General features: G+C 39.3%; 1 protein-coding gene and 2 non-coding genes across 3 annotated transcripts; 2 read left to right on the top strand and 1 right to left on the bottom strand.

Moving 5' to 3' along the window:
- The first annotated feature begins 54,536 nt into the window (after positions 1-54,536).
- Positions 54,537-54,643, top strand: LOC140840347 (small nucleolar RNA R71). Its single transcript, XR_012119935.1, has one exon. It is a non-coding gene; the product is annotated as a small nucleolar RNA R71 (small nucleolar RNA).
- A 6,051-nt stretch (positions 54,644-60,694) lies between these two features.
- On the top strand, positions 60,695-60,801 carry LOC140840350 (small nucleolar RNA R71). The gene has a single exon (XR_012119938.1). It is a non-coding gene; the product is annotated as a small nucleolar RNA R71 (small nucleolar RNA).
- A 4,017-nt stretch (positions 60,802-64,818) lies between these two features.
- Positions 64,819-65,478, bottom strand: LOC140839096 (uncharacterized). The gene has a single exon (XM_073205730.1). It carries the CDS (start codon positions 65,476-65,478, stop codon positions 64,819-64,821), a length of 660 nt encoding a protein of 219 aa, XP_073061831.1.
- Between the last annotated feature and the right edge of the window lie 6,611 nt (positions 65,479-72,089).

Raw genomic sequence — 72,089 nt, 5'->3', positions numbered from 1 at the left:
TCCAGTCTTGATCTCCCACTATTTCTAATAATTACATTTAAATAGTCATGGCACATAAGGGATACATCTCATGGGGTGGGAACGGGCCATAAACCAGGCCCACTTTAATAATATCAAATATTAAAAACGAATAAAACAGTAAAATATCCTAACATACACCTAACACATTGGTCAAGACTCTCGATCATCCCTCATGTATTTAATATCAAATATTAACATCAATTTAATTAAACAATTTAATTAATTGATAAATCATATATCTAATAATTTTATCACTAACCACCACAATTATTAAAAAGATTTAATAAATTAAATAAACTCCTTTATTTAATTTTCAATTAAATCAATAATAATTGATTTCTTGTAAAACCTCATTTTTACCATAAATAATTAAAATCATATTCTAATTATTTATTTCACAAGAAAATTATTAATTTTCCAAAAATTAATTTCCAAAATAAAAATTGAACCAATTTTCAAAAATATCAATTTTACCCAAAAATTTAAAAAATCAGAAAATCTCACCCTAGGCCCAAACAATTCAAGCCCATTTTTCAGCGCGTTTCCCGAGACGCTCCCGGGTAGCCACCCGCCCACTGCCCGCCCGCTGCCAGAACGTTTCGGGCAGCGGCAGCGGCACTGTGCGCAGAACGCGCACAGGTGCGCCGATGCTGCGCGCTGGCGTCGGACGCCTGCGCTAACGCGGGACGCCTGTTCGCGCAGGCGTCCGGCGCCTGCGCGCACGCTGCGCGCTGCCGTGCGCGACCCTACGCGCACGGACTGCCCGGAACAGTTCCGGGCAGATTTTAAAAAAAAATTATTTTATTTTGACAATCAAAATATATTTTGCTTTGGGCGCTCGTATGATTTAAAACCATACGATTTAGAAAACCTGGCTCCTACACTCTCCACCTCCATTGCCATCAATCGATGATTTAATTTACAATTTGTTTCAAGCTCATCCTATTCAGTTTGTCAAATTCTTTTTTCTTGCATTAGGAAATATTGTCTGGCTTGTTTGTTCGATCAGGAACCTTCAGAGGCTGCTGCAGAGAGAGAAGCTCTCGACTCCGGGGGCCGAACATTCGCTCCTGCCTCCCCTCTGGGGAGCGGGTCGTCCCATACATACAAGTTAAGCCCGGTTCTCCAGGCTTTGTCCCTTTTCGACCCCGGAAGTGTTAGAGTAGATGCCCTGCAAGTCAACAGTTGGCTAGGGAATTTATTGACTCAAGTGAAATAAACAATCTTTATTTTAATATAATTTAACTTTTTATGGTCTTGTTATACTTTATCTGTATACCCATGCAATCAGCATAGATAAAGTCCTTGATTATGCTTTAATACAAATGAATCGTAATTCGATGTTGAAACTCATTTGTAAACACTGCATATTCTAAATTAGTTCCTAGTCGATTCAGCCGCTTAAAACAGGGATAAAGGCCGCTTGAGCTCGAGACTAGCATCTGTGATGTTGTGTACTGCGTTTCTTGGTAAGGGCATAGAGATGTCCAAACATGCAGATGGGTAGTCATATGATGATTATACCGAACAACCCTCACTCGGACTTTCCAAGTGGTTATCATTCATCGACAGGATAATTCCGTGGTTATGATTGTACACCATTAGTCCTTACGACCCAGGACAACATTGAGGCTCTATATGCTAGGGTTGTGCTTTGACTCGTTTACCGGCTCCAGGAGAGTCATCAGGTGGCGAGGTTGTGATGTGAATCTTTGTACGAATAAATAGCAAACACGATTAAACAATCGCACCCTCTATTTAATTACGATAATAAGACTCGTGTGTTTTCCCGATCTTTTGAATCAAGTAATTTGATGTGTTATTCACCTCTAAACTAGAAAAGTTTAGAAACAAATAAACACGAGAATAACAATCGAAATTTGATACGAACCTTCGAAGAACGACGCCTACGACAATCCGCACAAGCACGATCGACAAATGCCACAAAGTTATAAACTTTGATAAGTTTGATTTAATTTGACAAAGCTAAAGCCTTGAAAAGTTGAGAGAAAAATCTCACAAGTTTGATAAAACTCAAAATAATATGTATATTGTGTGTAAATTTTCGTCCAATATATGTCTTATATCAAAAGATAACAAGGATCTAGTTTCCTAACAAAATAAAACTCTAAATAAGATAATTTTTCTCGGCCAAAACTCTAGGACACGGACCCCGTGTGTGCCTCCGTGTCCGAGTCCGTGTACACTCGGGTATAAACCTCAGCTGGAAGCAAAGGACACGGACCCCGTGCTCACCTCCGCGTACGGGTCCGTGTAGACACTGTCTTCGCCAATATAGTAGGGCACGGACCCCGTGCCTGGGTCCGTCTTTAGGTCCGTGTAGGCTCTGTAGTTGCTCATCTCGGAGTGTAAAGGGAACGGACCCCGTGTGCAGGTCCGTGTCGGGGTCCGTGCAGACTCGGCCGATGCACACAATGCTTGAATCATGTTCCTTTGGCCTCCACACGCACTCCCATGCATCACGATCCCTTCATGCTTGCTCATGACTCCCTGTAGTGCCTCCTTGAACTTCTTTAGTCGTCCCCTCGTGACTGGTCCTTCCGGCAACTGCATCGGATCCCATGCTTTCTTTTGAGCTTGATCGTCCGTGTTTGCATCATCATCCCCTTCTTGAAGAGGATTTGTCCTCAAATCTAGTTCGTCACCTACATCAAACAACGACAAGTCACTAACATTAAATGTAGAACTAACATTATACTCACCTGGCAAGTCGAGTTTGTAGGCATTATCATTGATCCTCTCAAGAACTTGGAATGGTCCATCGCCCCTAGGTAATAGCTTTGAACGACGCTTTTCAGGGAACCTTTCCTTCCTCAAGTGCAACCAAACCCAATCACCTTTCTTAAACACCACCTTCTTCTTTCCTTTGTTGGCTTGCTTAGCATATTGTTCGTTTCTCTTTTCAACATTGGCTTTGACCATCTCATGCAAACTCCTAACAAATTCAGCCTTCTTTTTGCCATCCATGTTTAACCTTTCACTCACAGGTAAAGACATCAAATCTAACGGAGTTAAAGGATTAAAACCATACACAATTTCAAATGGCGAATAATTGGTAGGAGAATGCACGCAACGATTATATGCAAACTCAACAAATGGCAAGCAATTTTCCCAATTCTTTAAGTTCTTTTTAAGGATAGCACGTAATAAAGTTCCTAACGTCCTATTAACTACCTCAGTTTGACCATCAGTTTGAGGATGACAGGTTGTAGAGAACATTAATTTAGTGCCAAGTTTAGCCCACAGTGTTTTCCAAAAGTAACTTAAGAATTTAACATCACGGTCAGAAACTATCGTTCTAGGCATGCCATGCAACCTAACGATTTCTCTAAAGAACAAGTCCGCAATGTTAGATGCATCATCCGTCTTGTGACAAGCAATAAAGTGTGCCATTCCTATCCACAACAACAAATATAGAGTCCCTCCCCTTCTTTGTCCTAGGTAACCCCAAAACAAAGTCCATAGAGATATCAACCCAAGGTTCACTAGGGACGGGAAGTGGTGTATATAATCCATGTGGTTGTGTCCTAGACTTAGCTTGTCTACAAGTTATACACTTCTCACAAACACGCTCAACGTCACGTTTCATGTGTGGCCAGTAGAATTGTTCATGCAATGCACTCAAAGTTTTAGCCACACCAAAATGTCCCATTAAACCACCCCCATGTGCCTCCCTAACAAGTAGTTCACGAATGGATGACTTAGGGATGCACAACCTATCTTCTCTAAACAAGAAACCCTTATGCAAGTAGAATTTATCATGTGGACCATGCATACAAGTTTCAAACATCTCTTTAAAATCATCATCTAGCACATACAATTCTTTAACAAGCTCAAATCCCAAGATTTTAGATTCCAAAGTAGAGAAAAGCACACACCTCCGTGATAGTGCGTCGGCCACTATGTTTTCCTTACCTTGTTTGTACTTGATGATGTAGGGGAACGTCTCTATGAACGCCACCCACTTGGCATGCCGCTTGTTCAGCTTTTTTTGACCCTTAAGGTGCTTTAGAGATTCATGGTCCGTATGGATCACAAATTCCTTAGGCCTCAAGTAGTGCTGCCACGTCTCTAGGGTCCTCACAAGTGCGTAGAACTCCTTATCATACGTGGGATAGTTAAGCGCTGCCCCATTGAGCTTTTCACTGAAGTAAGCCACCGGTCGTCCTCCTTGCATTAGCACTCCACCGATACCTACACCTGATGCATCACATTCAATTTCAAAAATATTAGCAAAATCAGGTAACACAAGTAAAGGTGCATTAATCAATTTTTGCTTAATGAGATTAAAGGACTTCTCTTGCTCCTCGCCCCAATGGAATGGAACGTTCTTCTTGATCACTGCCGTCATTGATGCTGCCAATGTGCTAAAATCTTTTACAAACCTCCTATAGAAGCTTGCAAGACCATGAAAACTTCGGACTTGACCAACAGTAGTAGGCGTTGGCCAATCTCGAATAGCACTTACCTTGTCTTCATCAACTTGTATACCCTGTGAGCTTACCACAAAACCAAGGAAGACAAGTTTGCTAGTACAAAAATCACACTTCTTCAAGTTAGCATATAAATTTTCAGCTCTTAATGTAATTAGAACAAGCCTCAAGTGGTTAACATGCTCATCCAAGTTTTTGCTATACACTAGGATATCATCAAAATATACCACAACAAATTTTCCTATGTGTGCACGCAAAACATGATTCATTAACCTCATAAAGGTGCTAGGTGCATTAGTCAAGCCAAAAGGCATAACCATCCACTCATATAACCCATATTTAGTTTTAAAAGCAGTTTTCCACTCATCACCTTCTCTCATCCTAATTTGGTGATACCCATTTTCAAATCAATTTTGCTAAACATGCAAGACCCATGCAATTCATCTAACATATCATCTAGTCTAGGTATGGGGTGCCTATACTTAATGGTTATGTTATTGATTGCCCTACAATCCACACACATACGCCATGAGCCATCTTTCTTAGGGACTAGTAAAACGGGCACCGCAAAAGGTGACATGGACTCACGCACAAACCCTTTATCTAATAGCTCACTTACCTGTCGTTGCAGCTCCTTAGTCTCCTCCGGATTGCTCCTATAAGCTGGACGGTTCGGCAAGGCACTCCCGGGCACCAAATAAATTTGGTGTTTAATCCCCCTCAATGGTGGTAAGCCTTGAGGTAGCTCCTCCGGAAATACATCGTCAAATTCCTACAATAGTGAAACAATAACGCTCGGAAGGGATCCGGTTATATCACTTGTGTTAAGGAGGATCTCCTTGTAAAGAATTAACACAAGTGGTTCATATGTGTGCAACAATTGTTTCAACTCACCTTTTTGGACCATGTATGATTTCTTTTTGGCCTCTTTCCTCTCTTTTTCTTTTCTCTCATTTTCTTTCCTCTCTTTTTTTGTTTTTATGGCTATCTCACTCTTTTGATCACTCTTTTTTTCACCCACTTCATTTTTGTTTTCAAAGGTCATATCACTTTTTAATTCACTCTTTTTTTCGGCCTCATCTCTCTTTTTCTTTTTCAATTGGTCCTCCAATACTTGCTTTGAGGACAAAGGAATCAATACAATGGATTCTTTCTTTAAAACAAATGAGTATCGATTTTTGAACCCATCATGAGTAACGTGCCTATCAAATTGCCTTGGTCTACCCAACAAAATATGACAAGCATGCATGGGCACCACGTCGCACAAAACCTCATCCACATACTTCCCAATAGAAAAGGACACTAGAACTTGCCTATTTACTTTCACTTCCGCACAATCATTCAACCATTGAAGCCTATATGGTTGAGAGTGTTTTATTGTAGGCAATCCCAATTTTTCCACCATCTCAACACTAGCCACATTAGTGCAACTTCCCCCATCTATGATTACATTGCAAACCCTACCATTCACAAAACACCTAGTGTGGAACAAATTCTCCCTTTGGCTAGCCTCCTCATCCTTGACTTGGGCACTCATGATTCGCCTAGTCACTAGCGCTTCTCCTATAACCGCTCCATATCCCTCATCGGGATCCTCCAACGCAGGCATATCATCATCACTACCCTCGCCATCTCCCTCACTTTGAGATTCATACTCACCATAATCATTCAAAAACATTACCCTCTTATTAGGACACTCACTAGCAATATGACCCAACCCTTGACATCTAAAACATTTAGTATCTCTAGAACGAGTAGAAGGAATTTCAGTTTTACCTTGCACTCCGTGTCTAGGTGCCACTTGCTTTGTCTCAATCTTAGGCTTGGTCACCACTTTGCTATCATCACGCTTTGCTACATTTGGTCGCCAAGAAGAAGACGTACCTCCAGTTTGGTTGGTGCGGCCAACTCCACGCCTTTTGAGTTGGTTTTCCACCTTTATGGCCATTTGCACCATCTCGTCAAGGTCCAAGTAGTGCCTAAGCTCCACTTGATCTTGAATCTCCCTGTTCAAGCCACAAAGAAAACGAGCCATGGTTGCCTCACTATCCTCCTCAATATTGGCCCTAATCATGACTACCTACATCTCCTTATAGTAGTCCTCAACACTCTTTGACCCTTGCCTCAAAGTTTGTAGCCTCTTAAACAACTCCCTATAGTAGTGATTAGGCACAAACCGCTTCCTCATTACCCTCTTCATCTCATTCCAAGACTCAATGGGTCTCTCATTATACCTCCTTCTAGTGGTCACTAATTGATCCCACCAAATGAGAGCATAGTCTAAGAATTCAACCACCGCCAACCTCACCTTATTTTGTTCGGAGTAGTGGTGACATTCAAATACGAACTCTACCCTCTTTTCCCATTCTAGGTATGCTTCCGGGTCAGATTTCCCATGGAACGATGGAATTTTCATCTTAATGCTACCCATGTGACCATCTTCCCTAGTCTCCTCATATCTACTGTGGGGACCCGGGCTCTAACTCTTTTCTTTGGGATTCAATGGATCGTTAATATAAAAAGTGGGTCAAATTTTTGCTTTTAACATTAACTTACATGAAAGCTAAACAAGAGGAGTCTATGTTATTCAACAACATAATGTACAAACGTAAGGTACAACATGTCTTGTTCCATCCATTCTCAACAACTAGTAATTAAATACAGTACATGTCAAAAGTACAACTACTTGTTCTTTTGCTATGCCCGAGATCACCACGCTATGTCCATCTCTCAACCTCTGTGTGACCCAGATCCTGCCCCACCTGTTGTTATGCACACATACAAACATAACAATAGCCGGAAACTCCGGTAAGAACAAATCCCAGTATAAACATGTATACATGCATATAATCAATCTAAAACATGAAACATGATAGTATGAATGTCATCAACATAAACATGCAATGCGAATGCAATCATGTCTAGACTCGACTCATCTATAACTCTAGGGATCCCGGTGTGAATAAGACGTCAATGGCTGTCACCTACCCTCCCACTCGGGGTGACTGTACGTCTTATTCCTAGACTTCGGTCAGAGCTGTATCGACGGCTGCAATAGGAGTCAGAGCTGCTCCTAAGCTGGGATACACCGAACATCTAGATATTTGACAATAGCTGTCAACGACTCTCCTATCTTAAATGCAATGAATATCCATCTGTAAACAAAGCATGCTTATATTCATATCTGAATATCACAATGATCTTATATGCTTGAATACAATTCTAGAATCAAAGCATAATCATGTTATAAGATTTGAATATAATTCTATAAACAATTCATAAACATGTTACCATATATACAACAATTCTAGTATGTGATTTTGGTTGGGAAACTCAAATGATATCTTATTTGAGTTGTGGCTGCCCAGACAAACATGGCTTATACCTTTCTTGTTGTGAAATAAATCGAAGTCTCGAAGTCGGAATACAAACTCTGTCACTCCAAATCTGAAATGGCAATGTTGAGACATACAATATCAATTCCCAACTCAATTCAACACATAAACAATTCAATAATCAACTTCGGTACAATCTGACGGCATAACGGCGTAATTTCTCGATACCGATCAATCAAATTCTCAACAATCACATACCCCATATCAACAACTCATAATCCTCATCCAAGTACAATGTATCATGCTGACTTTACATCATCTCAATTCAACATATATGCTGGAAAATCAATTAAATCTCATACGGTATCCGATAATCGATCCGATTACATTTCTACAATTCTCATAATCATAAGAACACATTCCATAACTCATATCATAATTCTCCCAACACATATATATCAAGACATGCTAGAATTTAACAAAATATATACCCTTTTGAAGCCCTTGATGCAAGGAATACAAATTCGAACTTGAAACTAAATTCGGGTGGCTAAATCTTGAAAAGTATAACTTCAAAGTTGAAAGAACTTTTCCTTCTTCCTTGCCTTTTTCTCTCTCGGTTATCAGCTGAATAGGAGGGAAATGAAGACACCTCTATATATATCTTGCATGATCTAGGACAAATGGCTTGTTCTTTGAAGTACACGTCTCGCGCATATGCGCGGCATCACTCGCGCATATGCGCGAGACCCACGGGTCTCGGCCATGCAAAATCTAACACTTCGCGCATATGCGCCGCTTCATCTCGCGCATATGCGCCAAAGTTTCTGGAACTGCCACGCATATGCGCGCCTGAGCTCGCACATGTGCGCCAAAGTTTCTGGAGGCGTCGCGCATATGCGCCACTTCTGTCGCGCATATGCGCCGATGCTACTGTAGAAATATTTCATTTCTTGTCTACCCAACCGCGGGTGCGGTGTTTCTCCATACCGCAGGTGCGGTCCTGCTTGGCCAATAATTTCAAATTTCTTTCTATCAACAATAATTCTTGGGCATTACATTTCTCCCCCTCTAAGACATAAGTTCGTCCTCGAACTTGAAGGGAATCTATCAATTCATTTATATACAAGATGTAATATAATCAACACTGAATAAATACTTACATCACGTAAATAACTCAGGATGTTTTTGTTGCATGTTTGCTTCCGTTTCCCAAGTCGCTTCTTCGATGCCATGACGACTCCACTGCACTTTCACAAGTGGAATAATCTTCGTTCTGAGCTTCTTTTCTTTCCGATCAAGAATCTGTATCGGTTGTTCAACATAGCTCACTGTCTGATCAAGCTCAGCTTCGTCAGGCTGAATGACATGAGAAATATCTGGCATGTATCTACGCAACATCGATACATGAAAAACGTCATGTATTCCAGATCGAGAAGGAGGAAGAGTAAGCCGATAAGCCCGGTCGCCAATCTTTTCTAAAATCTCGTAAGGACCGATGTATCTAGGAGACAACTTCCCACATTTGCCAAATCTAACAACGCCTCAGAAAGGAGAAATCTTCAAGAATACTCTGTCTCCCTGTTCAAATACCAACGGTCTACGTCTAATGTTGGCGTATTTCGCTTGCCTATCCTGTGCTGTCTTCATTCCCTTCTGAATAATCTTTACTTTCTCAGTCATGTCACAAATCATATCTGGTCCAAGTTCTGGTACCTCTGAAATGTCATCCCAGTATAACAGAGATATGCACTTCTTGCCATATAAAGCTTCAAACGGTGCCATTTCAATGCTCGTCTGATAGCTGTTATTGTAAGAGAATTCACAAAGAGGTAGAGAATCTTTCCAACTAATGCCAAAATCTAGCACTACGGCTCTCAACATATCCTTTAAAGTCTGGATAGTCCGCTCTGACTGTCCGTCTGTCTGAGGATGATACGTCGTACTCAGGTGTAAGGTCGTACCTAGAGCCTGCTGTAGACTGTGCCAAAAGTTTGAAGTGAATCGTGGATCACGATCTGATACAATAGACTTCGGCACACCATGTAATCTGACTACCTCTCGGACATATATCTCCACCATCTGATCGTGTCTGTAAGTCATTCTGTACGGAATGAAACAAGCTGATTTGGTCAATCTGTCGATAACGACCCAAATTGCATCACATCCTCGGGAAGATCGGGGTAACTTCGTCACGAAATCCATGGAAATGTGGTCCCATTTCCATTCAGGAATAGACAAACTCTGAAGTAACCCTCCGGGCTTCTTCTTCTCGGCCTTCACCTGTTGGCAGTTCAAGCATTTAGACACATACTCTGCGATGTCTGACTTCATCTGCTTCCACCAGAACTGTGTCTTCAATTCATTGTACATCTTTCTGCCACCAGGATGGATGCTGAACCGACTACAGTGCGCTTCTGACATGATTTGATGCCTCAAATCTGAAACATCTGGCACAACAAGACGGTTATTGACGTACAAAACATGCTCACGCACCTGATATTCTGACAAATGCCCTGATCTGATCATCTGAATTGATCTTTGCACATTTTGATCTGTTCTTTGTGCTTCTTTAATCCTCCAAATCAAATTAGGTTCAACATGAATGGTAGCAAGTCGTAGTGGCCTACTATCTGTATCAAATTCTAATCCAGACAGACAGCAATTCTCAACTAACTTGATAACACCTATCGTCGATAAGGATAAGGAGCAAACCTTTCAACTTAAGGCGTCTCCTGCTGCATTTGACTTCCCTGGATAATATTTGATCTCGCAATCAAAGTCTTTTAACAGATCAAGCCATCTACGCTGCCTCATGTTCAACTCCGACTGAGAAAACAAGTATTTTAGGCTTTAATGGTCTGAATAGATCTCAAATTTCTCGCCATAAAGATAATGACGCCAGATCTTTAGTGCAAATACGATAGCCGCCAATTCAAGATCATGAATGGGGTATCGAGTCTCGTGAGTCTTCAACTGTCTTGAGGCATATGCTACCACATGACCTCGCTGCATAAGAACACATCCCAAACCTCTGTGAGAGGCATCACAATATACAACGAAATCACCCGTACCTGAAGGAATCATCAAGACAGGTGCACTGGTCAGCCTCTTTTTCAATTCTAGAAAGCTAGACTCACACTCCTCAGACCATAGAAATGGTGCATTCTTCTGTGTCAATTGTGTAATTGGCTTCGCAATACAGTAGAAGTCTTGGATGAATTGTCTATAGTATCCTGCTAGACCCATGAAACTGCGTATCTCTGGCACAGAAGTCGGTCTCGACCAACTGATCACAGCTTCCACTTTACTCGGATCTACAGAAATACCATCTCCAGATATGATATGTCCCAAAAAGACAACTCGATTCAACCAAAATTCACACTTTGACAATTTAGCATACAATCTCTCATTTCTCAGTGTCTGTAACACAATTCTGAGATGCTCTGCATGCTTATTCCTGTTCTTAGAATACACCAGAATATCATCGATAAAGACAATCACAAAATCATCCAAATACCGCTGAAAGATTTGATTCATCAAGCCCATAAATACCGCCGGAGCATTAGTTAAACCAAAAGGCATGACAATAAATTCGTAATGCCCATACCTGGTTAGAAATGCTGTCTTCGGTATGTCTATATCTCGAACTCGGAGTTGATGATATCCGGATCGCAAATCAATCTTAGAATAAACAGAGGATCCGTGCAACTGATCAAATAAATCATCAATTCTAGGAAAAGGATACTTATTCTTTATCGTTGCCTTATTCAGTTGCCTGTATTCGATACACAACCGCATCGACCCATCTTTCTTTCGTACAAAAAGTACCGGAGCGCCCCAAGGAGATACACTAGGTCGGATATATCCCTTGGCTAGAAGATCTTCACACTGTGCTTTCAGTTCTTTCAGTTCAACAGGCGCCATCCTATACGGAGCTCGAGATATAGGAACAGTACCTGGCACAAGATCTATGCTGAAATCTACCTCTCGCACTGGAGGTAACCCTGGGATCTCCTCTGGAAACACATCTGCAAACTCCCGTACTATTGGCAAGTCTACCAATGCCTCGATTTCTGTACATCTACCGCATACACAAGGAACCCATCTGCTCCTTTCTGCAACAACTTATTCATAGTCAAAGCCGAAATCAAGGGAATCCGAGATCTGGAACCCTTACCGTAGAATTTCCACTCTTTTGCCATTTCTGGTCTGAATCTGACAATCTTGTGGAAACAATCCACGGTGGCTCTGTACTTTGTTAACATATCAATACCCACTATACAATCAAAGTCAGCTAGCCCAAGTACTATGCAATCTAGATCAAGTTCATGACCCTCAAATTGCAAGATGCAATGTCTAACCGTAGTCACCGATATCAATCCACTTCCTAACGGAGAAGTAATCGACACGACATCCAACAATGACTCAACAGGCAAGGAATGCAATAATGCAAATCGTTCTGAAATGAATGTATGCGATGCACCTGTATCTATCAATATATATGCAGGATAACCGCAAAGGAAACAGTTACCTGCAATGACATCGTCTGGTGTATCTTGTGCTTGCTCCTCTGTCAATGCAAACACCTGAGGCTGTTGTCTCTGAGGCTGACTGCCTGTCTGGCCACCTCTGGCTCGAGGCTGGGTCGGTGGGGGAGTAGGTTGAAAGGAATGAACCGATGGAGCTTGCCTCTCAGGCTGAGTCACTGAGGCAGACGACCCTGCAGCCTGAAATCTTGATGCACCACTTCTCTGGGGACAGACCTTGGCATAATGCCCTGGTTGCTTGCATATGTTACATCTGCCCACTACACCCTGACACTGTTCTGTGGCATGCTTACCTCCACAAGTACTGCAATATCCACTCGTCACCTCTAAACTCTGGCCAGGACCTCTCTGTCTTGACCCGCTGGAGCTCGACGAACTGCTCCCTGCCCTCTTAAACTGTTTGCCCTTAGCTTTCAGTTGATCTTTTCGTCCGCTGCTACTACCACCGCTATCGAATCTTGAAGGAGGTTGTACTGGAGGTAGTGGTGGTCTCGGACTCGAAGCAACATACGGAACACTCCGTTGCCTAAGCAATCCTGCTTCTGCTCCTTTGGCACGGTTCAAGGCTTCAGCGAAGTTATTGGGTCTCCCAGTATTTACCAATGTAAAGACATCAGGATTTAAGCCGTTTATAAACTGATCTGCCACGGCCTCGTCATTACCTGATACATGAGGTGCAAAGCGAAGCAAGGAAGAAAATTTAGCAACGTACTCTTCAATATTCAATTGCCCTTGCCTCAAGTTTGCAAACTCAGCGCCTTTATCTTTACGGTAGGATATAGGAAAGAATCGCTGATAGAACTCCGTCTTGAACACCTTCCAGGTAATCTCTGTGCCACGCTGTTCTAATGCTCTTTTAATAGTCAACCACCAATACTTAGCCACGTCTTGTAGTTGATGGCCAATGAGTTTCACTCGTTTCTCATCACTATATTCCAGAGACTCGAATAACATCTCGATATCCTCCAACCAGCTTTCACATTCAATTGCATTTTCTGTACCCTTTAAGGTCGGTGGTCGGAATGACTGGAATCGTTTTAATAGAGTCTCCATGGGCGTAGCAGTGACATCCATCGTATCATCAGATGTGCTACCCTGTTCTGGTGCTGGTGGTCGTAAAGGAACGGCTGCTCTTCTAGGAGGCATGAATCTGTTATACAAACAGTTTAGTATACAATCTATACCAACTGTCTCAGCCCTCCTCTGATCATTTACCTCTAATCCAGAATCGGTTCTGATTCAGTCTTAACCAATACATGCTGCAATCAAATCAGATAACACAACACGTAATAGGGAAAACAATCAATCATAATATGTGCTAGCATGATATAAGCAAGGAAGATGACTCGATCTACCCCGCCCATTCTCTCCTATCTCAGTCTACAGAACCTACCGCTCTGATACCACCTGTTGTGGGGACCCGGGCTCTAACTCTTTTCTTTGGGATTCAATGGATCGTTAATATAAAAAGTGGGTCAAATTTTTGCTTTTAACATTAACTTACATGAAAGCTAAACAAGAGGAGTCTATGTTATTCAACAACATAATGTACAAACGTAAGGTACAACATGTCTTGTTCCATCCATTCTCAACAACTAGTAATTAAATACAGTACATGTCAAAAGTACAACTACTAGTTCTTCTGCTATGCCCGAGATCACCACGCTATGTCCATCTCTCATCCTCTGCGTGACCCAGATCCTGCCCCACCTGTTGTTATGCACACATACAAACATAACAACAGCCGGAAACTCCGGTGAGAACAAATCCCAGTATAAACATGTATACATGCATATAATCAATCTAAAACATGAAACATGATAGTATGAATGTCATCAACATAAACATGCAATGCGAATCCAATCATGTCTAGACTCGACTCATCTATAACTCTAGGGATCCCGGTGTGAATAAGACGTCAATGGCTGTCACCTACCCTCCCACTCGGGGTGACTGTACGTCTTATTCCTAGACTTCGGTCAGAGCTGTATCGACGGCTGCAATAGGAGTCAGAGCTACTCCTAAGCTGGGATACACCGAACATCTAGATATTTGACAATAGCTGTCAACGACTCTCCTATCTTAAATGCAATGAATATCCATCTGTAAACAAAGCATGCTCATATTCATATCTGAATATCACAATGATCTTATATGCTTGAATACAATTCTAGAATCAAAGCATAATCATGTTATAAGATTTGAATATAATTCTATAAACAATTCATAAACATTTTACCATATACACAACAATTCTAGTATGTGATTTTGGTTGGGAAACTCAAATGATATCTTATTTGAGTTGTGGCTTCCCAGACAAACATGGCTTATACCTTTCTTGTTGTGAAATAAATCGAAGTCTCGAAGTCGGAATACAAACTCTGTCTCTCCAAATCTGAAATGGCAATGTTGAGACATACAATATCAATTCCCAACTCAATTCAACACATAAACAATTCAATAATCAACTTCGTTACAATCCGACGGCATAACGGCGTAATTTCTCGATACCGATCAATCCAATTCTCAACAATCACATACCCCATATAGACAACTCATAATCCTCATCCAAGTACAATGTATCATGCTGACTTTACATCATCTCAATTCAACCTATATGCTGGAAAATCAATTAAATCTCATACGGTATCCGATAATCGATCCGATTACATTTCTACAATTCTCATAATCATAGGAACACATTCCATAACTCATATCATAATTCTCCCAACACATATATATCAAGACATGCTGGAATTTAACAAAACATATACCCTTTTGAAGCCCTTGATGCAAGGAATACAAATTCGAACTTGAAACTAAATTCTGGTGGCTAAATCTTGAAAAGTATAAATTCAAAGTTGAAAGAACTTTTCCTTCTTCCTTGCCTTTTTCTCTCTCGGTTATCAGCTGAACAGGAGGGAAATGAAGACACCTCTATATATATCTTGCATGATCTAGGACAAATGGCTTGTTCTTTGAAGTACACGTCTCGCGCATATGCGCGGCATCACTCGCGCATATGCGAGACCCACGGGTCTCGGCCATGCAAAATCTAACACTTCGCGCATATGCGCCGCTTCATCTCGCGCATATGCGCCAAAGTTTCTGGAACTGCCACGCATATGCGCGCCTAAGCTCGCGCATGTGCGCCAAAGTTTCTGGAGGCGTCGCGCATATGCGCCACTCTGGTCGCGCATATGCGCCGATGCTACTGTAGAAATATTTCATTTCTTCTCTAGCCAACCGCGGGTGCGGTGTTTCTCCATACCGCAGGTGCGGTCCCTGCTTGGCCAATAATTTCAAATTTCTTTCTATCAACAATAATTCTTGGGCATTACATCTACCCCGCATGGCTTTCCTTTTTCCTCTACCAAATCCTCTACCTCCTCCATTGCTACCCCAATTCTCATTTTGACTCTCATCGCCTCCTCCCAGATCATACTTCTCATCATCTGTAGAACCCGAAAATCAGATTACGTATAAGCCATGCATAATTTCTATTATTAAAAAAATGAATTTTTATGAATATATGAAGTGTTTGATTTATTTTAAAGATTAATGCATAGTTTTATCTTTTCAGGATAAATACGCGAGGCTGGACGAAGTTTGGAGATTAGAGATAAGATTAATAATAATAAAGACATTCCTAAATTTAATTTAAGTCAATGTATAAGTTAATTTAAAGAAATAGGATGTTTAAGGATTTATTAAAATGAAGTGGAGCTAAGTTAGTAAATAATTATTTAGGTTAATATTTAATTAAAGCTTAAATTAAAATGGATAAAAATTAATCTAAGTATAATATATTCAAGGAATTAATCATAGCATTTGAATGTTTAAATTTGAGGACATGAATGCCATGCAATAATCTATCCTAAATTTAATGTGTAAATTCACTAAAATATATTATGAGAGTGCTAAACTTCAAACAATTAAAATACAAGAATTAAACAATAAAATACCATGCAAATTAGTAATAATTTTGAATCCAACATTTAAAATATTTGAAATGGTTAATAACTTCCCATTCAAAGCATTTCTAAATGGACATTTAGGTGAAGTTAGTTCCTCATTCTAATTCTCTAATGGGTAGTAAATTCAAATACCTTAATTCATATAATTTCCCTCAACTTATTAGACTATGAAATGAGCTTGAATGTATTGCAAGAATTTGAAAGGCATGCAACGGCCAATAGGGGAGAAAGCATTCAAATGCTATTCAAAGCTTTCACTTGTAACCTTCCACCTAAATGCATTTTATGGCTTCTTTAACACCCTTGAACCATCATCTTCCTTACATAACATACCTACATCCTTTATACACGAAAATATCAGAAGCAATAAACTACTGAATCGTGAATTAACAGCAAGAAAAGAGGAAAAACCCACGGTAGCTAGTATTGAGAAGCAATTCGGAAAAAAAAACATGACATTCACCTCTTTGACTTGTAACTTCCACCTTAATGCTTATAATGACACCTTTAACACCTCCTATAACACTCCTCTTCATTGCCTAGCAAACCCACACATTCATTTTCGAAATACATCAGATAGTAGGCTACTGAATTCGAGAGAACAACAGCACAAGAACAAGAAGGAAAAGCCAACTCCGATCCCGTCGCGTCGTATTGTCGTTTTGATTTGTTTTTCTTCAAAACAAATTCCAGGCATGTATATGTTGTTTCTTTGCTCTTCAATCAAGTCCTATAAATATTTTTAACAGTATATGTTCAAGATTCATGTGGCAAAAAACGAAAATGACAGCAACATCCAAGCAAAAAATCTGCACAGAATTTCTTGGCTCTCTTGTTTTCCACTTCACGGTTTGGTGTGTTTTTGGTTGCTTACAGGGAATTGCTCGGTTCCAGGCACACATGGCTGCTACTAGGAAAGAATTAGAGTGTGTCAGAGTGTTATTGGTTCATTAGTTTACATCCATACACGCACAAACAAAGTAATGACAGCAACTTTTACTTAAGTGCAGAATTTGAGTCCAAGGTTTTATCATTTGGTGGTTTAAGGTGAGAGTTCGAATAATGGCTGTCCTAGGGACTGTAGCAAGGGTTAGAACCCTTCTATACCATGTCTAGGACGTGACCAAGGTGTCCTTTCAAGGTTTGGTTCATGGTTCCCTCAAAATTTTTAAACAACAACACAAGTGCATAATTCGAATTTTCCCTTTCCTATGCTAGTGTGTTTTCGGTTTTGGGGTGTGGTTTGGTTTGTGGTTGGCTTCTAGCCCTTAGCCATGGTCCAGGCCATGCCTTAGGATGTTGGTACGAGTCCTTGGGAGGTGGTTCAAGCCCTTGGTCAATAAATTTCAGCGTTTACACCACAAACGCACAAGTTGCCACTGCTGGTTTTTTTTTTTTTTGACAACAACTTTCATCTTCGGTTTTGAGGTTGGTTTGTGTTCTTGGTTGGCTTTTAGCCCATGGCCTTTGACTGGACACTACCCTAATGAGTTAGGAAAGTCATGTTTTTGGCCGTTCGTGATTTGGTCGAGTTTAGAGGTCATACGAGAATTTACGGCGAAAGGTGCCAAAATGACTCTCGAAAGAGTGTTTTATGTTTTTGGATTCCTTTCACCTATTTTCGTTTTTACAGTTATTATGCATATTTTTTTAGTAGGTTTGGGGTATTTTAATCATGGTTAAACGTCGGTTTAATGTTGGTTCGGGTTGGTACAAAGCCATGGTTAAAAATCAAGTTATTGGTTCTAATCGTCTCGTTTTTGGTTTTATTGTTAAGTTTTTGTCAAGTTAAGATTTATTTCATGTGTCACATATTAGTAGTAAGTCGCAGCAAGCCTGGGAGCGATCCAACTCATCCGGTAAAAATAAGGTTATAATTATATTACGTGCATAAAAATATAAAATGTTTATTTTTGAGATATATGCTATATGTCTTGTGGCCACCTTATGCTTATGGTTTGGAAGTCGGTAGGAACAACCGAGGACCTCTCCACCCGGTGACTTACGACCGGTTATGATTATGTATGGGTATGGACATCCAGTCCAAGGGCTGTGATTGATCTCTACCGCCCAGTATACTGTGGTTTTGTCTGATCAGGCGCTTACGCTATGTTATGGGCCACTTGCTTAAAAACATTATCTCTACCAGAAAATTATGATATGTTTTGACAGAGCTCTATTGAGCAAAGCTTTTACGTTTGATTTTCAGATATGCACGTAGATATAATTATTCATGATACGCTTTTCACCATACGCTTTACGATACGTTATTTTTACGTTGCATGTGATTTTATGATATATTTACTTGTTATTCACGATATATACATGTTGAGTCTTTAGACTCACTATACTTGATTGTTATAGGTATTGATGAGGTCGAGACCGCGGACGGAGACCAATGAGCGATCTTGGGACAGCAGTAGTAAACCCGAGGACCTCATGATTTAGTTTATGCACCTCTTATTATTCAAACTCAGTTTTAATACGTTGGATTATTTTTAAATTGATGTTTACGTTGGATTATTTTTAAATTGTTGGTTGAAAAAAATATTTGCTTCCGCTGTTATTTTAAAGTTAAAAATTATTTACATGTTTATTTTATTTAAATGAGACAAGATAATTATTTATTTAGAAAATTTTTAATAATTCCGCAAATGTATGAATACAAAATACGGGCCTTTACAGTTGGTATCAGAGCCTATGATCTTGTAAAGGGTTGTACTACTACTGCTCTCGAGAAGCTCATGAAGTCACGTCTTCGGTCTGTAAGTTTTACATTTACGCATTTTATTTAAAGCATGAATTATTTTAACAGCATGTTTTCATGAAATGTTTTTACGTTCAGAATTTAATTGTTCAGTGTTTATTTAAATTAAAAAAAATAAATTATGGAATTATGCATGTAGGGTACGTTTGAAATTGGACATGTCTAAGAATTCGAATATGGGGCTTTAGGAGAGGTTGAAAATGATTTGACTATATTAATTTTTAGGTCAGTAGTGTTGATGTCCTCCTTATGGGTTATAAGTTAATCTTAAAAATTATGAATGCTTTTGAGACTTGTAGAATTTCTAAGAAATTATTAATGGTTCTTGGTTGCTAGTCGAGTAAATTTTTGAGAAGTTCATATAAGCAATAGCGATTCGAAGACTATGACAATCTTTATGATTATAAATGTACAATTTGAGAATTTTAAGTACCTATGGAAATGTAAGATTAATTGTGAGAATTTATTTAGGATACATGCTCTACCTACTTAGAGTTAAGGAAGGAATTGCATGAATTGAGAATTTTAGGGACCTAATTGTAATAACTAATAATTTGAGGACCTAAGTGCAAAAAAAAATATTTTAAGGGACTATTTTCGAATTTACCAAATTTTGGAGATTAAATTTCGAATTCGAGAATTTAAAAGTTTAATGAGGTAAAGATGAAAAATTTTATGGGGACAATGATGCAAATTTCGAAGAGTTGTAGGGCCAAAAAGTAAATTTGGAGAACTGTAAGAGTCATATTGCAATTTTCAAAATTTTAAGGATTAAATGCGAACTTTTGAGGAATTGGAGTTTTAAGTATTTATAGAAATGTAAGACGTGTTATGTGAATTAATTTTGGGTTTAATAAACTTAAGGCTATTGAACCTTATGATGCGGGAAATCTATAAAATGAAATTGGGAATACTGAGGACTAATGTGTAATTGTGGAATTTCGAGATTTAGGGAAAAATTGGATGATATTCGAGGAAAGTAAGAATTAATTTTACAATTTTAAGAAATTTGAGAACTTATTTAGTAGTAAGTGAGAATTGAACTGTTTAAATGGTAAGAAATTTGCGGTTATTTAGGCTCGAAGGAAATATAGAATATTTAGATGCTTGGGTAATGTTACAATGAATGGTAACCAAGGAAATTGTAGGATGAATCAATCTTAGGCGTGAAAATTTAAGAGTTAGTGAAATAATGATTGTGGAAAATTAAGAATTTAAAGTGATGACGACTTAAGTTAAATTTGATCGGTTAGTTAAGTTATAAGGATAAACATTGAGTTAGTAAATTTTTGGGAACATAAGTTTGATATATGTGTCACAAGTTTTAGTCATGATCTTAACATTTAAGATTATACCTTGTGAGAATTTAAAATTTTTAGGAAAGTTGGGTACGATGATGGTTAGTATAATTGGTAGACGCACGTAAAAGGTGAGATAGACACTTTGTCTTGAGAGATTTTGGAAGTCATTAACAAACTTGGGACTAAACGGATATGCGTATTGGAATTATTTTATTCAAAGATATTTGGATTAGGTAAGTTTGAATTTCAAATTTATGGGATATTTGTTCTTACGGAAATTTTGAGTGGAATAAAAACAAAAGGGAATTAGTTGTGTCCAAAATAAGTTATCAATTGATGAATATTAAGATTTTTATCAAGTAAGGAATCTAAAAGCTTGATATGGGGATTCTAGAATTCTGTGGGTTATAAATGAAATTGATTTATTAGAGTTAGTCTAATGCTACCATGGACTAACTTACTAAGTTTTATACGCTAGTATTAATTAAGCATTAAGGATACATAAGGGTGCGACGTTTGCTTCAATAAGGTAAGTCCCAGGGTCTTAGGTCTCAACTTTATTCTAAATGAAAAGGAAATAGTTTAAGCATGTAATTTTTGCTAGAATAATTTTATTATTTAGGGGGAAGATCGGTATCGTATCTTTTGGGTTTTATGGATTAACACCACTGGAACGTAAGATTTGCAAAAACGTTATATTGGGATGCACTTCTAAATAGTTAGTTTATGTAAGTTTGGAGCGGTAAGATAAAGATTCGATTCAAGGATCTTAGTCTAATATTATTATGGGGTTGAGATAAGGTTTAAACTTTTAAGTGTTTTACTAAGACCTCCTAAGTCGAACTGCATGAATGCCAATACTTGGACTTGAAGCTTTAATATATCTTGAATTCAATAAAGTTAAGAAGGGATGCTGTTAAGATTTCAATATTGGAATATAATAGGTCAATGAACATCTTGGGTATATTATAAGGAAAGTAAGGCGCGTTAAATTTGGACATCCACCTCTAGTATGAGGAATTGCGGGATAAGTCAAAATTCGGGGCTATAGTTGAATAGAACTACGTTACCCTAAGTTCTTTAAGTTGCGATTCACAAACGAGGATTTTGGTAGACAAATTTATTTAGGATTGAGGACACGTAAGGACAGCTTAATATTTATCTTATCAGAGTAGCGCATCGGAAACGTGGATTATTAGTATTCTAGAATTAAGAGTCTAAACTTTTTGTTTATCAAGGATAAGCGAATTTCGAGGACGAAATTTCTTTTAAGGGGGGTAGAGTTGTAGAACCCGAAAATCAGATTACGTATAAGCCATGCATAATTTCTATTATAAAAAAAATGAATTTTTATGAATATATGAAGTGTTTGATTTATTTTAAAGATATATGCATAGTTTTATCTTTTCAGGATAAATACGCGAGGCCGGACAGAGTTTGGAGATTAGAGATAAGATTAATAATAATAATAAAGACATTCCTAAATTTAATTTAAGTCAAGGTATAAGTTAATTTAAAGAAATAGGATGTTTAAGGATTTATTAAAATGAAGTGGAGCTAAGTTAGTAAATAATTATTTAGGTTAATATTTAATTAAAGCTTAAATTAAAATGGATGAAAATTAATCTAAGTATAATATATTCAAGGAATTAATCATAGCATTTGAATGTTTAAATTTGAGGACATGAATGCCATGCAATAATCTATCCTAAATTTAATGTGTAAATTCACTAAAATATATAATGAGAGTGCTAAACTTCAAGCAATTAAAATACAAGAATTAAACAATAAAATACCATGCAAATTAGTAATAATTTTGAATCCAACATTTAAAATATTTGAAATGGTTAATAACTTCCCATTCAAAGCATTTCTAAATGGACATTTAGGTGAAGTTAGTTCCTCATTCTAATTCTCTAATGGGTAGTAAATTCAAATACCTTAATTCATATAATTTCCCTCAACTTATTAGACTATGAAATGAGCTTGAATGTATTGCAAGAATTTGAAAGGCATGCAACGGCCAATAGGGGAGAAAGCATTCAAATGCTATTCAAAGCTTTCACTTGTAACCTTCCACCTAAATGCATTTTATGGCTTCTTTAACACCCTTGTAACCATCATCTTCCTTACATAACATACCTACATCCTTTATACACGAAAATATCAGAAGCAATAAACTACTGAATCGTGAATTAACAGCAAGAAAAGAGGAAAAACCCACGGCAGCTAGTATTGAGAAGCAATTCGAAAAAAAAAACAAGACATTCACCTCCTTGACTTGTAACTCCCACCTTAATGCTTATAATGACACCTTTAACACCTCCTATAACACTCCTCTTCATTGCCTAGCAAACCCACACCTTCATTTTCGAAATACATCAGATAGTAGGCTACTGAATTCGAGAGAACAACAGCACAAGAACAATAAGGAAAAGCCAACTCCGATCCCGTCGCGTCGTATTGTCGTTTTGATTTGTTTTTCTTCAAAACAAATTCCAGGCATGTATATGTTGTTTCTTTGCTCTTCAATCAAGTCCTATAAATATTTTTAACATTATATGTTCAAGATTCATGTGGCAAAAAACGAAAATGACATCAACATCCAAGCAAAAAATCTGCACAGAATTTCTTGGCTCTCTTGTTTTCCACTTCACGGTTTGGTGTGTTTTTGGTTGCTTACAGGGAGTTGCTCGGTTCCAGGCACACATGGCTGCTACTAGGCATGAATTAGAGTGTGTTAGAGTGTTATTGGTTCATTAGTTTACATCCATACACGCACAAACAAAGTAATGACAGCAACTTTTATTTAAGTGCAGAATTTGAGTCCAAGGTTTTATCATTTGGTGGTTTAAGGTGAGAGTTCGAATCATGGCTGTCCTAAGGACTGTAGCCACGCTTAGAACCCTTCTATACCATGTCTAGGACGTGACCAAGGTGTCCTTTCAAGGTTTGGTTCATGGTTCCCTCAAAATTTTTAAACAACAACACAAGTGAATAATTCGAATTTTCCCTTTCCTATGCTAGTGTGTTTTCGGTTTTGGGGTGTGGTTTGGTTTGTTGTTGGCTTCTAGCCCTTAGCCATTGTCCAAGCCATGCCTTAGGATGTGGGTAAGAGTCCTTGGGAGGTGGTTCAAGCCCTTGGTCAATAAATTTCAGAGTTTACACCACAAACGCACAAGTTGCCACTTCGGGTTTTTTTTTTTTGACAACAACTTTCATCTTTGGTTTTGAGGTTGGTTTGAGTTCTTGGTTGGCTTTTAGCCCATGGCCTTTGACTGGACACTACCCTAATGAGTTAGGAAAGTCATGTTTTTGGCCGTTCGTGATTTGGTCGAGTTTAGAGGTCATACGAGAATTTACGGCGAAAGGTGCCAAAATGACTCTCGAAAGAGTGTTTTATGTTTTTGGATTCCTTTCACCTATTTTCGTTTTTACAGTTATTATGCATATTTTTTTAGTAGGTTTGGGGTATTTTAATCATGGTTAAATGTCGGTTTAATGTTGGTTCGGGTTGGTACAAAGTCATGGTTAAAAATCAAGTTATTGGTTTTAATCGTCTCGTTTTTGGTTTTATTTTTAAGTTTTTGTCAAGTTAAGATTTATTTCATGTGTCACATATTAGTAGTAAGTCGCAGCAAGCCTGGGAGCGATCCAACAGTTATTATGCATGTAGGGTACGTTTGAAATTGGACATGTCTAAGAATTCGAATATGGGGCTTTAGGAGAGGTTCAAAATGATTTGACTATATTAATTTTTAGATCAGTAGTGTTGATGTCCTCCTTATGGGTTATAAGTTAATCTTAAAAATTATGAATGCTTTTGAGACTTGTAGAATTTCTAAGAAATTATTAATGGTTCTTGGTTGCTAGTCGAGTAAATTTTTGAGAAGTTCATATAAGCAATAGCGATTCGAAGACTACGACAATCTTTAGGATTATAAATGTACAATTTGAGAATTTTAAGTACCTATGGAAATGTAAGATTAATTATGAGAATTTATTTAGGATACATGCTCTACCTACTTAGAGTTAAGGAAGGAATTGCATTAATTGAGAATTTTAGGGGCCTGATTGTAATAACTAATAATTTGAGGACCTAAGTGCAAAAAAAAAATATTAAGGGACTATTTTCGAATTTACCAAATCCCTAGGCTTAGGTTTACCCCCACTAACACTAACCTCAAGTTTATCCAACCTCTCATGCAACGACTCCATTTGGGTCGTCATCACCCTACTAAAATCCCCAAACAACGCATCTATTTGGGCCTTAGACAACCCCGAATTCGAACTACCTCCTACCTCCCTCTCCATTTAATGTCAAATTTGTACCCTCACCCAAATGCTCACGGTCACTCCAAAGAAATTCACTCGTCTTTTCTCACAATTTTGTTTGCTCACAACAAATACTCACCGTTCACTCCAAAGAAAAGTCACTCGCACTCAAGTGTATCACTCAAATTTTGAAAGCTCTCTTGGAAGTGCTCAAGCTTTGTATTCTGGGTATATCAAACAATCAAGGTTCAAACTTGTGAACAAATGCGACCGACTAACTTGGACTGTGTAGACAAGAAATTCGAATATAGGGAATATTTTTTTTTTAGACTGTGAGAGACAATTGAATATGACTCTCTAAAGGGAATAGAACAATATACCAAAACAATTGTGTAGGCAAATTTTCGAAATTTTGTACTCTTTTTTTTTTTAGGCTGAGTACAACTCGAAAATCCCAAAAAAATGAAGAAAATCGACCTAATTTTCGAGAAACACTGTTTCACGAAAATTGAATAACGATAGAACGAAACAGATCTGAAAACGATTGAAAAAAAAAACACAGATCTGAAATTTAACAAGATACCTTACTTGATTTCAATAAACCTATGCTCTGATACCAAATGATGTGAATCTTTGTACGAATAAATAGCAAACACGATTAAACAATCGCACCCTCTATTTAATTATGATAATAAGACTCGTGTGTTTTCCCGATCTTTTGAATCAAGTAATTTGATGTGTTATTCACCTCTAAACTAGAAAAGTTTAGCAACAAATAAACACGAGAATAACAATCGAAATTTGATACGAACCTTCGAAAAACGACGCCTACGACAATCCGCACAAGCACGATCGACAAACGCCACAAAGTTATAAACTTTGATAAGTTTGATTTAATTTGACAAAGCTAAAGCCTTGAAAAGTTGAGAGAAAAATCTCACAAGTTTGATAAAACTCAAAATAATATGTATATTGTGTGTAAATTTTCGTCCAATATATGTCTTATATCAAAAGATAACAAGGATCTAGTTTCCTAACAAAATAAAACTCTAAATAAGGTAATTTTTCTCGGCCAAAACTCTAGGACACGGACCCCGTGTGTGCCTCCGTGTCCGGGTCCATGTACACTCGGGTATAAACCTCAGCTGGAAGCAAAGGACACGGACCCCGTGCTCACCTCCGCGTACGGGTCCATGTAGACACTGTCTTCGCCAATATAGTAGGGCACGGACCCCGTGCCTGGGTCCGTCTTTAGGTCTGTGTAGGCTCTGTAGTTGCTCATCTCGGAGTGTAAAGGGAACGGACCCCGTGTGCAGGTCCGTGTCGGGGTCCGTGCAGACTCGACCGATGCACACAATGCTTGAATCATGTTCCTTTGGCCTCCACACGCACTCCCATGCATCACGATCCCTTCATGCTTGCTCATGACTCCGTGTAGTGCCTCCTTGAACTTCTTTAGTCGTCCCCTCGTGACTGGTCCTTCCGGCAACTGCATCGGATCCCATGCTTTCCTTTGAGCTTGACCGTCCGTGTTTGCATCAGGTTGGGTACAGTTGCGACACGTATAGGAGCCAGTGCATTGTAGTCGGGGATTCACCGCTCACCTATGGGTGTGGATATCCTATATGATCTAATGAAATAAGAGTGCATGGAATATCTGGCCAGAGTATGAGATGTATATTGGAGAAGGAGTTCTCTAATAGTACACGCGATGCCACTATTATAGTTATCACATAGTTATCGAATTAATATGCAACCCTCGATGAACCAATGGTTGCAGATTCGATCGGGATATATGAGATGAAGGGACCGTACTGTACGCTAATCATAATCTACTGGTTCTTGCAGGCACTATCAGTGATACCTAGGGGATCATGGGGCGATGCTACTAGACGCTCTTACCATGATCCGATGGGTGCAATCAGAAATGAGTTCTGACATTTTTTATCAAGGTGTTGATGAAAAGAATGTGGCTAACTAGGGTAAGCTCGAATAAATGATTATGTCCTGAATCACAAAGAGTTGTGAACCCACGGCTAGATATATCCCTGAACCATTGAGGGTCACACGAGCACTGGATCGTTTGTTCCCGTTGAGAGAATAAATTGAAGGAGTTGAATTTATATTATGATATAGTAAATTCAAAAAGTTGAATTTATGATAATTAAATTTTGAGAAAATAAATTCAAAGAGTTGAATTTATGAGATACTAAATTCAAGAAGTGGAATTTATGAAAAATGGAGGTGATAAAATTCAAGGAGTTGAATTTATAATTTAAATATTAAATTCAAATGTTGAATTTATAATGTATTTAATTTATTAAGCTCAAAGGTTGAGTTTATTAAATATTAAATTAAATATGATGGGAGGTATGTTTAATGAGCTTGTAGGAGTACAAGTCCAACATACTAAATAATTAAAGTTATTAATGGACTTTGATTTATTAATTAAACTAGTTGGACTAGCACCCAATTAATTAATCAAGCCCATTAATGTTAATTATGATAATTAGGTCATGAAAATTTCCTTTTAATAAAAAGTTTGGCCTAAAAGAAATGGCCTCCACCAATCTCAAAATGTGATTCACGAGAGTTGCATCAATTATTCCTCGAAAGAAATATTGAGATTGTTGTGAATAGTAGAGAATATAGAGAAGAGAAAATGATTTTGTGTGCTTTATTCATCATTGGAGACCCCTATTTATAGAGTAGATTTACAGAACTTGAATATGTAACAATATCATAATCATCTATAATATCTTTTCTATAATACTCCCCCTTAGATGATTATCGACTCATTAAATTACTTCTAAGAGATGTGGGAGTTCAAATACTGCCTCGTTAAAACCTTGTCAGTAAAAACCCAATGGGAAAACCTGAACGAAGGAAAAAGAGTACAACAATAGATACTCCCCCTGATCTCAATCATCTGAGATCCTTCAACTGATGCATCCCTATCTTGTGCACCAATTTCTTGAATGTTGAAGTTGGTAATGCCTTTGTAAATAAGTCAGCTACATTGTCGCTTGAGCGAATTTGATGGATGTCAATATCAGCATTTTCTTGAAGCTCGTGTGTATAGAAAAACTTTGGTGAAATATGCTTTGTTCTGTCACCTTTGATGTATCCTCCTTTTAACTGCGCAATGCAAGCAGTATTATCTTCGAATATTACTGTTGGGTCATCTTTGGCTGTTGGGAGTCCACATGATTCTTGAATATGTTGTGTCATAGATCTCAACCACACACACTCCCGACTTGCTTCATGCATTGCAATGATCTCAGAGTGATTTGAAGACGTCGCTGTTAAAGATTGCTTCACCGACTTCCATGTTATAGCAGTGTCTCCTCGTGTAAACACATAACCTGTCTGAGATTTAGCTTTATGTGGATCAGAAAGATATCCTGCATCTGCATATCCGACTAAAGGAGACTTTGATATTGTAGTGACCCGTTCCAGAATCACCTACTAATCAGAACTTAAGCATGCAAAATTAACATTAAAACTGAATCAGGTAAAACAGCGGAAAAACAGTAATACAACCCAATCGAATCTGTAAGTACAAAAATACTTAAACAACCAGATCGAACTAAATTCAAGAACAAATACTGACAACTACAAGTCAACCTCTGCCAACTCCCTGTCCACTCCCTCCTGGACCGTCCAACCTGAGACCTGCCCCATCGAATAGGGTGTCCAAAACAGAGATAAACCGAGGACGTGAGCATAAAACGCTCAGCACCGAAAGCATGAGTATACAAGACTATGACATGCATGTATGCAAAATGTACTGGATACCAGGATCTGGGTATAACGAAATACTGCTCAGGTAAATGACGTCAAGGTATGTAGCACTCTGCGCCGTCGCACCAGGAGGTGGCTCCCATACCAGAATAAACCTGTGGATATACCGGTGACCTGACCACCGTCGGCCAACGGGGTCCAACCATCCACAACAAACGAGGGCTGAGCACCCTCTCAACAGGCTATCTCAAAGATAATCAGGCCCAAAATGATTATGCAAATGCCGCATAATAAACCATGCATCATATGACAGATAATAATGCAACATATAACATGCAACACATAGTAAAGCATACTCAATCCTGCTATCTCGGATAGTACTTTCGTACCTCAAACCAGTAGATCCTAGCAATCAGCCCTAGAACCAAGCCTGCGTCCGTAGTCAGCCCACTGATGCCGCTAGCTCCCCAACTAGAGCACAGCTCCGCTACAAAACCAGTAGCTCCCCGCTAGTGCCTAAACCTCGGGAAAAGACTAGAAACCCATCAGAAACGACTAAAACGCTCTGGAACACTCGGAATTGGCGAGTAAAAAGTGAAACCTCGCGCCTCTATTTATAGACAACGGTCGGAAGATCCGATCCACTTCGGAAGATCCGATCCGGCACACTTCGGACGATCCGAACTCTGATCGGACGATCCGAACTCTGCATGTCTTCCACGTGTCCAGACACCTGTCTTCGGACAATTCGAACCCTCTTCGGACGATCCGAACTCTGTTCGGTCCTTCCGATCCAACCGAAATATAATTAATCCAATAATTAACTCAAATTAGGCATCGGGATACTACATTCTCCCCCCCTAAAAAGGATTTCGTCCGCGAAATCGAGTCTGAAGAATGACAATTCTGAACAACAATACATTCAACTTAAGAATGAATTACAACTGAAAGTACAACTGAAATTACAATCATAACTGAAAATACTACAACTAGAACAATTCTGGATGCTCTGACCGCATGCGACTCTCTAGTTCCCAAGTAGCTTCTTCAGTACCTCGGCGCTGCCACTGCACTAAGACAAGAGGAATAGTCTTATTCCGCAGTACCTTATCCTTCCGGTCCAAGATCGAAACCGGTCTTTCCACAAAAGACAAATCCGGATTCAGCTGAACTTCTGTCGGATGCAAAACATGAGACTCATCCGCTACGTATCGTCTCAACAAAGACACATGAAACACATTGTGAACACTAGACAGATACGGTGGCAAAGCTAATCTGTAGGCCAAATCTCCCACACATTCTAAGATCTCAAAAGGACCAATGATTCTCGGAGATAGCTTACCCTTGAGTCCAAATCTCAGAATCCTCCGAAAAGGTGATACCTTGAGAAACACTTTCTCGCCTGCATCAAAATGAAGAGGTCTGCGCTTGGTGTTCGCATAACTTGCTTGACGATCCTGAGCGGTCTTAATCCGCTGTTTGATCACAAGAACTTTGTCCATGGCCTGCTGAATCAATTCTGGACCCTCGACCTGTCGTTCTCCGACTTCCTCCCAGAACAGAGGAGTACGACAACGTCGACCATACAATGCTTCAAACGGAGACATACCAATACTCCTATGAAAACTGTTGTTGTATGCAAACTCTATCAGTGGCAGATGATCCTGCCAAGCTGGCCCGAAATCCATCACACAAGATCTCAACATATCCTCAAGAGTACGAATAGTCCTCTCTGACTGACCGTCAGTCTCTGGGTGATATGCAGTACTCAAACTCAAGGTAGTGCCCAAAGCTTGCTGAAAGCTGCCCAAAAATCTAGATGTAAATCGAGGATCTCTGTCACTAACGATACTCACGGGCACACCATGAAACCGTACAATCTCCTGAATGTACAACCGTGCCATCCGATCGAAAGTGAAATCTCTGTTATACGGAAGAAAATGGGCAGACTTAGTAAGTCGATCCACTACCACCCAGATAGCATCTCTATTCTCCACAGACATAGGCAAGTGAGTCACGAAGTCCATCGTGATATGCTCCCACTTCCACTCCGGAATAGGAAGATTCTGTAACAAACCTCCGGGTCGTCGATACTCAGCCTTCACCTGCTGACAGACTAGGCACTTGGAGACATACTGATAAACATTACGCTTCATACCTTTCCACCAAAATCGAGTCCTCAAATCCTTATACATCTTGTTGCTCCCCGGATGAATACTCAACTTGCTACGATGAGCCTGGGACAAAATCTCCTCCCTCAAAGTGTCATCCTCCGGTACAACGACACGACCAGATAAGCACAAAAGACCCTCGGACTGATAGTGAAATCCAGAAGTATTATCTCCATCAGCCAACCGAGCTAATTTCTGAACCTTAGAATCAGACATCTGAGCATCTCTTATCCGAGAATACAAAACTGGCTCGGACAAAATAGTAGCTATACGGATACTCTCTGTTCCCTTCCGATGCTTACAATTGAATCCCATCGAACAGAAATCCTGAATAATCCCAGATACAGCACAAGTCTGAAGAGCAGATAACCTCACCTTGCGACTAAGAGCATCGGCCGTGAGATTCGCAGATCCTGGATGATACTTGATCTCACAATCGTAATCCTTGAGTAGATCCATCCAACGACGCTGACGCATGTTCAACTCAGCCTGAGTGAACAGATACTTCAAACTCTTATGATCAGTGAAGATCTCAAATCGCTCACCATACAGATAATGGCGCCAGATTTTCAAAGCAAAAACGATCGCTGCTAATTCCAGATCATGAACAGGATAGTTTTCCTCATGAGGTTTTAACTGTCTCGACGCCTAAGCAATCACATGCTCATTCTGCATCAGAACACACCCTAGTCCCTGTAAAGAGGCATCGGTGTAAACACTGAAACCACCAGATCCAGACGGTAAAGCCAAAACAGGCGCAGATGTCAAACGTCTGCGAAGTTCCAAGAAACTCTCTTCGCACTCTGATGTCCACTCAAATGAAACATCTTTCCGAGTGAGCTGAGTGAGTGGCTTAGCAATCTGAGAGAAGTTGACAATGAAACGGCGATAATACCCAGCCAATCCCAGAAAACTGCGGATCTCGGCTACTGTCGTCGGACGCGACCAGTTCAATACCGCTTCCACCTTGCTTGGGTCAACTGAAACTCCCTCGCTAGAAATGACATGACCAAGGAATACAACCCTGTCAATCCAAAACTCACATTTACTCAACTTCGCATAAAGCTGATTCTCGCGAAGTGTCTGTAAAATAATCCTCAAGTGTTGTAGGTGTTCTTGCTGATCATGCGAATAGATTAAGATATCATCTATGAACACCACAACAAACTTATCCAAGAAATCCCGAAATACCCGATTCATCAGATCCATAAAAACTGCTGGTGCATTCGTCACCCCAAAAGGCATAACCAGAAACTCATAATGCCCATACCGGGTCCTGAATGCAGTCTTCGATATATCTCCCTGATGAACTCGAAGCTGATGATAACCAGACCTTAAATCAATCTTGGAATACACAGAGGTACCTTGCAGTTGATCAAATAAATCATCAATCCGTGGCAACGGATACTTATTCTTTATCGTCGCACGATTCAACTTCCGATAATCTATGCAGAGCCGCATAGAACCATCCTTCTTTTTGACAAAAAGAACTGGTGCTCCCCACAGGGACACACTGGGTCGAATATACCCCTTGTCAAGAAGATCCTGCAACTGCTGTTTCAATTCTTGCATCTCCGATGGAGCTAAACGATAAGGAGCTCTAGAGATTGGTGCCGTGCCTGGCACTAAATCAATGCCGAAATCTACTTCCCGAACAGGAGGAAAACCAGGAATCTCCTCGGGAAAAACATCCGGAAAATCGCAAACCACTGGAATGTCACCGACACCGATACTACCTGCGGACGAATCAATAGCATAGATAAGGTAGCCTTCCCCGCCCGACTCTAAAGCACGAAAGGCTTTCAGAGCAGAAACCACAGGCATCGGGGGTCGCGCTCCCTCTCCATAGAAAAACCAACTGTCGCCCTCAACTGGACGAAACTGCACAAACTTCTGATAACAGTCCACAGTAGCTCTAAACACAGTCAGCACATCTATTCCCAGAATGCAATCAAAATCCTCCATCGCAAGAATCATCAAATTAGCAGTTAAAACATTACCCTCAAACTCTAGAGGACAACCCAAAACTAGACGTTTAGCTAGCACCGATTGACCCATCGGTGTGGAAACAGATACCACAACGTCCAAAGAAGTGAAAGGTAACGCATGACGCTTAGCAAATCTCGCAGATATGAATGAATGAGATGCACCAGTGTCAATGAGAACGTAAGCAGGTAATCCACATAATAAAAACACACCTGCGATAACTCTCTCGTTCTCCTCAGCCGCCTGATCCTGGTTAAGAGCAAAGACCTGCCCTTGAGTACGCGGTCGGAGGTTAGAACCCTGAGTAGACTGTCCCTGCTGTGGCCTCTGATGAACTGAAGCCTGAGAACCAGATCCTGATCCTCCGCCCGTCTGTGGACAATCTCTCTTCATGTGGCCCATCTCACCGCACTTGTAACAAGCACCCGCAACCTTGCGACAACGCTCCGTCGGATGATCCTTCCCGCAATGCTGACACGGGCCCTTCTTCTTCCCAAAATGGTGAACTCCTCCAGATCCAGAGGAAGAAGAAGTAGATCCAGCCTTCTTAAATGCTTGGGCGCGGGGACCCAAAGAACTAGTAGGACGAGCAGACTGCATGGCTCGACCTCTCAGCAAACTGCCCTCAGCTTGGTGACAACGGTTCACAAGGCCCTCATACGATGTCGGATCATCGCAGACAACAACTCGATCGTAAATCTCCTGATTGAGGCCCTGAAGAAAATGGTTATACTTGGCACTAGCATTGTCACTGACATGCGGAACATACGGAAGCAACTCAAAGAACTTCTGCTGATACTCATCAACAGACAAGCTTCCCTGTTTCAGATTGATCAACTCAATCGCCTTGGTCTGCAGAAGAGCTGGCGGAAAGTAAAGCAGCATGAAAGCGGCTCGGAAATCGGCCCAAAGAACTCGACCCTGTCGCTGAACTATCGGTGCAGAGGTAGACCTCCACCACTTGCACGCACCACCCTCCAGCAAGAAATCAAGGGTATCAATCTGCTGCTCCGCCGAGCACTGAAAAGTCTTGAAGCAGCTCTCCATCCTCTCGAGCCAGTTCTCCGCAACATCCGGAGTCTCACCGCCCGAAAGAGGTTTCGGCCCCATCTGCAAGAACCGATGCATACTAAAACGTCGAGGCTCGTCACGACGGTGTTGACGACGTTCTCGATGCTCTCGACGACGTTCCCGATCGTCGCGGTCTCCCCAGCGTCCAACGCTGCCATGACTACTAGCATCGTCGTCAAAACCAGACATTCTTGCTACAAAAGTTACCAGAGATTAAACCCAAAAGAACAATTCTAAATCCCAAAATCTTAATGCATGCTCTGATACCATAAATGTAGTGACCCGTTCCAGAATCACCTACTAATCAGAACTTAAGCATGCAAAATTAACATTAAAACTGAATCAGGTAAAACAGCGGAAAAACAGTAATACAACCCAATCGAATCTGTAAGTACAAAAATACTTAAACAACCAAATCGAACTAAATTCAAGAACAAATACTGACAACTACAAGTCAACCTCTGCCAACTCCCTGTCCACTCCCTCCTGGACCGTCCAACCTGAGACCTGCCCCATCGAATAGGGTGTCCAAAACAGAGATAAACCGAGGACGTGAGCATAAAACGCTCAGCACCGAAAGCATGAGTATACAAGACTATGACATGCATGTATGCAAAATGTACTGGATACCAGGATCTGGGTATAACGAAATACTGCTCAGGTAAATGATGTCAAGGTATGTAGCACTCTGCGCCGTCGCACCAGGAGGTGGCTCCCATACCAGAATAAACCTGTGGATATACCGGTGACCTGACCACCGTCGGCCAACGGGGTCCAACCATCCACAACAAACGAGGGCTGAGCACCCTCTCAACAGGCTATCTCAAAGATAATCAGGCCCAAAATGATTATGCAAATGCCGCATAATAAACCATGCATCATATGACAGATAATAATGCAACATATAACATGCAACACATAGTAAAGCATACTCAATCCTGCTATCTCGGATAGTACTTTCGTACCTCAAACCAGTAGATCCTAGCAATCAGCCCTAGAACCAAGCCTGCGTCCGTAGTCATCCCACTGATGCCGCTAGCTCCCCAACTAGAGCACAGCTCCGCTACAAAACCAGTAGCTCCCCGCTAGTGCCTAAACCTCGGGAAAAGACTAGAAACCCATCAGAAACGACTAAAACGCTCTGGAACACTCGGAATTGGCGAGTAAAAAGTGAAACCTCGCGCCTCTATTTATAGACAACGGTCGGAAGATCCGATCCACTTCGGAAGATCCGATCCGGCACACTTCGGACGATCCGAACTCTGATCGGACAATCCGAACCTTGCATGTCTTCCATGTGTCCAGACACCTGTCTTCGGACGATCCGAACCCTGATCGAACGATCCGAACTCTGCATGTCTTCCACGTGTCCAGACACCTGTCTTCGGACGATTCGAACCCTCTTCGGACGATCCGAACCCGCTTCGGACGATCCGAACTCTGTTCGGTCCTTCCGATCCCACCGAAATATAATTAATCCAATAATTAACTCAAATTAGGCATCGGGATACTACAGATATTGTCGAATAAAATAATCCCATATCAATTGTACCCCGAAGGTAACGAAATATGTGTTTTACACCATTCCAATGTCTTCGGGTTGGACATGAGTTATATCTCGCTAAAAGATTAACAGAAAATGATATATCTGGGCGAGTACAATTTGCGAGATATGACAGTGCACCAATGGCACTTACATATGGTACTTCTGGACCAACGATTTTTTCTCCATTTTCAGGTGGTCGAAAAGGATCTTTGTTAGCATCAAGTGATCGACCAAACATTGGTGATGCTAATGGGTGTGCCTTGTCCATGTAAAAGCGCTTTAATATTTTTTCTTTATATGATGATTGATGAACAAATATTCCCTCTTGCAAATGTTCAATTTGCAATCCGAGGCAAAATTTTGTCTTTCCTAAATCTTTCATCTCAAACTCATTTTTCAAGTAATTGGCAGTTTTAGTAAGCTCTTCTGGAGTGCCAATAAGATTTAGATCATCAACATATACTGCCACAATTGCAAAACCCGCAATCTGTTCTTTTAATAAAAGCGCATGGACAAATAGGATTATTTGTGTATCCTTCTTTTAACAAATATTCACTAAGACGATTGTACCAGATGCGACCAGATTGCTTTAATATCCATATAAGGACTTATGCAATTTTATTGATAACATAGCCCTGGGCGCTTCATCATTTTCTTTCGATAGTTTGAATCCTTCAGGCACTTTCATATATATATCACTATCAAGTGAACTATAAAGATAAGCAGTTACAACATCCATAAGTCGTATATCAAGAGTTTCTGATACTGCTAAACTGATTAGGAATCGAAAAGTAGTGGCATCCATCACAGGTGAATATGTTTCCTCATAGTCAATTCCAGGTCTCTGCGAGAAACCTTGGGCTACGAGTCGGGCCTTGTATCTTACAATTTCACCATTTTCATTCCTCTTTCGTACAAAAACCCATCTGTATCCTACTGGGATTACATTTTCAGGTGTTCGTACTACAGGTCCAAACACTTTATGTTTTTCTAGTGAGTCTAATTCAGTTTGTATGGCCTTCTTCCACTTTGGCCAATCATCTCTTTGTTGACAATCCTTAAAGGATTGTGGTTCTGGGTTTTCATTATGTATGATGTCAAGGGCGAAATTTAGGGCAAAGACATTGTCAACAATTGTGTTATTTCGATCCCACAATTTTCGAGATGATATATAATTTATTGAAATCTCATTATTTTCATGAGAATTTGATTCTTCAGGAATAATATTATCCAAGTTTGGTTCATTGATCTCTCTTACTATATCATCCAAGATTTCCTCTTCAGGAGCTTTTGAATTTTCTTTATCTCGTACCTTTCTTTTTCGAGGTACAATATCCTTTGAACCAATTGGTCGACCTCGCTTCTGGCGTATTTTAGATTCATTTGCAGGTTGAATAATAGCTGGTCCTATGGGGACATCAATTTTTACAGGGGTATTCTCTGCATGTATATGTGACTTTGTCACATTCTTTGTATTAACAAAAGCATCGGGCAATTGATTTGCAATTCTTTGCAAGTGAATGATTCTTTCAACTTCTTGCTCACATTGATTATTTCGAGGATCATAATGAGATAGTGTTTTCCCATTCCAACAAATCTTTTGTTGTTCTTCGGGACACAACTTTATTTCCCCTAGATTTGGAAATTCCAATTCATCGAAGTGGCAATCTGCAAATCTCGCAGTAAACAAATCTTCTGTTAAAGGTTCCAAAAATCTAATAATAGATGGTGAATCATATCCCACATAAATCCCAAGTCTACGTTGTGGGCCCATTTTGGTTCGCTGTGTAGGTGGGAGAGGGACTTGTACTGCACAACCAAATACTCGAAGGTGAGAAACATCAGACTCTCGACCATAAGCAAGTTGTAAGGGTGAGTATTGGTGATAATTAGTTGGCCTTATACGAATCAATGATGCAGCATGTAATATGGCATGTCCCCACACAGATGATGGAAGTTTGGTTTTCATCAATAATGGTCTAGCAATTAATTGCAAACGCTTAATAAATGACTCTGCTAAGCCATTTTGTGTATGGACATGGGCAACCGAATGCTCAACTGAAATCCCTATTGGCATACAATAGTCATTAAATGTCTGCGATTTAAATTCAGCAGCATTATCAAGACGAATTGTCTTGATTGAGTGATCTGGGAATTGAGCTCGTAATTTAATAATTTGCGCAAGTAATCTAGCAAAAGCTATATTTCGAGTTGAAAGCAAACTAACATGTGACCATCTAGTAGACGCATCAATCAATACCATGAAGTATCGAAATGGTCCACATGGTGGGTGTATAGGCCCACAAATATCCCCATGAATTCTCTCCAAAAAGGTTGGGATTTCAACATCAATCTTTGTAGGGGAAGGTCTTATAATTAGTTTGCCTTGTGAACAAGCTACACATGGATAATCATTGTGTAAAAGAATCTTCTGGTTCTTTAGAGGGTGTCCATGTGAGTTAATTATTATTCTGCGCATCATTGTTGCCCCAGGGTGACCAAGTCGATCACGCCATAATTTGAAGCTCTGTTGGTCAACAAATTTCTGGTTTGTGATAATGTTTGCTTCGACTGTTTTTATTGTTGTAAAATACATTCCAGAAGGGAGTGCACATAATTTTTCTTTTATCTGCTTCTGGCCAGATATAATAGATGTTATGCAAAGGTATTCGAAATTATTTTCATTTAATGTTTCAATATGGTATCCATTTCGGCGGATGTCTTTAAAGCTAAGCAAATTTCTACTGGATTTGCTCGCATATAGGGCATTTTCAATATATAGGCTTGTATTATTTGGTAAAATGATTTTTGCCTTTCCATAACCTTCAATAATTTTTGATGCACCCGATATTGTTGTAACATTATTTTCAGCTAATGTTAACTCCAAAAAATACCTTTTATTTTGAAGAATGGTATGTGTTGTACCACTATCCACTAAGCATTCATCCTGATATTTCATCGTTAATCTAAAATAAAAATATAATTCAATAAATAATGTGTAAAGCTTTCAAAGGAAATATTTTATTGAATAATGAAAACATTTATTGAATAACAAAATAAACCTCCATCACAAATCCTAAACATGAACTGAACATCAAAATAAAAACGAGGCAACGATAACCTAATAAACAATAGAAATTCAAAGTAGGAACAAGACCAATGAAAGTGATTACTTATTATTTTCTAACACACCACCACCAATCAAATTATCTATATTTCTATCTGGATTAGCAAAGAAATCAGAGACGTCCAAGTGAGTTATATCAACTGTATCATCATTGTCCACAAAATTTATCTCAATATTTCCATTTTCCTTGATTGATTTTTGGTATAGATCCACAAGATGTTTTGCCGTACGACAGGTACGAGACCAATGCCCTTCCATTCCACATCTATAACATTTTTCTTCATATTCTTTGGAACTCTTCTCCTTTGCTTCTTCATTATTGGAATTCCACTGCTGGTGGCTTGTTTTATGTTTCTTCCCATTTTGATGCTGATAGTATCTTCTTTGGCCACGTCCACGCCCACGTCCACGTCCACGTCCACGTTCATTGTTATGATTTTGAGTGGAATTAGCATTCGCTTCAGGAAATGCAATTTCATATTCTTCAGGAAATATAGTTCCATTTGCTTCAGGAAATGGTGTGGATCAAGTTGGGCGCATTTGGTGATTTTTCATGAGCAGCTCATTGTTTTGTTCAGCAACTAGTAAGCATGAGATGAGTTCAGAGTACCTTTGAAATCCACGTTCACGATATTGCTGCTGCAGGAGTACGTTTGATGCGTGAAAAGTGGAGAATGTTTTTTCTAACATGTCTTGATCAGTGACTTTCTCTCCACAAAGTATCAGTGTGGAACTAGTCTTGAATAATGCAGAGTTATAGTCACTTACGGACTTAAAATCTTGTAACCGTAGGTGCATCCATTCATATCGGTCTCTTGGGAGAATTACAGTTCGTTGATGGTCAAATATTTCTTTTAGATTTTTCCAAAGCTCTCGTGGCTCTTTCACAGTGAGATATTCGACTTTCAACCCATCATTGAGGTGATGACGGAGAAAAATAAGTGCCTTTGCACGGTCCTGCTGGGACATTTTATTTCCTTCTTTTATTGTATCTCCTAAATTCATAGAGATAAGGTGGACCTCGGCATCCAAAATCCATGATAAATAATTTTTTCCAGTCAAATCAAGTGCTTCAAACTCAAGTTTGGTGATGTTCGCCATTGCAACTTAAAAAAAAAAATTATATAATTAGAATCATGACATAAATAGAGTAAAATTGCATTACTATTATTGAAAATAAATATTATAACAAATTATGCATGTTACTACTTTTACTATGCAATTTTGAAATTTTTGTTATTTTATTTGTTAAACTAACATCGATGCAGGTGTACATTGAGATGTGCTCAAATATAAAAATGTTTATTATTTAAGGTGACATTTTTATATTTGTAATAAATATTAATTAGGAAAAGGTAGAGAGATACACTTATTGTTTTAAATAGTTTGAAATCAAAATATTATATATTTTATAATTATTTGGAAGTCAAATAATTTCAAATTACAAATAGATTTGATTTTCTAATTCAAATCTAAAACTCGTTTTCCTTGATTTTATGAATCGTGATTCGCGAGAATTCCGAAAGTAAGTGGTTTAAATTTTAAATGTCAAAAACTAGATTTTTGATCAACAATTTTTGAAAGTCGAATATATCCAATTTTGGTGAGATTTGGTTTTATTAATTTGAGAAGATGAAAGTCTCAAGAATCTAAAATATTATGGTTCTGTTAATATCAAACATAGTGTTGTGATTGACTCAAAATTATCATGAAAGTAGTAAATACTAGTATTCACACAATATTTTAGCGACTAGTTAAAACATCAAAATCCAAATAATATAAATCTTAAACAAGCAATCCAAGATATGATTAAAAAAAAAAAACTTGAATCAAAACAACAATACATTTATAATCAATATTCTTCAAGAATATTGTCGAAACATATGATAGTTATCTAAATTCTTCAAGAATATGATAACATTATATTTTATATCAATATTATTTATAGATATTGATAGATCTTTATGATTTTAGATCAAGATTCTTCGGAAATATTGATAAATCTTATTCATCTATATTTTATTCATAGATCCATCAATATCTTTAACATAAAATCGTGTTGTGCTACTTCAGGAGCATCAACATAAAATTAAAAGTTGTGCTTCTTCAGGAGCATCAATATAAATCTATAATTTGTGCTACTTCGGGAGCATCAATATTAAATCTAAATATTGTGTTTCTTCAAGGGCATTCATACAAGAATAAGAATAAATTATTTATAAATTTTACCTTGAAGAGCACTCGTGCTGATAACGTGTTGTGAATAGTAGAGAATATAGAGAAGAGAAAATGATTTTGTGTGCTTTATTCATCATTGGAGACCTCTATTTATAGAGTAGATTTACAGAACTTGAATATGTAACAATATCATAATCATCTATAATATCTTTTCTATAATAGAGATTTCTTTATTCCTTTTTTGATATAGGTTTTCGAGAGACTCTCCTAGAATTGAAAAAAAAAAGGAAAAGTTTCGGCTGTTTCAAAATTCTCGAAAATCTCTTCTCAAAACAAGGAAAAATTCAGCTTATACTATTGAGTCGAATTTTTCGTGTTATATCTCTACGCAAAAGTTCTTCTAAATTTCTAGTGCAATTTAGATGAGGAACAAATATTCCAGTCGGGGACCGGATTAGAAGATCGAAGAATGTTCGTAGGGATGTACAACAAGAGCTACATCCGCTAATACCGGAGTAGTTGGAGCCAAGTGAAAATTTCACCGAAGGTTTAAAATTTTCAACTCCCTATGAATGTTTATGTTAAAATCATACGAGCGCCCAAAGCAAAATCATATTTTGATTGTCAAAAAAAAATAAAATAATTTTAAACTTCCGCTGCGTTTGGACGTGTAGAAAACCCAGATCCAACAGTGGTATCAGAGCCAGGTTTTTCTAAATCGTATGGTTTTGATATTGAATAATTTATTTCTATCCACACAAGAAAATTTTTCAGAAAATTTAGCACCACGAAAATTTATTTTTTCCAGATTTTCGAAATAAAAAAAATAATAATAATTAAATATGCCCGGAACTGTTCCGGGAAGTCCGTGCGCGCAGGGCCGCGCACGGCAGCGCGCAGGCGCCGGATGCCTGCGCGCACCGCGCTAGAGCGGGTGCCGAACGCCTGCGCGCACAGCACTAGCGCGGGCGTCGGACGCCTGCGCGCCCTGCACTATCGCAGGCGTCCGACGCCTGCGCGCACAGAGCCGCTGTCGCTGCTCGAAACGTTCGGCAGCGGGCGGGCAGTGGACGGGCGGCTGCACGGGAGCGTATCGGGAAGCGCGCTGAATAATGGGCTTGAATTGTTTGGGCCTAGGGTGCGATTTTCTAATTTTTCAAATTTTTGGGTAAAATTGATATTTTTGAAAATTTGTTCAATTTTTATTTTGGAAATTAATTTTTGGAAAATTAATAATTTTCTTGTGAAATAAATAATTAGAATATGATTTTAATTATTTATGGTAAAAATGAGTTTTTACAAGAAATCGATTATTATTGAATTAATTGGAAATTAAATAAAGGAGTTTATTTAATTTATTAAATCTTTTAATAATTGTGGTGGTTAGTGATAAAATTATTAGATATATGATTTATCATTTAATTAAATTGTTTAATTAAATTGATGTTAATATTTGATATTAAAAGCATGAAGGATGATCGAGAGCCTTGACCAATGTGTTAGGTGTGTGTTAGGATATTTTACTGTTTTATTCGTTTTTTAATATTTGATATTATTAAAGTGGGCCTGGTTTATGGCCCATTCCCACCCCATGAGATGTACCCCTTATGTGCCATGGCTATTCAAATGTAATTATTAGAAATAGTGGGAGGTCAAGACTGGAAGATGGTGGGCCCGATGAACGAGATGAAGACATGTAAAATATTGGAAGCTCTTGTAATAGTTGCATTTGCATCCCTGCATTCACCTAGGTTTTGGACCTGGATCCATGTATGGCTCACATGGATCTAATAGTGTTGGCGATCGATCATCCTTATTTATTGTTGAATGCCATATTATGATATATGTGATATATAGTAGTATGCATGTATGTATATTATTATATAATATAGTTGCATGAATCCGGCAAACATACAAACTCGTGGCACGCGATTTTTAAATTAAAATGATGAGACAATTTTAAAATTAAAATCCCCTCATTTTGAATAAGGTTCAAAATTTATATCAAACCGAAAAGGTAAAAATTAAAGGAGTTTAATTTTTCCTTGCCTTCCATCAACCGTGGTTGTATGTTGATCGATACCCGCGGACAGTGTCTGGCTCATATTATTGGGGAGGCCTGTACGTCGGAAAGTTGTGACTTCCACCGGACATATGATGTGAATTGAGTGGAACTCCCATGACTTCGGCTCATATTATTGGGAGAACTCATGGCGACCGTCTACTACAATTCAATATTGATGGGCTGGTTTGACACGCGAAAATAAACGACGTCATATTATTGGGTCCTTATTAAACGTGAGGCAAAACACGCGGAGGTTGCATAGGGATGCAATTGGACTCTACCTTTTAGAAATTATAATTGGCTGATATTATTCGGGATTATAATTGGCTAATTGGACTCTACGTGCCTAATAAGGAAATACGATTTCCCTTTTTCATCAGAGGGTGGTGGAAATGTAATTTATAAAATGAAATCCATATTTTATATCTTAAAATAATTTTAAAATAATCAGCAACCATTATTCTGTTTCCGTATCAGTATATTTTTTCGATTTCGTCACGTAATCATTTTTTATTATTAACAAGCTAATCAAATCTAATTTTCAAGACTGGTTAGGAAAATTGTTCTGAATTCAGAGAAAATGACATACACACTAATGTCAGTCCTGTTGAACTGACAAAGCATGCAAGATGGTAGGACCATAGTATGCAAGCTAAAGTGTAACATGCTCGCTTTTACGTCAAATGAACTGTAGGGACAATTTGAGGAAGTGTTGAATGCTGCTGACATTCGAATGCTCGTGCAAGAGTTGCATGGTGCATGAAACTATGCACACCACTTTCAAGGAGCTCATGACTACACGCATGCAAGACAGGGCTTTGGCCAATGAGCATTGTGTACGTATGACTGGGCTTATTAAGAATGTGATGGGCCTGGAATATGTGATTCCTAACGAATTACTAGGTAACATGAATTTGTTGTCTTTTCTTCCTCAATGGACGGGGTTATGGTGAACTTCAAGTTTAATAAGATATTTGATAGCCTTGAAGTGCTAGTCAATACGCTTATAACTTATGAGATCACCATAAAACAGGAAATTATTGTTTTTATGGGCCTCTCGCAGACGAAAAAATGGCCCATAAGGTAAGGGAAAGAAATGTTCTGCCCCTCACAAGAAAAACAATCCCAATAAGAGGCAAACTCTGCAGGACACTTAAAGGGCCTACAAAGCCCGATAAGTCAGAACATATTTATTTCACTGCAAGAAGTTCGGACATAAGAAATTATATGTGCCAGAAATGTTCTGGAAATGATAAGTGAATGTCCAAGTAAACACGATTTCAACAACAAACAAAAGAAAGTTAAATGATCCAAATCCCGCACAAATATGGCACGCTAGACTATGTCACATTTTCCAAAGAAGGATGCACAAACTAGTGGGAGAAGGCATGTTTGACTTGTCAGACATAAATTCTCTACTTGTTTGTAAATCCTATCTAAAAGGAAAAATGACTAAGACTCCATTCAATGGAAACGTGGAACGTGCACATGGTCTACTAGATTTGATCCACACAGACGTTTGTGGCCCGCTAAGTGTTAGCACAAAATATGGGCAATCCTACTTCATTACCTTTACTGATGACCATTCGATGTATGGGTGTGTTTATTTGATAAAACACAAATTTGAAGCATTTGAAAAGTTCAAATAATTCAGATCTAAAGTAGAAAATCAGCAAGAAAGAAGTATTAAGGCATTTCGATCTGATCGAGGTGGAGAATACTTAAGTGCTGAATTTTTGGGTTATCTAAAAGAGAATGAGATTCTCTCACAGTGGAATCCACCAGCAACACCACAATTGAATGGTGTTTCTGAACGTCATAAGCAAACCTTGTTGGACATGGTTCGATCAATGATGAGATTCACTGAATCGCCTACATCGTTTTGGGGCTTTGCGCTTGAAACTGCGGCAATGTTGTTGAATAATGTTTATACTAAAGCAGTGGATAAAACACCATATAAGATATGGATGGGTAAAACTCCCAAATATTCTTACATGAGAATATGGGGATGTCCTGCTTACGTGAAGCAGACAGTGGGAGATAAATTGGATAGTAGATCCACTTTGTGCTACTTTGTAGGATATCCAAATAATTCTGTTGGATATTATTTCTATCATCCCAATGAAGCAAAATGTTTGTTTCAAGAAATGCCATCTTTTTGGAAAGGGAATTTCTATTAGATAGAAAATGCAAGATGATAGAACTTGAAGAAATTCAAGATACTCCCTCAACTATAGTAGTTGAACCTAATCCCCAACAACCAGTAGTTGAAGTACAAGCTCCTAGAAGGTCTGATAGGGTTATTAGACCACTTGCAAGATATACGCTTCTTCATGAACAAGGTCATGATGAGTCTTGTGTTGGATGTGATCCAATGAATTTCAAAGAAACAATATATGATACTGATTCGACCAAATGGCTTGAAGCCATGCAGTCAGAAATGGACTCTATGTATTCGAACCAAGTCTTGAAATTAGTGGATCCACCTGAGGGAATCGTTCCCATAGGATGCAAATGGATCTACAAAAGAAAGCTTGGGGCGGATGGGAAGGTAGTGACCTTCAAAGCAAGACTGGTTGAAAAATGATATACTCAAAGGCAAGGAGTTGACTATGAGGAAACTTTTTCATCAGTTGCTATGTTTAAGTCCATTAGAATACTACTAGCAATAGCAGCATGGTATGACTATGAGATATGGCAAATGGATGTAAAGACTTCTTTCCTCAATGGAGACATCAAAGAAGAAATTTATATGTCTCAACCCGAGGGATACACATCAGTAGGAAGTGAGCATAAGGTATGCAAACTTCAGAGATCAATTTATGGTCTCAAGCAGGCATCAAGGAGTTGGAACCTCAGATTTGATAGCACTATCAAAGAGTTTGGTTTTGCTAAGAATCCTGAGGAACCACGTGTGTACAAGAAAATTAGTGGGAGTGCAGTGACATTCCTAGTACTTTACATTGATGATATCCTGCTCATTGGGAATGATGTAGGATTATTGCAATCAACTAAAGTATGGTTGGCCTATAAATTCTCCATGAAAGACATGTGTGAAGCATCCTATGTATTGAGAATACAAATCTATAGAGATAGATAAAAAAGGATACTAGGACTCACCAAAGTCACTTATATCGATATCATTCTAAAACGATTCTCTATGGAAGAGTCCAACAGAAGATACTTACCAATGTGTCATGGTATTACTCTATATAAAGATATGTGTCCCAAAACTGATAAAGAGATAGAGATGATGACATGTATTTCATATGCGTCAGCTATTGGTAGTATCATGTATGGTATGATATCGACACGTCCTGATGTTGCTTACGCTTTGAGTGTTACAAGCAGATATCGGGCGAACCCTGGTCCAATGCATTGGAAGACCGTGAAAGATATTCTTAAGTACTTGAGAAGAACTAAGAACTTGTTCATGGTCTAAGGGGGTGGAGAATTAAAATTGGAAGGCTACACTGATTCTAGCTTCCAATGTGACGTAGATGATTCGAAATCAACCTCTGGTTTTGTATTCATGCTAATAGAGTTGATACAGTCCCGTTGTACTGTGACAACACTGGTGCCATTGCGCAAGCAAAGGAACCAAGGTCTCATCCGCGATCCAAACATGTATCTGAGGAAGTTCCACATCATACAGGAGATTGTGGGAAGAGGAGACATATCGGTCGAAAGAGTTCCTCTGCAGATAATGTTGCTGATCCACTTATATAGCCCTTGCCAGGACCATTGTTTCAAAAGCATCGCGAAGCAATGGGATTAAGGGTAGTTGGCTCTAGGGCAAGTGGGAGATTGTTAGAGTAGATGCCCTGCAAGCCAACGGTTGTCTAGGGAATTTATTGACTCAAGTGAAATAAACAATCTTTATTTTAATATAATTTAACTTTTTATGGTCTTGTTATACTTTATCTGTATACCCATGCAATCAGCATAGATAAATCCTTGATTATGCTTTAATACAAATGAATCGTAATTCGACGTTGAAACTCATTTGTAAACACTGCATATTCTAAATTCGTTCCTAGTCATTCAGCCGCCTAAAACAGGGATAAAGGCCGCTTGAGCTCGAGACTAGCATCTGTGATGTTGTGTACTGCGTTTCTTGGTAAGGGCATAGAGATGTCCAAACATGCAGATGGGTAGTCATATGATGATTATACCGAACAACCCTCCCTCGGACTTTCCAAGTGGTTATCATTCATCGAGAGGATAAGTCCGTGGTTATGATTGTACACCATTAGTCCTTACGACCCGGGACAACATTGAGGCTCTATATGCTAGGGCTGTGCTTTGACTCGTTTATCGGCTCCAGGAGAGTCATCAGGTGGCGAGGTTGGGTACAGTTGCGACACATATAGGAGCCAGTGCATTGTAGTAGGGGATTCACCGCTCACCTATGGGTGTAGATATCCTATGTGATCTAATGAAATAATAGTGCATGGAATATCTGGCCAGAGTATGAGATGTATGTTGGAGAAGGAGTTCTCTAATAGTACACGCGATGCCACTATTATAGTTATCACATAGTTATCGAATTAATATGCAACCCTCGATGAACCAATGGTAGCAGATTCGATCGAGATATATGAGATGAAGGGACCGTACTGTACGCTAATCATAATCTACTGGTTCTTGCAGGCACTATCAGTGATACCTAGGGGATCATGGGGCGATGCTACTAGACGCTCTTACCATGATCCGATGGGTGCAATCAGAAATGAGTTCTGACATTCTTGATCAAGGTGTTGATGAAAAGAATGGGGCTAACTAGGGTAAGCCCGAATAAATGATTATGTCCTGAATCACAAAGAGTTGTGAACCCACGGCTAGATGTATCCCTGAACAATTGAGGGTCACACAAGCACTGGATCTTTTGTTCCCGTTGAGAGAATAAATTGAAGGAGTTGAATTTATATTATGATATAGTAAATTCAAATAGTTGAATTTATGATAATTAAATTTTGAGAAAATAAATTCAAGTAGTTGAATTTATGAGATACTAAATTAAAGAAGTGGAATTTATGAAAAATGGAGGTGATAAAACTCAAGGAGTTGAATTTATAATTTATATATTAAATTCAAATGTTGAATTTATAATGTATTTAATTTATTAAGCTCAAAGGTTGAGTTTATTAAATATTAAATTAAATATGATGGGAGGTATGTTTAATGAGCTTGTAGGAGTACAAGTCCAACATACTAAATAATTAAAGTTATTAATGTACTTTGATTTATTAATTAAATTAGTTGGACTAGCTCAATTAATTAATCAAGCCTATTAATGTTAATTATGATAATTAGGTCATGAAATTTTCCTTTTAAGAAAAAGTTTGACCTAAAAGAAATGGCCTCCACCAATCTCAAAATGTGATTCACGAGAGTTGCATCAATTATTCCTCTAAATATTTAGTTTACTTAATTAATGATATTAATCAAGTAAATTATGTTTAAAAAGAAATATTGAGATTTCTTTATTCCTTTTTTGATATAGGTTTTCGAGAGACTCTCCTAGAATTGAAAAAAAAAAAAGGAAAAGTTTCGGCTGTTTCAAAACTCTCGAAAATCTCTTCTGAAAACAAGGAAAAATTCGGCTTATACTATTGAGTCGAATTTTTCGTGTTATATCTCTACGCAAAAGTTCTTCTAAATTTCTAGTGCAATTTAGAAGAGGAACAAATATTCCAGTCGTGGACCGGATTAGGAGATCGAAGAATGTTCGTAGAAATTTACAACAAGAGCTACATCCGCTAATACCGGAGTAGTTGGAGCCAAGTGAAAATTTCACCGAAAATATAAAATTTTCAACTCCCTATGAATGTTTATGTTAAAATCATTCGAGCGCCCAAAGCAAAATCATATTTTGATTGTCAAAAAAAATAAAATGATTTTAAACTTCCGCTGCGTTTGGGCGTGTAGAAAACCCAGATCCAACAGGAAGAACTTCAGTCTGATGTGGTTGACTAGTACACTCTACAGATCAGTCTAGCACAAAACATTGAGAATATTCATGCTGACACCAAGTATCAGACAGATCTACACTTGAGCACATATCATGATATGATGGAATAGGAACTGCCTCATTACTCTTATCGAATCATTCACTGCTAGCCATTACGAACTCAGAATAAGGTAACACATCTGTTGACAATACAAACCATGCAAACCGTTGAAAGTAAATCAATCCTTCACAAATCTGCAGGATGAAGTTTCTGGACTTTGTGCTAATCAAATGGTTTCAAGACAAATGTAAATTCCCAAATTATTGAAGTTCTTCGAGTGGTTAATCTTCATTTTGGCCAAATTCCAGATCTTTAGGTCACGGATATGAGCTCCACTGCTTATCTAATCTTCTGCATAGATAAACCGAGAATGAATTTGCCAATTCGATCACAACAATTGGGAATTAGCTGTCTGAGATCGTGGCATTCCTTCAGCCAAACCAGGGTGATTCCAAAATGGGGGGAAGCCAAAGGAGCCAAAGAAACCTAAGGAAAAGTTCAATGACACATAAAATTCTAAATAATATACTCCTTTGCACTCTTCCTCTCATTACAGAAACCACATGGCAGTGTTGGACAGCGATTCAATCAGAGCTTCTAGATCAAGCCACTCATCTAGCCAATCATTCAGGAGATATATTTTAATTTTTTTATTTGTTTATTTCGCTTCTTTTCAGTTCATCTATAAAGTTTTAGATTCTATCAATTTTCTCTTAATATTTGAAAATACTGCTAAGTTTTGACATCACAAGAGAAAATTTGTTAAGATAAAATTTAGATTTAAGTTTTGTTGATTGTAAAATTAAAATAATTGTATTAATGCAGACAACGCAACTAAACTGACTGAGCTGGACAACTAATTAACTGACAAAACTATGGAATGATATTCGCTAGACAGAACTGATCTGAATCAAGAAGCGATCTGACAAGTCTAAAACATGGAGGTAATAATTAGGGATGTAAATGAGCCGAGCTGTTCGCGAGTTTTTCGGATCTCGGCTCGTTAAAAAGCTCGTTCGGGCTCGTTCGTTAAGCTTATCGAGCCGATCCAAAGCCTTATTTTGGGCTCGACTATTTTGTTGAGCCGAGCTTGAGATTAATGATGTTCGGCTCGTTAGCTCGTGAACATGTTCCATAATAGGTTCGTGAGCTCAAAATTGAGCTCGGCTCGTTTAGCTGGCTCGTGAGCTCGAGCTCGAGCTCGAGCTCGGCTCGTTTAAGTGGTTCACGAGCTCGGGTTCGAGCTCGGCTCATTTAGGTAGATCGTGAGCTCGAATTTGAGATAATTAATGAGTTATAATATTAAAATAATTATGTATGATAAATAATAATAAATTAAAAATTAAAAATCTATACATATTATAAAAGTGTGAATTAAGGTCAAAGTTATTTGTTTTTATTTGCTTGTAGATGAAGTGAACATATATTTTTCACAAAATATTAAATTGAATATAATTTGTTTTATTTTGTAAATCTATAATCTTTTGAATGAGTTATATATGCAAGAAGTTTCTCAGAACAAAATTAATATATATAAATTTAATACTTTCAATAATATAGTATGACATATAAAAAAAATTATGTTATCTTAATTTTGAATTTTTGTATTTAAATAACATATTGCATAAATATGTTATATCATTAAAGAGTTGAACACTTTTTGATAAATATAATAACATATTAATTAAATCATATTTTTTCAGTTGTCTAGAAGATCTAATAATCAAAATTCATTGATTTTATTTTCTTGTAGATTAAGTTAAAATATTTACAAAAAATAATATAATTTGTAGAATACTGAAATAACAAAATTCTTTGATTTTATTTGCTTGATGAAACAAATTTTTTTTTCTACAAAACACTTAATTGTGTGGAGATTTGTAGAGGCATCAAATAGAGAAGAATATACATTTCTTCTCATAAGATTTGCTAATGAAGATGGCGAGAATATTGTTTTTCAAAGAGAAGAAAAAATTGATGAAAAAAAAAATCGTGAAAGCAATATAAATTGAAAATATAAAAGAAGAAAAAATTTGACGTAATAATTTAATTTAAGGTTTAGAATATATTATGTATATTATATTTTTATATTTCATAAATCAATAACACGTGATAAAATAAGTGGTCAACGTTATGTATTATACTTTTTTCTTCTCTCAAATTTAATTTTAATACCTATTGTGATATCAATTTTATATTATATTTTCTCCAATGTCTAATTTATACAAAATTATAATATTTATTACTAATATGTTTTTCAACAATTATTAATTTATTTAGATTGTGCTTGGATAAATTGATTTCAAATTTATGGATTAGAATTATAATTTTATTGTTAACAATAAAACAATATATCAAAATCTTTAATCTCCACATTACTTATTTACATATTATTATTTATATAAAGTAGAATAAATTTCAAATAACATTATTATTTGGTGGACTTGAACAATATCATAACTAACATGAAATACTACTATATAAACATGAAATGAGTGGATTTGAAGTTTATGATGTTACATCTCTAAATAACAAAAATACATTTGAATGTATTGAAATCCATGTATTTGAAATCCTTCCAATCAAGAATAACCTTAGATTTATAACACATAAAATTTTTTAAACAAATATCTTTTGCAATCATTTTATAATACATATAGTATAAATTATATTACATTGAATTTCCTACGGATAATGCTAAAGGTACAACTAATATATAGTACTGCGATATTTACAACAATTATATCGTGAGATTTTGTTATTATCTAATGAGATTTTATATTTAATTTATCATGAGATTTTGATAAATGAAATTTCTATTGATTTTTTTGAATTGTAAGAATTATTGTACAAATTTGGTTGCACATAGCATTACTCATTTCTATCGACTAATATAGCATGAAATTATTAATATATAATTTTTTGTAAATTAATCTCTTCTGATCTCATTTCTTTAAGAACAAATATTGATAATAGAAATGTATTTTCGCATGCGTCGCACGTATCTTTACCTAGTTATATTAAAAATGTGAATGTTATGGCAATAATCACTAGTAGAAAAATCGGATTTTATTTCGGCAGGCTTTATTTCGGCAATAATAAATTACGAAGTAATACATTACCAATAACTTCAGTAATAACACAAGCGAAGTAAAATAATATATTCTACTTCGGATGTTTAAAAACACGGGCTTCACTATATTTTTTTATTATATTTTACTTCGGTATATCAATGTTGACGAAGTAAAAAAATAAGAAAAATAATTTCATGCTGAAGTAATAAGATGAACTGCGTAGATTAACAAAGGAAACTAAACTATGCTGAACATTTAGCGACGGTTTGTCATTAAAAACCGTCGCTCATTTAATCAGCGACGGTCTTTCAAAAAGCCGTCGCTAAATGTTCGAGATAACTTCCAAACAAGCCGAGCCCGAGCTTGAAACCAAAAGCTCGTAACAAGCCCGAGCCGATAAAATAGTTGAACGAGCCGAGCCCGAGCCTGATACTGTTCGGCTCAGCTCGGCTCGGCTCGGCTCGGCTCAGCTCGGCTCGGCTCGGCTCATTTACATCCCTAGTAATAATATGATAATACTAAAAAATTTAAGGCATATTAAGCTTAATCAGACAAGCCTAAAGCAATCATCATGATTATTGGACTGATTCGAAAATATTCTCTTAATGTAAGTCATTTATGTCTGAGTATTTATTTTTGAATTCAATCGACAATGACGGATTTTCTCTCTGCAACATATTAAAGTATATGTTGGTTAGCTTATTCAACTATTCTCCAAGAGAATTTAATTGGCTAGTACTAATTTTTTGGAAAAAAATCAAATGATATGTGACATTCTTTGCATAATTGTTGTAAATATAATACAATTGTGGGTACCGTCCATATTTCTGAACGTTGGATCAATATCTATATAAAGAAGGTTGTATCAGAGAAAAACAAGAACTTTTTCCTCTCGGAATCTCAATCGATATTCAGCATTTTTCGAATAATCAATATCTCTTAAGAGATTTATTTCGAGATTATTTGCACATGCCTCAAAATTCTATCAGATCACTTAAAGATCATTCATTGCAATAATTCGTTATCACATAGCTAATGTATTCTCGAGCTTTATTGTCTTTTGAGATACATTATAACTATCAGAAAGTTGTTTTTAAACAAATTTAGTTAAAGAAGAAAGTTGTTATGAGTTTTAGCTCAATTGGGTTTGTAAAACAAGCTGAAATGCGCTTATACAAAGAGTTATATTAACTAAATCTTCTAGAGGAATCCTTCTGGAAATAGACCCGAGAATGAAAGCATGACCTGGATCCAAGTGCAGCTCTGACATTTACAGCCCTATGCCTCGATTGAGCGGCTACAGGCGTCCCTGTTTTTCTCTTCCCGCTGGTAATAAATTGAGGGTACTCACTGTTCACCACCCACACGTGTCAATCATAAGGTAAAATATTGGATATTAACCAAAATCATCATCTCATGTCCTCGATCTTCAAGAATCGGGGACCAAAAACGGAATTTGATACTCATGGGAAATTTAGGATCTGATTCCAGCAAGTGTCACTAATCCAGACGCAGGTTCTGAAATTACCCTGAGCCTGAAATCAAGAAAAATACCGTTAAGAGGGGACCAGGAGGGTGTTCTGACGTAGCCCCTCCGACGCTCAAGTCAGAGACTGAGGATATATGGGGGGAGCAGCTAATGGTGCTGCTGAAAACAATATATTTATTTTTTTATCATACGCTCAAACCTGGTATTTATAAGAGAATACCTGAGCCTTTGATGGGCCTGTTTTTCACTTGGGCTTGGGATGGGCCAGGGGTAGTGGGCCATTCCTGGGGTATCACCAGTCTCCCCCTCCCGAGTCGAACTGAATCGCAGGCTCGAAGTTCGATTAGTTGTGTTGTCCTTGGGTCACCGGATACGAGTTGTGCATTTTCTTCCAGCTGTTTGTCAGTCTCCAAAGATTTGGAAACAAATCAAATAGTGATCCTGCTTTCATTCTCACTACACCCATACAAAATTCCCACTACAATTCATTCAACAGCTCTACATCGCCTGGTAATACCACGCTCCCACATACACTCGCTCACCCTCGCCCAACCATGTAGCCCTCTCGCACCTGCGCCAAACCTTCGTCTCACCCTCATACGCTCGCCCGTGTTCGCCTCACGCTCGCCCTCGTCGAGCTCGCCCACAAGCCCAGCGCCACGCTCACGCTCGCCCTCGCCGAGCTCGCCCACAAGCCCAGCGCCACCGCCTCGTCCCACTACACGCACGCCCAAGGCCAGCGGCTCGCCTAGCGTGCCTTGACAGTGCGCGCTCGCCTAGCCTCGCCCTCGACAGCTCACGCTCGCCCCGCCGAGCTCGCGCACAAGCCCAGCGCCACGCTCGCCCGACGCCGAGCTCGCCCACTAGCCCAGCGCACACGCTCGCCCACCAGCCCGTCCAAGCACACGCCCTCACGCCTCGCCACCTCCTGCTCGCCCAGCGCTCGGCTCGCCCCCTGCCACGCTCTCCCTCTCCGAGCTCGCCCACAAGTTATGCGCCACGCTCGCCCACAAGTTATGCGCCACGCTCGCCCAGTGATCGAGCAAAACTTGCAAAGTGAATAGTCCCAAAATTTATTTTATAAATGAAAGCTCGATTTAAATATCGCAAGTGCACGATAGTCAAGTTATAATACGTAAGTGAATACGAGTATCGTTCCACAAGGACTGCGTTACACTATTTTTATTTTCAAGTACAATTTCTTTAGCAACGATAAAATGAGTTGATGATTAATCTAATGTAAATTAAACAACTAAAATAATTAAAATGCAAAGAAAACGTATTCAAGAAAGCAATGCTTAATTTGGATTAAATCAATTGAGAAATGAATTTGTTTGGAATTAGGAGTTCACCTACCACTTGTGAAAGTTTGAACAACTAACCCAAGAGGCAGCTCATGGTGTGGACATCTCCTCAACAAGTCCTTGTAGCGCTCCCATGCATCGGAAAGTGACTCTTGCTCATATTGGGCAAAAGTAGTAATGTCGGCTCTAAGCTTCATAGTCTTCGACGGAGGAAAGTACTTGATTAGGAATGCCTTTGCCATATCCTCCCATGTAGTAATAGACCCTACTTGCAAACAGTTTAACCATGACTTAGCTTTATCTCTCAGTGAAAATGGAAATAAACGCAAACGAACAGCATCATTAGACACGCCATTAAACTTAAAAGTATCACAAATTTCAAGAAAGTCAGCTATATGAGAGTTAGGGTCGTCAAGTGCACTTCCCCCAAATTGGACAGTGTTCTGAATCATCTGAATGATAGCTGGCTTGATCTCAAACTGATTAACTCGGATGACTGGTCTTACGATGCTTGGACGTGCTCCATCAAGAGACGGTTGTGCATAATCCAACATCGGTATACGCCTTGGCTCCTCTCTTTGTTGATCGCCTTCCATTCTTTCCTTCGCTCTTTGCTGCTGTAGTCGACGTCTAGCTGTGCGTTCGATCTCGGGGTCAAAAGGCTCAAGCTTACACTCGAGTGATCTTCGCATGCACCACAAGAAAAATCTGCAACACAATGAGAGTATCAAATAACAATAAAATAAATAATACTAAAGAATTTAAATGAAAAATAAAAATTTGTGAATCAACAGTCCTCGGCAACGGCGCCAAAAACTTGATCGAGCCAAACTTGCATAGTGAATAGTCCCAAAATTTATTTTATAAATTAAAGCTCGATTTAAATATCGCAAGTGCACGATAGTCAAGTTATAATACGTAAGTGAATACGAGTATCGTTCCACAAGGATTGCGTTACACTATTTTTATTTTCAAGTACAATTTCTTTAGCAACGATAAAATGAGTTGATGATTAATCTAATGTAAATTAAACAACTAAAATAATTAAAATGCAAAGAAAACGTATTCAAGAAAGCAATGATTAATTTGGATTAAATCAATTGAGAAATGAATTTGTTGGGAATTAGCAGTTCACCTACCACTCGTGTTTAAATAACTACACTCGACTTTTACTCGTGCATTCGACGGAATTCCCTAGACTAATTAATATACTCATTCGAGCTATATTAATACTAATCAAAAACATGCAGTACTCAAGTGTCCTCAAATATTTAACAGTTCAAGATTGCATTACATTCTATGGAATCCACTAGCTTTCATTCGGGTGAACTATCACTATCGACACGTATCCAATTCCGTATATCTTCTAAAATTGTAAATCCGTGGTTTATACTATTTGATTCTATTGTTAATTATTCTATCGAATTTGTCAACAACATGAAATAATCAAAGGAAGTTAGCTAGGCTTCGATTGAAACAAGAACGAACAATAGCATTAACAAATCACTAATAAAAACGTCGAGAAATAATGTTAAACAACGAGTACGGGGTAGGATCCCCTCAAATCCCAACAAATCTAGAGTTTTAGCTACTAAAATTCATGATAAAAACCACAATCAATGTAAGAAATAAAATACTGAATAATGAAAATACTAAAGATGACGATGGATGACGGCCACGACGCGTGGAAATCTCGAGGTCTTCGAAATCTCCTTTTCTCCTAGCCTCCTCTCCAAGAAAAATGATTAAAAGTCTGATAAAAGATGAAAAACGGCTGCTGATCTCGTTTGTTAGGTTTTGGTGTAGGATAGAGTCCCTAGAAATTTGGAAACAAATCTTTCTCAATCTCGCTTCTCGCTAGGGCGGTATATTTTGACCGCCCTAGCGAGAGGTCCTTGAATAAGCTTCCTCGAGTATGTCCCTGGTTTCGCTGGGGCGGTCACTTTTGACCGCCCGAGCGAGACACTTGCGCAAAATAATCCTCGGCCAGACCACAATGCTTGCTGGGGCGGTCACTTTTGACCGCCCTAGCGAGACCTCTTCGATTTTATGCCAAAGTTTCTCCCACTTTTTGGTTCAATTCCTACAAAATAACCATAGAATACACGAGATCAGTCAAATGCTAAAAAATATGATGCATGAACGCGACTCAAAACCAACACTAAAAACACGTAAAAACGAGTCCTATCAACCCCCTCATACTAACCTTTTGCTCGCCCTCGAGCAAAATAGGTTAAAGCACGAGATTCTAAACAAACACAACAACCACAAAATACTCAAACAAGAAATAACCAACACAAGTAAATGTCCATGGTGAGTTAACAACTGTTATGCTCATGCCTCAGCGAACTTTACCACATACAAATCATAATCAAGTTAAATCGCAAACGAATACTCATTCTCATCTACACATAAATCTCGACACTAATTTGAACGTGTGTGTGTGTCATGATGGGTCTAGTCATTCGTATTTCAAATAGATCAATCATCAAAGCATGCGAGTCACTCAATTAACACTTCAAGACAAGTCTCACTAGCATGCACTCCCGTGTCCATTTATCACTATCCATAAGTTGAACTTTATTCAATTCTTAAGTGCAGATAAGGGTGTCGAAAAGAAGGAAAATAAGCTCAAGTGGCTAAAAGTCGGGAGTACACCGATCATTTTCATTGTGCAATCATCAAGACTTTTCGTCTGACTTTCCTCGTCTCCTTACATCTCCAACTTTTAGCCTAGGAATAGAATTTCATTCCTTTTATTTCGGCTCCCCCTCACCTTACATCTCGACCATTTTGTTTCTCATTTTTTTTTTGAATGCACAATTTTCACGCATGTACTCCCTAGGCTAAGAATATATAACTTTGGATTACAGCTGGTTAGGAGTACGATATTTTTATTCCGTGCATTGAACAGGGGGTATATGTAAAGTTCAAGGCAAATCAAATGTTCTCATTCAAGGTCCCAATTAGTGACTTATTTTCACGGGTTTACATGCTAAATCAACTCATAAATGATGCCTTTCAAGTTAACCACACAAAACCTTCAAATTTCACCATTATTCCTACAAAATTCTAGTCCCCACACATGTGTGCTCAAAAAGTTCAAACTTTGTGCCAAAATTCATGCTTTAACAATCAAGAGTACCATTCATGAAGTGACCCAATCAATACTTTTGTATACTATCAATCCAACCTCATCATTGGCTCATAAACTATGTCTTCTCACCATAAACGACACCAAACAAAAGAAATGCAGTACTTAAAAACAATTAACTAAGAAAACACAACAATCTACCCCCCCTCATACTAGAGATGTGCAATGCCCTCATTGCACAAAACGAAACAAACACTAAAAACATAAAAACCTATGAATGTGAATGCAAAGACAGAATATGAAAAATAAAAAGAAAAGGGAAACAGTAAACTCCCCTGATCAGAAATCATCCTCCTCCTCATTCTCCGGCGGTGGAACTCCCTCTTCAGCTGCTGGGGGCATAGGATAATTGTACTGAAACTGAAAGGGTGGCGGGTATGCGGGTGTAGGTGGCCGTCCGGAAGTGTCGATGCCCAAATGAGTTGAGATCCCTTGCACCAGGTATTCAATGTTTTGAATATGTGCCTGATTAACGGCCTGGTACTGCGTCTGATAAGTGGCCCAAGCGCCCAATTCGTCGATGCGATCTTGCATGGCACGGCGGCGTGGCTGCGGAGGTGGTGGTGCATGTCCTAAGGCCGGAGGTGGTTGAGCTACTCCCCCATAATCGAAAAATTCCTCCTTGGGCAGCTCAGCCTGTCTTTTCTCCCTCTTGGATCAATAAAGAGCCTCATCAATGGATCTCATCGGCGGTAACCACTCATCATCATCTGCAAATATCACCCCCGCTCGGGCACACAGCTCAGTCACTATCGTTGGAAAGTAAAAAGCCAAATTGCTGCTGTTTATACACATGTTAAGCTGTCCGAAAATGAGCCTGCCCACATTAATCACCATCCCAGTATAGATGGCATAAAGAACAACCGCCCGCTCACGCTGCACATCACTCGTATGACCGACCGGCATCAATCTCTTAGACAGGAATGCATACCACAATGCCGCGTCCACTTTCAAAAATTTTTCAAGAAAAACCATATACGTCCCCGGTTGTTTCCACGTGGTGCCCGGATAACAGAGTGTGCGAATGATCAAATCATAATTCGGGTTAAGCACCCACGCCTGAAACACCGAATCATCCACCGACGGTAAACCCAACATGTCATTGATCGTACGGGAATCATACGGGACTAGATGTCCCCTCACAAATGCCTTATGCTCATTCCCCACCGGAGCATTGGCATAAAATTCACGCACAACCGGAACCACTGCCGCGTTCGGTTGTGCCACAAAGGCAGTCCACCCTCTTTCTGCTACTTGGAGCTCCGCAAAATGATTGATAATAGACGAGCTAAATCCTCGCTCAGGGATTGGTTTCCTATGTAGTCTAGCATTTTCATATCTCTCCCTAGCATTATCATTCACAAACATAGATGGAGTGGACCGAGAGCTAGAAGCACCGTGAGTTACCTTAGATCTTTTGGGTGCCATTGTGGGAAATTGGAGAAGAGCACAAGTAGCCCGTAGTAGGAAGATGTTATCCGGAACTTGGTGTCGGTCGGGAACGGAAGAGGCGGCCGGAAAAGAGGCGGCGGTGGCTGGAAATCTTGGGTTCGCCGGAGAGTTGAGTTCTTGATCGTAAAAATCGCGTCTTGACACTTGGTGAAGGTGAGGGTGCACGATTGTACCTGAAATTTTGTGAGAAGAGATGAATTGAGTGAGATTGAGAGATTGGGAGCAAAAAATCTGGAAAGGGGGTGAGGGTTTCGAAGTGGGGAAGAAAAGAGAATAGGAAAGGTTTTTAAATCTGCGCGACTCGCTAGGGCGGTCAATTGTGTCCGCCCTAGCGAGGGGTTCTCGCCGACAAAATATTTGAAAATTTGTGCGACTCGCTAAGGCGGTCAAAATTGACCGCCCGAGCGAGAAGTTTTCGGAAAAAAATTTTTTGTTAATCTGTGCGACTCGCTAGGGCGGTCAACAATGACCGCCCGAGCGAGAAGTTTTCGGGGAAAAAAAATTTTGTATCTGCACGACTCGCTAGGGCGGTATATTTTGCCCGCCCTAGCGAGAAGTTTTCGCAAAAGACTTTTTTTTAAAAAAAAAGAGTACCCGCTGGGGCGGTCAAAACGAGAAGTGTTCGGGAAAAAAATTGAATGCAATGCCATGCAACTACCTAAATGCAAATGATGCGATTAATAACTAAAAAAATATAATCAAAATCAATATAAGGAGTAGAAGTAGTTCTCAATTTATAGTCTAGAGCTCGACTTTTCACCCATGTCCTCAATGACTGTCATGGAGCCGAGTGACTCCAATTTGTGGCTCAATTGTGCCACCGATATAGTGCTTCAATCTTTGAGCGTTCACAGTAAATGTCCCCTCCTTGCCATCATGTAACACCACTGCACCCGATGGGAACACCTTGGCTATAGTGAATGGTCCTGACCACCTTGACTTTAGCTTGCCCGGAAAGAGTCGTAAGCGAGAGTTGTATAACAACACTGCTTCACCCACTTTGAATTCCCTTCTTACAATGTGTTTATCATGGGCTCGTTTAGTGCGTTCCTTGAAAGATAGTGCAAGATCATAAGCTTTTCCTCGAAACTCATCTAACTGATTCAATTGCAGCAATCGTTTTTCACCTGCAAGAGCAAAATCAAAGTTTAGTGCTTTGGTCGCCCAATATGCTCTATGCTCTAATTCTATTGGTAGATGACATGCTTGACCAAAAAGCAACCTATATGGTGTAGTGCCTATATGTGTTTTAAAAGCAGTACGATAAGCCCACAGAGCATCATCTTAGAATGGATTGCCATCTTGGCAATCCTGCACATCATGCTCACCCCCACACTTATCACAGAAAATTTTTTGCAGACGCATAGCCGACCCACTCATGCTCATCCCATCAATCTTTCAATTCAAAGCCTCTAACTGTGCTGAGACCGCCGACAAATCATTAACTTGATTAACTCCAGCACCTCGTCTCTGCCTATCAGACTGAGGATGATAGCTACTAGCAGCCATCTCCTCCAATAACTCATATCCTTCCTCCGCCGTCTTTCTCAGTAGGTTACCACAGGCAGCAGCATCTATCATAGTATGGTTAGGAGTAAGCAGACCGTAGTAGAAAGTTTGAACAACTAACCCAAGAGGCAGCTCATAATGTGGACATCTCCTCAACAAGTCCTTGTAGCGCTCCCATGCCTCGTAAAGTGACTCTTGCTCATATTGGGCAAAAGTAGTAATGTCGGCTCTAAGCTTCATAGTCTTCGATGGAGGAAAGTACTTGATTAGGAATGCCTTTGCCATATCCTCCCATGTAGTAATAGACCCTACAGGCAAACAGTTTAACCACGACTTAGCTTTATCTCTCAGTGAAAATGGAAATAAACGCAAACGAACAGCATCATCAGACACGCCATTAAACTTAAAAGTATCACAAATTTCAAGAAAGTCAGCTATATGAGAGTTAGGGTCGTCAAGTGCACTTCCCCCAAATTGGACAGTGTCCTGAATCATCTGAATGATAGCTGGCTTGATCTCAAACTGATTAACTCGGATGACTGGTCTTACGATGCTTGGACGTGCTCCATCAAGGGACGGCTGTGCATAATCCAACATCGGTATACGCCTTGGCTCCTCTCTTTGTTGATCGCCTTCCATTCTTTCCTTCGCTCTTTGCTGCTGTAGTCGACGTCTAGCTGTGCGTTCGATCTCGGGGTCAAAAGGCTCAAGCTTACACTTGAGTGATCTTCGCATGCACCACAAGAAAAATCTGCAACACAATGAGAGTATCAAATAACAATAAAATAAATAATACTAAAGAATTTAAATGAAAAATAAAAATTTGTGAATCAACAGTCCCCAGCAACGGCGCCAAAAACTTGATCGAGCAAAACTTGCATAGTGAATAGTCCCAAAATTTATTTTATAAATTAAAGCTCGATTTAAATATCGCAAGTGCACGATAGTCAAGTTATAATACGTAAGTGAATACGAGTATCGTTCCACAAGGATTGCGTTACACTATTTTTATTTTCAAGTACAATTTCTTTAGCAACGATAAAATGAGTTGATGATTAATCTAATGTAAATTAAACAACTAAAATAACTAAAATGCAAAGAAAACGTATTCAAGAAAGCAATGATTAATTTGGATTAAATCAATTGAGAAATGAATTTGTTGGGAATTAGCAGTTCACCTACCACTCGTGTTTAAATAACTACACTCGACTTTTACTCGTGCATTCGACGGAATTCCCTAGACTAATTAATATACTCTGTCGAGCTATATTAATACTAATAAAAAACATGCAGTACTCAAGTGTCCTCAAATATTTAACAGTTCAAGATTGCATTACATTCTATGGAATCCACTAGCTTTCATTCGGGTGAACTATCACTATCGACACGTATCCAATTCCGTATATCTACTAAAATTGTAAATCCGTGGTTTATACTATTTGATTCTATTGTTAATTATTCTATCGAATTTGTCAACAACATGAAATAATCAAAGGAAGTTAGCTAGGCTTCGATTGAAACAAGAACGAACAATAGCATTAACAAATCACTAATAAAAACGCCGAGAAATAATGTTAAACAAAGAGTACGGGGTAGGATCCCCTCAAATCCCAACAAATCTAGAGTTTTAGCTACTGAAATTCATGATAAAAACCACAATCAATGTAAGAAATAAAATACTGAATAATGAAAATACTAAAGATGACGATGGATGACGGCCACGACGCGTGGAAATCTCGAGGTCTTTGAAATCTCCTTTTCTCCTAGCCTCCTCTCCAAGAAAAATGATGAAAAATCTGATAAAAGATGAAAAACGGCTGCTGATCTCGTGTGTTAGGTTTTGGTGTAGGATAGAGTCCCTAGAAATTTGGAAACAAATCTTTCTCAATCTCGCTTCTCGCTAGGGCGGTATATTTTGACCGCCCTAGCGAGAGGTCCTCGAATAAGCTTCCTCAAGTATGGGGCGATCACTTTTGACCGCCCTAGCGAGACACTTGCGCAAAATAATCCTCGGCCAGACCACAATGCTCGCTGGGACGGTCACTCCTGACCGCCCGAGCGAGACCTCTTCGATTTTATGCCAAAGTTTCTCCCACTTTTTGGTTCAATTCCTACAAAATAACCATAGAATACACGAGATCAGTCAAATGCTAAATAATGCTAAAAAATTGCAAAATTCAACTAAAGCAAACTAATATGATGCATGAACGCGACTCAAAACCAACACTAAAAACACGTAAAAACGAGTCCTATCACCCAGCGCCGCGCCCGCCCAAGCATACGCCCGAACGGCTCGCCACCTCATGCTCGCCCCCTGTCACGCTCGCCCGCCTAGCGCACGCCTCGCCAGCTACTGCAAGCCCAGCGCTCAGCTCGCCCCCTGCCACGCTCGCCCACCTCCTGCTCGCCCGGCGCGCCTCGACAGTGCGCGCTCGCCTAGCCTCGCCCTCGACAGCACACGCTCGCCCCGCCGAGCTCGCCCACAAGCCCAGCGCCACGCTCGCCCTCTCCGAGCTCGCCCACAAGTTATGCGCCACGCTCGCCCGACGCCGAGCTCGCCCACCAGCCCAGCGCACACGCTCGCCCACCAGCCCGTCCAAGCACACTCCCACACGCCTCGCCACCTCCTGCTTGCCCCCTGCCACGCTTGCCCTTGCCGAGCTCGCCCACAAGTTATGCGCCACGCTCGCCCGACGCCGAGCTCGCACAGCGCCGTGCTGCGGCCGCCCAAGCACACGCCCGCACGTCTCGCCACCTCATGCTCGCCCCCTGTCACAATCGCCTGCCTAGCGCACGCCTTGCCACCTCATGCTCGCCGATCGCTCAGCTCGCCCCCTGCCATGCTCGCCCACCTCCTGCTCGCCCGGCGCGCCAAGCGCTCGTCTAGTACGTTGAGAATTTTGATACATTGTTCGTTAACAACAAACGAAATAAATTTTTCTAACACAGTATGACCTAGTCTCCCCCATCTTCAAGGTCCTCTACTAACCTTTTGAAGGGAAATAGTTTCACCTTCCCCGCGCCCTTGACTCCTCAGCTAAAATAGTTCATAGCATGAAAAAAAAATTCAACACCTCCACCCTCTAACTCCTCTGCTAGGTGACGCCATAGCAGGAAGATGAAATTCGACACCTCTACCCTCTAACTTCTCTGCTAGGCGATGCCTTAGCAGGAAAAAAAAATTCAACACCCCCACCCTCTAACTCCTCTGCTAGGCGATGCCTTAGCAGGAAAAAAAATTCAACTCCTCCATCTAACTCCTCTGCTAGGTGATACCTTAGCAGGCAAATAAAGATTCTCCACCCTCACCCTCTAACTCCTCTGCTAGGCTACACCTTAGCAGGAAAATAAAAATTTTACCTTGTCACCTTGTGACTCCTCTGCTAGGCGATGCCTTAGCAGGAAAATAAAGATTCTCCACCCTCACCCTCTAACTCCTCTGCTAGGCGATGCCTTATCAGGAAAATAAAGATTCTCCACCCTCACCCTCTAACTCCTCTGCTAGGCGACACCTTAGCAGGAAAATAAAAATTTCACCTCGTCACCTTCTGATTCCTCTGCTAGGCGATGCCTTAGCAGGAAAATAAAATTTTTCTTCTCCCCAACTCTGCTCCTCTGCTAGGCGATGCCTTAGCAGGAAAATAAATATTCTCCACCTCACCCTCTAACTCCTCTGCTAGGCGACACCTTAGCAGGAAAATAAAGATTACACCTCGTCACCTTCTGACTCCTTTACTAGGCGATGCCTTAGCAGGAAAATAAAGATTCTCCACCCTCGCCCTCTAACACCTCTGCTAGGCGACTCCTTATTAGGAAAATAAAGATTCTCCACCCTCACCCTCTAACTCCTCTGCTAGGCGACACCTTAGCAGGAAAATAAAAATTCTCCATCCTCACCCTCTAACTCCTCTGCTAGGCGACACCTTAGCAGGAAAATAAAATTTTTCTTCTCCCCAACTCTTCTCCTCTACTAGGCGCAGCCTAATTAGGTAAAATTTAATTCATATAATCCTCATAATACAAGAACAACCACGAACTTAATATAAGAACTTGGCTTTATTAAATATCAACTGATAAGTTAAGACAAATTCAGGAACGAAATACATAAAAAATGAAGTAAAGATATTCTCTAAGGTGGTAAACGTTCCCATGCCTCTTTAGAGCCTTACCCAGCGCATTCTCCAACTTTCCTCTCTGCTCCTCTTGTACCTCCACATGACAAAGTTACCCACGTAGAAGCTTCTTCGAATGACTCTACAACTGCAAGACTAAGCTCAAGCTTCCATGCGAATGCTCGTGACCTCTCGTTTCTTCTTCCTCCACGATTCTTTCATAACAACGACGTGCGACTTTTTGGTACCCGCACATGACTCCAACTCCTTTTCCCACAGTAAACTTAAGCTTCTGATGATAACTGGAAGCTACTGCTCTAAAATCCTTCAGGGCTGGTCGTCCTAGAATTCCATTATACGCTGACGAGGTATCTACTACAGTGAAGGCTATCATCTTTGTTACCCGCCGAGAATCAGTCCCCAAGGATAGGGGAAGAACAATCTGACCCAAAGGCAAGATGACGTGTTCTGCAAACACATACAGCGGGGTGGATACCGGCTCAAACTCAAATCCTCCCATCTTCATTTGATCCAACGTGCTCTTGAACAAGACGTTCACGGAGCTTCCATTATCAATAAATATTCTCGCCACATCATAATTGGCAATGGTGCTCGTTACCACCAAGGCATCGTTATGTGGAGTCACAATGCCTCGGAGGTCTTCCGGCCCAAAGCTGATGACGGGGTCTTGTGGTAAGTCTGCACCCCTAGATATCTCAAAGTTCTCCAACCTTCTCCCATGTGCCTTCCGAGCTCGCCCAGAGTCTCCATCAGTAGCACCCCCCGAGATCATATGAATCATTCCTCTCGTAGGGTGATTATCCTCATTCGTTCCCCTCCTCGGTTCGACGGGCACCTGAAAGACATCTTGACCTCGACCTTCACCTCTCTGCTCCCCAACCCCCTGATTTATCCACGGAGGGCCTTGACCACGTCTATGCGATGGGCGAGACCTCGGTCGACTCCCAGATACGGATCCTTCTCGTCTGTCCTGCGAAAGAAATCTAGCACTGCACTCAACCCTTCGTGACTTCTCCACCTCCCCACGGGCTCCCTCACCTCCATCAACTCGTCACGACTCCTATCCCGGGGAACATGTGATGAGAATTGTCCTCTACTTCTGGTTCTTTCCTCTTCTCTTTCCCCCGCACCCCTCTTCCTTCCTCCTTTCTCCATTCCCTCAACTCTACTTCCTCCGGGCCGGTTCTCCATCCTTCTATACCGTTGGGCATCTTCCAAGTTTACATATTTTTCCGCCCGAGCTAACAAGTCATCATAGTTCGATGGAGGTTTCTTGACCAGCGATTTGAAAAATTCTCCTCCCCTCAGTCCTTGGGTAAAGGCACTTATCATGATGTCAGACGTAGCCGCTGGTATCTCCAGCACTGCACTATTGAAGCGCTGGACAAATTCTCGCAAAGTTTCATTCTCTTGCTGTTTCATCACGAACAAGCTCAAATAATTTTTCTGGTGCTTCTTGCTGCTAGCAAATCGGTGCAAGAAGACAGCTGAGAAGCCCTCAAAAGAACGTATAAAGTTGGGCTGTAAGGTGTTAAACCACTGCTGAGCTGACCTCACCAACATGCCCAAAAACCCCCTGCACTTGACTCCATCCGAATATTGGTGCATTAGAACCGCATTCTCAAATCTCCCCAAGTGTTCCTCAGGGTCTGTATGTCTGTCATATTCTCCAACGTTTGACTGTCGGAAATTTGGAGGAAGTCTTTCTTCAAAGATGGCCAATGAAAAAGGACTTCCTCTCTTGGGTACCGGCACTCGGCTTCCTACCTGCTATCTCAACATCCGTATCTCCTTCCACGTCTCCCCTATCTCACTAACTTCCCCACTTTGGAGGGGATGCGTCTCTTCAACCCGGCTCTGGTGGCCCTCCACATTCTCCTCTTGCTGGCAAGCGGCCTGCTCTTCTGCAAACATAGACTCTTGATTCCTCTTCATTGCCTCATCCACTGTCCGGGTGATAAATTGGCCCAACTGTTCCAGGGTCAAGTTCCCCACATTCTCATTGGGACGGGTTTGCTCGACCCTTGTCTGCTGAAGGGGCTGCTCGGTTCTTGTCTCTTGACGAAGTTGTTCCTGTCTCGTCTCAAGACGCGGTTGTTCCTGTCTTGTCTCAACATGAGACTGTTCGGGTCCCCTCCGAGTACGCGATGATGCTGAGGTAGCTCTTCTACTTCCTTTCCTGCCCACCATCTCTACGTCTCAACTCAAGTTTTCCCACAGACGGAGCCAAGTGATACTCACGGGAAATTTAGAATCCGATTCCAGCAAGTGTCACTAATCCAGACGCAGGTTCAGAAATTACCGTGAGCCTGAAATCAAGAAAAAGACCGTTAAGAAGGGGCCAGGAGGGTGTCCTGGCATAGCCCCTCCGACGCTCAAGTCAGAGACTGAGGATATATGGGAGGAGCAGCTAAGGGTGCTGCTGAAAACAATATACTGAATTTTTTATCATACGCTCAAACCTGGTATTTATAAGAGAATACCTGGACCCTTGCTGGGGCTGTCTTCCACTTGGGCTTGGGATGGGCCAGGGATAGTGGGCCCATTCCTGGAGTATCAGAATTGTATCTCAAAAATCAGAATTGAGGTTTTACAGTTCGGTTTGGATTCCAAAGAAAAAGAAATCGGAACCATTAAATTTTAAGATCACGTCATATTTATACAAAATATAATTTGTAGAACTAAACTAAAGAATTTGAAAAATTAAGCTTAGAACTTGATGGTAAGAGCTTGGTGATAGATTCTTCATGTTTTGGTGTCTTAGAGAATGAGTATCATGTGTCGCTGCAACGAGTTGATCAGAAACGATAACGATTTCTTAGTTGTTTTTACTTGACGAAAATCGAACGAGTAAGTGTTGGATCTTCGTTTTTTATACGCCCAAACGCAGCGGAAGTTTTAAAATTTCATTTATTTTGACAATCAAAATATGTTTTGCTTTGGCCGCTCGTATGATTTTAACATAAACATTCATAGGGAGTTTAATAATTATACATTTGGTGAATAAATCATTGGACACCAACTAATCCGGTATAAACGGATTAGTTTTTGTTGATTCCCTACGAACTTTTTTCGATGAAATCCTCCTATCAAGTCCACGATTAGCTAGCTAGTTCCTCTTCCAAATTGCACTAGAAATTATAAAAGGAATTTTGCGTAGGAGAAAAAAATTGAGAGAAGCCACAATATTTCTTTTCAAAAACAAGTGGCCGAAATTCTCTATCTTGGAAAAGTGGAGTTCTCGTGAGTTTTGTTGTGGTGGAGGCTAGCCTAATTACATAATTAACATTAATGGATTTGATTTAATTAATTGGGCTAGTCCAACTAGTTTAATTAATATAATTAAGGTCCATTAAAATTTTAATTATTTATTATATTGGACTTATACTCATACAAGCCCATTAAATATATTACCCATCATATTTAATTTATTAATTAATCAACTCAACTTTTGAGCTTAATAAATTATAAATTCGGCATTTGAATTTATTATTTAAATTATAAATTCAGCTCCTTGAATTTTTATCACCTCCAAAATTTAATATTTAATAAACTCAACATTTGAGTTTAATAAATCAAATTCTCAAATTTTATAAATTCAACTACTTGAATTAATTCTCTCAAAATTTAATTATCATAAATTCAACTCCTTGAATTTACTACATAATGTAAATTCAAGAAGTTGAATTTATTCTCTCAACGGGAACAAATGATGCAGTGCTTGTGTGACCCTAAATGGTTCAGGGATACAGCTGGCCGTGGGTTCACAACTCATTGTGATTCAGGACATAACCCTTTATTCGTCCTTACCCTAGTTAGCCCCATTCTTTTCATCAACAGCTTGATCAAGAATGTCAGAACTCATTTCTGATTGCACCCATCGGATCATGGTAAGAGCGTCTAGTAGCATCGCCCCATGATCTCCTAGGTATCACTGATAGTGCCTACAAAAACCAGTCGATTATGATTAACGTACAGTACTGTCCCTTCATCTCATATATCCCAATCGAATCTGCAACCATTAGTTCATCGAGGGTTGCTTATTAATTAGATAACTATGTGATAACTATAATAGTGGCATAGCGTGTACTATTGGAGAACTCCTTCTTCAACGTACATCTCATACTCTGGCCAGTTGTATGAACCGATCCTGCACCAGAATGAGAGGGATTCCGAGACTGTTCAATGTAATGGACTGTAAAGTTGAAGAGGGCTTAGAAGATTTGATATCTACTACTCATATCAAGAAGGTGCATTTTCTTTTCGGTATCTCATCATATAAGAACTCCAAAGTTAAGCGTGCTTGACTTGGGGTAAATTTGGGACCGGTGACCCCCTGGGAAGTTTTCCAGGGTGCGTGTGAGTGAGGACATAAACACGCTGGAAAGACTTGTCTTGATACAGTGAGGACAGTCGTCGAATCTGGGGGGTTACAGTTGGTATCAGAGCCGACCTCTCTTAGTACGGTGTGGTTCGGGGACAAACCAAGCGGAATCTGGTGGGCATGTGAGGCCCGGGACCGAAGAGGGCGGGGGCCGATCGCCGGTGCCAGAGGTTGCACGGACAATGAGCAGCTCCTGGCAGGTTTCTAGGTAGAGGGAACATGAATGAACCGATCCTACACTGGAATGAGAGGGATTACGAGACTGTTCAATGTAATGAACTGCACAGTTGAAGATGTCTTAAAAGATTTGATATCTACTACTCATATCAAGAAGGTGCATCTTCTTTTCGGTAGCTCATCACATAAAACTCCAAAGTTAAGTGTGCTTGACTTGGGGAAATTCTGGGATGGGTGACCCCCTGGGAAGTTTCCTAGGGTGCGTGTGAGGGAGGAGATAAGCACGCTGGAAAGACTCGTCTTGGTACAGTGAGGACAGTCCTCGAATCATGGGTGTTACAGTACATCTCATACTCTGGGCAGAGATTCCATGCACTATTATTTCATCAAATCACATTGGATATCCACACCTGCATGTGAGTGGTGAATCCCCGACTACAATGCACTGGCTTTTATATGTGTCGTAAGCAACCCAACCTCGCCACCTGATGATTCTCCTGGAACCGGTAAACGAGTCAAAGAACAACCCTAGCATATAGAACCTCAGTGTTGTCCCGGGTCATAAGGACTAATGGTGTACAATCATAACAACGGACTTATTCTCTCGATGAATGATAACCACATGAAAAGTCCGAGGGAGGGTTGTTCGGTATAATCATCATATGACTACCCATCTGCATGTTTGGACATCTCTATGCCCTTACCAAGAAACGCAGTACACAACATCACAGATGCTAGTCTCAAGCTCAAGCAAACTTTATCCATGTTTTAGGCCGCTGAATCGACTAGGAACGAATTTAGATTATACAGTATTTACAAACGAGTTTCAACATCGAATTACGATTCATATGTATTAAAGTATAATCAAGGTCTTTATTTATGTTTGATAACATGGGTATATACAGATAAAGAAATAACAAACCATGAAATAATGAATTATATTAAAATAAAGATTGTTTATTGCACTTGAGTCAATAAAATCCCTAGTCAACAGTTGGCTTGCAGGGCGTACAGGCCTCCCCAATAATATGAGTCAGACACTGTCCGCGGGTAGTGATTAACATGCAACCACGGTTGATGGAAGGCAATGAAAAATTAAACTCTTTTAATTTTTTACTTCTTCGGTTTGATATAAATTTGAATCTTATTCAAAATTAGGGATTTTAATTTTAAAATTTTATTTAATAATATACATACATGCATACTACTATATATCGCATATAACATAATATGACATTCAACAATAAATAAGAACGATCGATCGCCAACACTATTAGATCCATGTGAGCCATACATGGATCGAGGTCCAAAACTTAGGTGAATGTAGGGATGCAAATGCAACTATTACAAGAGCTTCCAATATTTTACATGTCTTCATTGCCATAAACCATGCCCACTTTAAATAATATCAAATATTAAAAAAACGAATAAGACAGTAAAATATCCTAACATACACCTAACACATTGGTCAAGGCTCTCGATCATCCTTCATGCATTTAATATCAAATATTAACATCAATTTAATTAAACAATTTAATTAATTGATAAACCATATATCTAATAATTTTATCACTAACCACCACAATTATTAAAGAATTTAATAAATTAAATAAACTCCTTTATTTAATTTCTAATTAAATCAATGATAATTGATTTCTTTTAAACTCATTTTAACCATAAATAATTAAATTCATATTCTAATTATTTATTTTACAAGAAAATTATTAATTTTCCAAAATTAATTTCCAAAATAAAAATTGAACCCATTTCAAAAATATCAATTTTGCCCAAAAATTTGAAAATCAGAAAATTGCACCATGGGCCCGAACAATTCAAGCCCACCATTCGGCACGCTTCCGGAGACGATCCGAGGCAGCCGCCCTCGCTGCCCGTACGTTTCGGGCAGTGACGGCACTCCTGTGCGCGCGCGGCGCCTCGCGCAGCGTGCTGACGCTCCGCAAGCCGCGCGGCGCTACGTGCTGCGCAGGGCAGCGCCCGGCGTGCGGACCCTCCGCACGCCGCACCGCGCACTCGACGCTGCGCACGCCGTGCAGATACAATTTTTTTTTCTGGAAAAAAATAATTTTTATGGTGCTAAAATTTTCTGAAAATTTTCTTGTGTGGTTAGGAACAAATTATTCGATATGATTTAAAATCATACAATTCAGAAAGCCTGGATCTGATACCAATGTTGGATCTTTGTTTTCTATACGTCCAAACACAGCGGAAGTTTTAAAATTTTATTTATTTTGACATTCAAAATATGTTTTGCTTTGGTCGCTCGTATGATTTTAACATAAACATTCATAGGGAGTTTAATAGTTATACTTTTGGTGAATAAATCACTGAACACCAACTAATCCGGTATAAACGGATTAGCTCTAATTGATTCCCTACGAACTTTCTTCGATGAAATCCTCCTATCAAGTCTACGACTAGATAGCTAGTTCCTCTTCCAAATTGCACTAGAAATTATAGAAGATATTTTGCGTAAGAGAAAAAATTTAGAGACGGCAAAATATTTCTTTTCAAAAACAAGTTGCCGAAATTCTCTATCTTTGAAAAGTGGAGTTCTCGTGAGTTTTGTTGTGGTGGAGGCTAGGGTTGACCTATCAACATTTATTTATAATTAAATTATAGCCTAATTACATAATTAAAATTAATTAGCTTGATTTAATTAATTGGGCTAGTCCAACTAGTTTAATTAATTTAATTAAGGTCCATTAAAACTTTAATTATTTATTATGTTGGACTTGTACTCATACAAGCCCATAAACATATTACCCACAATATTTAATTTATTAATTAAATCAACTCAACTTTGAGCTTAA

Source organism: Primulina eburnea, chromosome 8 (assembly GCF_022965805.1).
Source record: "Primulina eburnea isolate SZY01 chromosome 8, ASM2296580v1, whole genome shotgun sequence".
NCBI lineage: Eukaryota > Viridiplantae > Streptophyta > Magnoliopsida > Lamiales > Gesneriaceae > Primulina > Primulina eburnea.
Note: the sequence above shows the minus strand (reverse complement) of the source record. Positions and strands in the feature narration are given on the sequence as shown.

Coding starts and splice junctions, on each gene's coding strand:
- LOC140839096 (XM_073205730.1), bottom strand. CDS start 65,478: ATGATTCATATGATCTCGGGGGGTGCTACTGATGGAGACTCTGGGCGA.